The 72089-nt window shown below is 38.2% G+C and overlaps 4 protein-coding genes and 1 pseudogene across 5 annotated transcripts in view; 2 read left to right on the top strand and 3 right to left on the bottom strand.

Moving 5' to 3' along the window:
* The window catches only part of LOC113272699, a 1505-nt gene extending 854 nt beyond the window's left edge, over positions 1 to 651 (bottom strand). The window contains exons 1-2 of the mRNA XM_026522499.1: positions 303 to 651; positions 1 to 207 (exon numbers count right to left, since the gene is read on the bottom strand). The exon at positions 1 to 207 is cut by the window's left edge and continues 854 nt beyond it. Coding sequence (XP_026378284.1) covers positions 1 to 207; positions 303 to 651 — 556 coding nt within the window. The remainder of the gene's footprint in view (positions 208 to 302) is intronic.
* Positions 652 to 23335: 22684 nt separating this feature from the next.
* On the top strand, positions 23336 to 25639 carry LOC113275916 (transcription factor MYB105-like). Its single transcript, XM_026525495.1, has 3 exons — positions 23336 to 24210; positions 24340 to 24804; positions 25089 to 25639. The coding sequence occupies exons 1-3, from the start codon at positions 23574 to 23576 to the stop codon at positions 25388 to 25390; spliced, it is 1404 nt and encodes a 467-aa protein (XP_026381280.1). The 5' UTR covers positions 23336 to 23573; the 3' UTR covers positions 25391 to 25639.
* A 44-nt stretch (positions 25640 to 25683) lies between these two features.
* LOC113275917 (putative lipoate-protein ligase A) lies at positions 25684 to 29952 on the bottom strand. Of its 2 annotated transcripts, XM_026525496.1 has the most exons (6): positions 29588 to 29951; positions 28891 to 28946; positions 27575 to 27761; positions 27201 to 27439; positions 26918 to 27066; positions 25684 to 26228 (listed from the first exon to the last, which is right to left on the bottom strand). In XM_026525496.1, the coding sequence occupies exons 3-6, from the start codon at positions 27751 to 27753 to the stop codon at positions 25986 to 25988; spliced, it is 810 nt and encodes a 269-aa protein (XP_026381281.1). In that variant the 5' UTR covers positions 27754 to 27761; positions 28891 to 28946; positions 29588 to 29951; the 3' UTR covers positions 25684 to 25985. The 2 variants fall into 2 exon arrangements, with proteins under 2 accessions (XP_026381281.1, XP_026381282.1); XM_026525497.1 differs by lacking the exon at positions 28891 to 28946 and having other exon boundaries at positions 29588 to 29952.
* Positions 29953 to 45341: 15389 nt separating this feature from the next.
* On the bottom strand, positions 45342 to 45996 carry LOC113272696 (probable calcium-binding protein CML45). Its single transcript, XM_026522498.1, has 3 exons — positions 45899 to 45996; positions 45674 to 45815; positions 45342 to 45608 (listed from the first exon to the last, which is right to left on the bottom strand). The coding sequence occupies exons 1-3, from the start codon at positions 45994 to 45996 to the stop codon at positions 45342 to 45344; spliced, it is 507 nt and encodes a 168-aa protein (XP_026378283.1).
* A 16747-nt stretch (positions 45997 to 62743) lies between these two features.
* Positions 62744 to 62843, top strand: LOC113276732 (annotated as a pseudogene).
* Positions 62844 to 72089: the final 9246 nt, after the last annotated feature.

Genomic DNA, 72089 nt, shown 5'->3' with positions numbered 1-72089 from the left:
GATGACACTCATTGCACTTATCACCTCTAAATTTAGAATATAAATTTGTGGGTTTAGTAGGAGGAGGAAATTGTTGTTGGTTCCTGTTTGAAAATCGAAGTGCAGCAGATTTTGATTGTTGTTGCTGGATAGGAGAATTCTCAGATGGACTTGGTAAAATTGGAGAAGAATTAGCATGAAGTGGTGACTGAGAGAAACTGAAATTCACTGGTGGATGTGTTGGACGTTGAGGTGGGGTGTAAACTCATCTTGATAGTTCTAACTTGGAGGAGACGAAACATAAGTATCTTGAGAAGTATTACCTGAAAAATGTTGTGGTTTATAGTTCGAATTAAACCGTGGAGGACGAAACTGAGAAGTTTTGGAAACCTTAAAGAGTCGTTTTTCGATCTTAATGGCTTGTTGAATAACTTCAACCATAGTAAAAGCAGATTGAGTCATGTTGTTTTGAATCAATCTATTCAATCCTTTAACAAAACGCGCTACCAATCGTTCTTCAGATTCATTAATTTCATTCCTGGCAAGTAAGTTATAAAACTCAGCAACATAATCTTCTACAAGACGAGATTCTTGTTGAAAATTCTGCAACTTAACAAAGAGTTGCTGTCTGTAGTCACTTGGTAAAAATTTAGCGCGTATCATCTTACGCATTCGTGTCCAAGTACGTATAGGGTGTTTATGAGAATTGCGTCTATCTTCACAAATCTTCTCCCACCAAGCAGCAGCTCAACCTTTAAGTTTATAAGCTACAAACTTAACTTTAGAATCTTCGGGAACGTCCATGAACTCAAAGAAATCCCCAGCTTCATAAAGCCAGTCTAATAGCTCCTCAATTTTGAAACTTCCATTAAAAGAAGGTATATCTGCTTTTAACTTATATTCTGGTAAAGAACTGTATGGAGTCTGTCCAGTACGAATTCGTCTTTCTTCAATCCATCGTCTTTGTAGCTCATCCTCGCGATTGTCTTCTGCATCACTGTCTTCTTGTAACTCGAAAGATTTCTTGTTTGGATTGAGAACATAAGCTCGATGTTGTTTAGGTTTCTTCATTCCCTCCAAAACATTATCAGGAATATGACCATTAGTATTATCACCATTAGGTTTAATCTCATCATCTTCTGAATTCTTTGTAGAAGACTCAGGAATATCTTCTGGTTTATACTTAAGGAACTTCATAAGATTAGACATCTGAGTAGATAAATCGTTTATTTTATCATTGAATTCCTTTTGTTAATTTTCAATAGCAACAAACCTTGTTTCTATAGCATCTGCCATGACAGTAAAATAGGTTGTGAAGGTTGTTCTTTTTTTTTAGCTTGAAAAGAAAATATAGGGTTGCGGAAGCAAAACAGGATCTAAGAAAAGATAAAAATCTCTTCTACTGTCGATAGATACCAACTAATGGCCAAGACGAATAAGATGAAAGCAATACGGAGATTGCTGAGAAACGAAAAGAGGTTTAGAATTGAAGAAGAATGATAAACTAAAGAAAGAAGTTAAGAATTGAAAAGCAATAGCTTGATAATAATAATGTGTCTTTCAAAGAACAAACTAAGCCTGTTATATATAGGCGTGAACAAGAATCTAAAAAGAATAAAATTCTAAAAGAAAAAGTTAACTAAAAATAGAATTACTAAGCGAAACAATAAACACAGAGTTGTAACAAAACTAGGAAACTAGACAAAGTCTAGAAGCTTATGAGCTTAGCTTGAGTTTGAAAAGGGATGTCGTGCATCACTTGGACACCATTAGACCCAGCCTTACGAGTTACGAAGGAGGAGCTCCGCAATAAAATTTGTTGATATGGTTGACAACTGACAACACACATATAATTAGTGCAACGGTCATACACTTGCACTCATAAATTACGATGAGAACGGAGAGAAAGAAACTAAGCGTGTTATCTCAGCCGAAGAAGCACTTCATCTCCCCCATGCACTGCAAGTGCAAAGTAAATAGGCCTCTCTTTGGGCTGCAAGTTATGTACCAGTACCACACCAACTTCTGCTGGGCTTGCAAAAACCGAAAGTGCCCAATAAGTCACATTAATTTAATTTTACATGAATGAATGTATATACACATGCATGCTGGTGGTTTAACGTCCTTGGCTGGATTTACCCGAAAGTAACTAGATGTTAGTTCTTTGTTTTAATGGCTTCAAATAGTGTATACTTTCTTCAACTTATTGCACGAAAGATTTACCAACATCAAATCTGAAACCTGTCCTTCGACTCCTATCTCCCTTCATTTTCAAACTCTCCTCCGTGGAGATGAAACAGTTATCCAGTAGCTTCAATCGTATTAAATACTACAGATTGTACATTAGGTACTGTAGGGGAAAATAAGACATTTCCCATAAGGGAATTACCTTCAAAATTGTCTTTAGTTTTTACTACTAGCACGTACCCCTTTCCTTGTTGGGTTTTCTGAAGTTTCTATGAAGAGTACGTTCTCATATCGATTAGCCCCTATGTTTTATGGAAGAGAGATCTGAGAGTTTCCATTACGTTACAAACTCTTATGTGTTTTGGGAGTCCATAGGAACATGGCTACTGTTCATTTGACATCTCGATTTCATCATTTGATTTTATTTTGGAAGTGATCACATAGTAAAATTTTGAATGTTAAATGAAAAACATCGGCCCAAAAGAGTTTTTAGTCGTTCAAATCAGGGTAGAAGATTATTGGGTCGTTCAAAACCAGTCTTTTAAGAATTCATCTTAGAAACGCATAGTAAATGATTGATGTTCAGTTCAAACTTTTGCTGAATTCTGAATTAATAAGCATCTTATTATTATCAATGAGTTTATCATCTTATCATGTTCAGTTCAAACTGCATGTACATTGTTCATAGTACGTGATGAGAACACAATTATGTCATTCAAGGATCATATTCCTAATTTCCTAACTTTTTCTTTACCAAGAGAGATCATCATGCATGGATGACTTTAATTTATTCTTTCACATAAAAATATATAGGAATATAGCCAAAAATATATTATGTATGGGTCACTGTCAAAATCTTGTTTCCTTGTCCCAAAAAAATGAGGTTGTTGGGAAGATGATTTGAATGTAGAGAAATCATGTCCACAAGAATGGGTAAATGTTCCTGTTTATGCAAGCAGACAAAATCAAAAAACGAATTTTGTGTAGATCATTGAAGCCATGGAGATTTCTTAGAAAATAAATATCCCTGAAACGACAATAACTTGTATGTGGATCTTAGGTTGTTAACAATGTCCCGATAAGCTAAGGGGAGCAGTGTCGTCCAACTTTCTTTTTTTTTAATCCGCAAAGAAAGATTTATTAGTCAAAAAAAAAAAAAATTCAAACGGCTGGGACAATAGGATCGCTCTGATACCAATTGTTGCGCCAAAGCCTGCGGAAGCGTTAGGTTGACACTACTACGAGGTATCTCAATATCGCCAAGAACATAATCACACACACAAAAAGAACAAGTATTTAACGAGGTTGAATCCTTGGGAAGGAATAAGAAATTTTATATATCACCGTATAGGTTGGAATATACAAAGCCTTAGACGAGACGAAGAGAACTCTTACTTAGTTCTGGTGTACTTTCTCGAGTTCTCTCTATGGCTATTTATACATATCAATAGGACTGGACACATTACTTAACAAGGATTACTTTTCCTACAAGTATAGGATTTCCTAACTTAACTGTAAGAGACAAACCTCTTAAGTTGCTATACTTAGGACACAAGTACTTGGTTTCCCAAACCAACTGGATTTCCTAATCAAGTCATTGACCATCCTACCAATAATTCTCCACTTCGGATCATGCATTCATGCATGAGACGGACAATAGACAAAATCACCTCCATCTTCCAACGTCGATTGAACCATCATTGGCTGCCTACGTATCCTCAATAGGAATCAAACCCGACCATAGTTCTCTAAAATGACCTTGCTAGAAGGCCTTCACCAGGTTTGTAAGAACCTCTCCCGCCTCCCCCCCCCTCCAAAAAAAAAAAAAAAGACTCTTACCAAACAGGAAGGATGTGGATCAATTTCGAACAATGTCGAAACATGATCCTAGATACTACTTTAGTCAACATATCAGCTGGATTGTCTTTGGTGTCAATCTTCACAAGTAGAATGTCTTCTTATTCAAGAATTTCTCTCACAAAGTGAAATCACACGTCTATGTGTTTGGTTCTAGCATGATGTACTTGATTCTTAGCCAAATAAATTGCACTTAGACTATCACAATGCACAAGCAGTTGGTCTTGCACAACTCCTAGGTCATCTAGCAAACCTTGTAACCATATAGCCTCTTTAAATGCCTCTGTCACTGCCATATACCCCGCCTCCGTAGTTGAAAGCGCCAACTGGTTCCCCTGATACGGTAAATACATACCCTGTAGTTGAACGTCTCTTGTCCAAATCACCAGCATAGTCAGAATCCACATACACCCCAAACAACTGCTTGTTACTTCAATCCTTCACAAACTCCAATACAACATCAATCGTACCGTAAAGATACCTCAAAATCCATTTCACAGCTTGCCAATGTCCCTTATCAGGACAATGCATATAACGGCTGACCATACTAACAACATGTGAAATGTCCGGCCTTGTACATACCATCGTATACATCAAGCTACCAACAGCCTCAGCATATGGGACTTGGGCCATATACTTTCGCTATTCTTCAGTAGCGGGCGACATACATGCATTCAACTTAAAATGAGCAGCAAGGGGAGTATTTACATATTTAGTTCCATCGTAGACACCAAAATTCTGTAACATTTTCTTCAAATATGCCTTTTGATACAAACAAACCTTATCCTTCTCTATGTTACGTTAAATGTCCATACCAAGAATCTTCTTAGCTTCTCCCAGATCTTTCATCTCAAACTCGGATGACAACTTGTGCTTCAAATTATCAATCTCTTTCTTGTTATTCGATGCTATCAGCATATCATCGACATACAAGAGCAAATATATGAAAGATCCATCACGTAGCTTCTTAAAGTATACACAATGGTCATAATGACTTCTTGTGTATGTTTGGCCTATCATAAACTGGTCAAATCGTTTGTACCATTGTCTTGGAGACTGCTTCAGCCCGTACAATGATCTCTTCAGTTTACATACACAATTTTCTTTTCCAACAACCTTGAACCCACTCGGCTGAGTCATATAGATCTCCTCTTCTAGATCACCATGTAAAAATGATGTCTTAACATCTAGCTGAACTAGGTATAAATCATATTGTGCTACCAAGGCCAACAAAATACGGATTGATAAGTGTTTTACCACCGGAGAGAACACCTCATTGTAGTCAATCCCTTCTCTTTGGGCATAACCTTTTGCAACTAACCTTGCCTTGTAGCGTACTTGATTCACCGAAGATCCTTCTTTCTTAGTGTATACCCACTTGCACCCTATGGCATTCTTACCGTTCGGAAGCTTCATAAGAATTCATGTTCCACTATTGTAAAGAGACTCCATCTCGTCCTGCATTGCACCTTCCCATTCTTTACACTCTGCACTACGTACAACTTCTAAATAGGAAGTAGGAGTACCATCTTCAATAACTGGTAATGCATAAGCAATGTAATCATTCATCCAACCAGGCTTCCTGGTTGATATTCTTGGTTTGCTGGTTGCTATGGTCTCCGTGACCGCAGCTTCTGTATCTTCTACTGACTCTTGTTCCTCTTCCTCAACAACGTCAGTATCATTTGGAATTTCAGTAGCTACTTCTCTTGCAGACCCACTGTCTTCAGATGTATTCTGAACAGATACAGACTTAACTGGAATTGGGGAAGTTGCATCAATCTTCACATGCTGCAAAGGCTCACTAGTGCTGGTGCTTCTGTTCTCCAAATGTCGAGAACCTCAAGACTTTACCATAGACATCTCATCAAATGTGACATCTCTAGTCATGACTATCTTCTTCTCAACTGGTTTCCAAATCTTGAACCCTTTTACTCCACTCTTCATACCCACAAAAATTACTTTCACGACACGACTATCAAGCTTGTTTTCACTAACATGATACCACGTAGGAAAACCAAAGATACGAATTGAGTCATAATCATAAGCTGGTTTACCAAACCACTTCTCCATAGGAGTTTTACCTTTTAATGCAGCTGATGGCAACCTATTAATGAGGAAGCAAGCATACGTAACTGCCTCATCCCAAAACGCCTTACCTAATCCAGCATTAGATAACATACCTCGTACCTTCTCCAGCAAAGTACGATTCTTTCGTTCAGCTACCCCATTTTGTTGCGGTGTCTTCTTAACTATGAAGTGCCTCTTTATCCTCTCATCCTGACATACTTGCTAGAATGGATCATTCTTGTACTCTCTACCATTGTCCGAACGTAGTACTTTGATATTTCTGCCAGTTTGAGTCTCAGTTACCTTTTTCCACCTCACAAAGACTTCTAGGACTTCATCCTTATGCCTCATGGTGTACACCCATACACGCCTATAATAGTCATCAATGAACGACATAAATCAATGTTTCCCTCCCAATGATGCATTCTTGGAAGGATCCCAAACATCTGAGTGAACATAGTCAAGAACTCCACTATTATTATGGATAGCTGTGCCAACGCTTGTTCTTATTTTCTTGCTCTTAACACAATATTCACAAAATGCTAACTTGTAGGTAACAACACCTTTCAACAAGTCTTGTTGAATCAACCTATGTAACGACTTTTCACCTGGATGTGCAAGTCTCATGTGCCATAACTTCGTCTTCTCAGTAGCTGCACTCTCGATGTGTTTAGAAATAAACATTTCTCATGTTGTTGTACTCCCATTCAAGTAATATAAGTTATGATGACGTGTGCCCTTCATGATTACCGTAGATCCAGAGATTACCTTTAGAACACCATTTTCAACGACTAACTTGTATCCCTTAGCTTCCAAAGTTCCGAGCAAAATCAGATTCTTCTTTATGGCAGGTAAAAATCTTACCTACTCCAGCTCTCTAACCATACCATCGTGCATCTTGATATGAACACTACCAATCCTAGTCACCCTGCAGGTATAATTGTTTCCCATACGTACTTCTCCATCAAGCTCTTCAATAATTGAGAACCAGTCCCGATATGGACATATATGATACGTTGCTCCGGTATCTAATACCCATGTACCATATGTAATAGTACAAGTTGATGGTGTCACAGTTAGCGAGAAATCAGAAGCATCATATGATTCTTCATTACCTTTAGAAATGTTCACCTCAGCATTACTATTATCTCCTTCTCTTGCCTTACGTTTGGTACAATCCTTAGCCCAATGACCAAAGTCATGGCACCAAGCACACTCATCTTTATGCAGTCGCGTTCTACTCTTAGAACGCCCTCTACCTTTACCATAACCACAATTCTTCTTTCTCCTATCTGTTGAACGACCTCTTGCAAGAAGCAAGTCATTATTAGCTTCACTTGCAAGGTATTCACGATCCATCTTCCTAAACTCCTCACTACGCAATGCTGTAGTGACCTCAGCGCATGTCATCTTATCATTTCCATGCATTAATGCTTTAATCACAGGTTCATACTTTTCAGGAAAAGAGTTTATCAGACACAAAGCTTGTTCCTCGTCGTTGATCTTCTCATCGTAGTTAACCAACTCAACAAGAAGTTTATTATATGCACCTAGGTGCTCGGTTAGGGTTACACCTTTATTCATGTTATAGCGATACACATTCCTTTCAAGATGTATCCTATTGGCCATGTTCTTCACAAGGTATTATTTTTATAGCTTTTCCCAGAGATCCTTAGCTGAAGTCTCGTGCTGATAATTAACTCTTACTGCAGTTGCTAAACACCCTCGTATCGAAGCAAGACATAATCTATTCATATTGTTCCACTGCATATCAGACATCTCAACTGGATGATCTTCTAGAGCTTCTTCTAGGTCAAGATGAACAAGAGCATCCATTACGTCCGTTCTCCATAAACTAAAGTTATTGGTTCCTGTAAACTTTTCTACCTTGAGTTGTGATCTATGTGATGAAATATTTCTTCTTTTGTTTCCTTATCTTTACTTGTGGACTCCGAATGTTCTCCTAAAGGATCTTTCAGATCAACTGGTTTATCCCCGTCAACCATTGTTCTCAAACAACCAAATATAGATAAAAAACAGAACATTTGAGATTAGTATTACCAAAAGAAATCTTCAGAAAAAATACCTTCACTTCAGCTTCAATCTGAGTACCCGTATCCAAGAGCGTCTCCTTGCTCTGATACCAATTGTTGGGACAATTGGATCGCTCTGATACCAATTGTTGCGCCAAAGCCTACAGAAGCGTTAGGTTTGCACTACTACGAGGTATCTCAATATCTCCACGAACACAATCATACATACAAGAAGAACAAGTATTTAACGAGGTTGAATCCTCGGGAAGGAATAAGCAATTTTATATATCACCGAACAGGTTGGAATATAAAAAGCCTTAGACGAGAAGAAGAGAATTCTTACTTAGTTCTGGTGTACTTTCTCTAGTTCTCTCTATGGCTATTTATACATATCAATAGGACTGGACACATTCCTTAACAAGGATTACTTTTCCTACAAGTATAGGGTTTCCTAACTTAACTTTAAGAGACAAACCTCTTAAGTTGCTACACTTAGGACACAAGTACTTGGTTTCCCAAACCAACTAGATTTCGTAATCTAGTCCTTGACCATCCTACCAACACAAACCCTACAAGTGGATCAAAAAAAAAAAAAAAAAAAAACATAGATCCAATAACATGCTACTAGATCACCGAAACAAAGAAGAAGGTAACAACAGACTACGCCAATTAACCATAACCGATTGATAGTCTAGGTTTTCAAAATCCTTAATCACCAAAAACCAAGTGAATAGTAGTATTTAGCTTTCACAATAACTTTAACTATAGTGTTCTCTTTTGCATTGAAAACTTGAGAACTCCTCTTACCAAATGCTCCACATGGTAAAAGACGGAATGCAGTTCCATAGTGTGATGCTTGTCTTATCAGAAAATTTCATATATCAAGAGTGAAAAGTGGAAATTATACAGACACTGTGTGCGCGCAATTAAGTTTTTATTAAAAAAGAGCCTAAAGATGTTTTTCAAAAGAACAATGCAGTAGAAGATGGCTGGTTTATTCAGTCTCATGGCAGAATATACAGGTTAAAGGAACATTCATACATATTTTGGACATGGTGGGTTATACCATGGTGATTGCGGATCATTCATGAATGTTTTGGTATTTTTGGTGATCCTTCGAGCATTACTTTAGTATTTTCAAAAAAGTTTAACCTTGACCAAAACTCTAAAATTTGTTTGAAGACTTAGTAGGATTTTGCTTTACAGACCAATTTTCGGAAATAATAAAACAATAATATTTTAAAATATTATATGGTGTAAATACCTAATGGTAGCTGGACCATTTGCTTTGTAGACCATGTGATCTGTGGAGCAAGATTCAATAAGCTAAAGAAATAATAATTATTATTTAAAACAAGAAAAAAATGGGGGAGGGGGGCCAGCCAAAACCGGCGGCATGGACGGCAGTACGGGCCCCACCTGTGTATTTCCCTTATATTATTATTATTAATTAATATTTCTCCCTCTTTTGATCAATATTCCATATCCTCTTTACTCCATTTTTTGACATGCTTTTTAAAGCGTTATTGTTAAGTACATCCACGCCATTTTCTCGGGACTAATCAATGGTGACCCATATGCCCAAAAGGAGAATATTCATTATTAATTCATAGAATTCAGCCGAAAACAACTATGATTTGAAGTCCTAAAACATTTTAGAAAAAGTGAAATATTTTCTAGGAATTCAGTAGATGAATATAGCACTACAATTTATTTATAAATCGCTCTATACTAGTAAGCAATCTATTTACAAGCACTTTATTATTCGAGAACAAGGTACGAGATGGCAAAAGCATCATACTCGTTCTGAATATTTCTTAAGGTCGGGGAACATCTGGAGAGGGGTTACCATCAGCACTAGCGACATCCTGAAGACATTATTGCTCTATACTAGTGGTCAATCCATCTAGGAGCGCTGTCCAATCATTTTAAATCCAACACAGAAGTGAATACTGAGTCATACGGTATAAAATCTATAGAATATTGAGAGCTCAGCCAGGGCGGTTCTAATATCGTCTTTATATATTTATACTTTGAAGAGGGTATATGATCATTCATAGATCCTTGTAAGAAGGGTATTGTTTCTAAAATATAAGATATGAATTTTATATACTTCTGATGCCGGGTCAGAGATATACGAAACTATGATTTTACGATTTTATCCTTCGCCAAGAATTCATCGTCAACATTTGGGTTCACGAATCCCTTAATGAAGACTTTAAAAGTCGTAAGTAATACAATTTCACGAAGAAATCTGGGTATTTATAGGACGACTCTAGTCGCAACTAGGACACCAAAGATTCTAGTTTGTATATAGTCCTATGTTTATCATGATGAACAAGGATAGGTAGATTACAATTCAAAGTTGAGTTTGTGAACTTGTTTCCATGTTTACGAAATACTTTGATACCAAGAAAGATTAACTTTTCCATATAGAATGATCATGTAAGAATGTGAGAAGTTTGTCTTGAATTACAAAAAAGAATGTCCAACTGCATATTTGTTGAAATAAGCTTTGTGTACCAGGAGGTTAATCTAAGAAATAATGTATAAGTTGTTCGTCAACTTGTAAGCATAAATTGGAGTTTAATAACTCTCGGGACCTAAAAATTTCATGAACTGCGTAAAACAAATTGTGAACATTTTGTCGTTTCGGAGTTTAGAAACTTTTTTTATTCATCATAAGTTCGCGAACTTTCTTAATCACTTTGTGTACTCAAGTTACATAAAGTGTCCAAGAACCTCTTAAAATCAACCGGTTCTCTACTCGTCTGTGTACTTGAAAATTCAAAGTGTCCAGGAACATCTCAAAATCAACCAGTTCGTGAACTGACCAAATCAGTCGTTTATGTGAGTTAATTAGAGAATAATTCATCATGTCTTATTATTTACAAGTTACAAGTTTTTGTACTAAGCAAAATCAGTTTGTGAACATAAGAACTAACTTGGCGACCTTCTACAAATTTAATACACAATTGCGATATATCGAACAATAAATTGCTCTCAACCAATTATGCGATAGGTTATATATTGCTTGAAATTAAGATTCGAGTTTTACAAAGTAATAGCTTGTACTCGAGATTTTTTATTTGAAATATTCATCATAATACTAAAGTCATACGACATATCTCGATCGATAGAATGGTAGATAATATGAGTAAATCGGATAGTCAGGCTTCATATACCTTTGTTGATGAAGTTCTCGTATATGTCTCTATTATTCATTAGTCTTCAATCTTCAAATCCGGTTGGTGAATTCTGATATTCAACTACCATGCACTAATCCAAGCCCAAGACCGACCTTAGTAGACTATAAATCAAGATATGGTTTTGATAAACGAAATTTTCCAATAAGCTTGATATACTAAAACTTGTGAGTTTGACCGAGCAATGCTCTAACAGAGAAATATAAAATATGGGACTTATATTTTCATCCCCTTTTTATGGACCCTGAAGTTTCAGGAAAGGGAAAAGCCTCATTCTGAGTTGGTGCAAAAATCTCTAGGTTGGGTGTTGCTAGTACAAAAGCTGCTGAAATTATTGAAATTCAGATACCATCGGTCCAATGGTCAATGTGGCTGATTCAAAGGAAGACGATGACTCATATGCTGTTAATATATATGTTGTTGATGCGGAGGTCGTGATTTATCTAGAGGTTGATGGTGATTTTGATATTATTAATACAAAAGTTTTTGATGTGGAGGTCGTGGTTAATCAGAGGATGGTGGTGACTCAAACGCTATAAAGAGTATATGCTGAATAAATTAGATTATGAACCTTATCCTAATCAGATGTTGTAACTTCTAGTAGCTATATAAAGACTATTAAGTGATGCAGCTAACGATCAGTTATATACGTGTGGTTTTTACCTATAGCATTCACTATTAAAATATTTGTTGTTTTATCATTGAAAACAACTAAGTTTATCATCTAAAATGTTAAATAATAACGTGAAAAACATTATGTTTAGAAAGCAGCATTCCCAACACATTGATAAAAATAAATAAATAGATGAGTTAAGGATAGATGATTCAAGTTTATCCAAGGTTCAATTAGTCTCCAATAAGAGTATTCATAACAATTATACCCTTATTATAAGTAATTTTCTAATGCATCATCAACAACATACACAAAACCAATCATCAAACGTATATAATTAATCCGTAAAATGATTTGTGAACGGTCTAAGACATAATTGCCAAAACGAAACTAACATATTGTTGTAAGTTTGTCATCGTATTACACATGCTATAGACACGACATATAGTCGACAACAAACACAAGTATCATATTTACTCGAGACGCATAATTGACACTTTGTGGATACGTACAAGACACTGTTGGACACTCCTATATGCATTATAAAATATTATTTTATATTTTGAAACTGACAGTGAGTTGAGTTTAATGCAAGTGGTAACGACAAAAATATGTTCATCCATATAACATAGTATAAAAGTTAACCATGACATGCTATTTTCTTCATAATTGAGTAGGATGCAAAGGGAATTCTAATGCAACAAGGATGACCCAAAAAGACAGGTACTATGCTTACTAAGCTTCAATACATATATGCTTACTAAGCTTGCATGGAGAGTGACAACTTAACATATGGTCTTTGGGTTCAGGTCCTAAGGAAAAAATACCTTAGTTCTTCTAATATTTTAATCAATTCTTGATCTTTTAAAATCTCTTGGATATGGGACAACATTTGAAAGGAAATGGAAATCTTAAGAGATGATTGTATATTAGACTTTTCAAGGAACTTTACTTTAGATATTTGATCTAAAAGTTGGATACCTGATACTGATTTCTCTATTCATCCAATTGTGATTGAGGAAGAAACTCCTAATAAAATTACTGAGTTAATTAATGAGCATGGTCAACGGAATACTGATATTTTAGTTTCATATTTTTCTCCTGAAAATGTTTCAGAAATTCTTACTTCGTGTGCCTCATGCAGAAATCAATGAACTAAAATGGATATATACCGAAAGATGGAATCCATACTATAAAATACATTTATAGAATGACTTTGTGGATTCCGCTCAAATTTTAAATCAAATATAAAAATTTAACTGTTAGCCTAGGGTCATTTATTTGTTTGGAAGCTAATTCTGATGTTTTTCCTTCAAATAATAAAATAACTGATATAACCCATAAAGTCATCCTTTTTTATTTTGCTTATGCAATAACAATCATGTGGAAGATGTTATTCAGTTATTTTGTAGATGTCCTTTTGAAACTAATGCTTGGTTTTCTCTGGGCCTAACTCATTTGATTACATGTCTTTATATTACTTCCATTCAAAATTAGATTGGAAAGCTTATTAGTACTCATGGTCCTAATTTGACTGAATAAACAACTTATAACGGCATACTTAAAAATCAGAAACCAGACTCTATGAATCTTATTAGAGAAATTTTATTCTGACATGCTTATACTGGCATGAAAACTATTAGAACGGAGCAAAGAGTAATTAATGTTGTATAATTATCTACAAAGTATCCTTGGAAAAATAAAAACAAAAACGTCATTCTAATAGATGCTATTTTTTATTACTTTTTAGGATGATTCGGAGAAGCTATAATCCTCTTGAACATCAATGGAAACAAACTATAAGCAAGATCCTCCACTGGCTTAACCACTGATTCAGAAGAAGCTCAATGCCATGCCCTTACAAATGAAATTAAATGGGTACCAGAGGTGATGGAAAACTTAAATATTTTACTAGTAAGAGACTACAAAAGTGTTAATTTTTGATGTAATTCTGAGATGGACGGCTAAGAAAATTACGAGGGAGTGTAAAGACATGTTTAATTGTTTTTCGAATTGTTTTTCTGTTTTGTTATTGAAAAGGAGAGGATACCAAGTACACCACCAACTTTTTCATTCAACAGTCTGTATGGACAAAACCATATACGATTGCAAAAACCAATTTAATGATCCTTGACAATATGTATGGAAGGTTTATATCTATATCTATTCCCAATCAGAGTGTAGGCTATGAAGTTCATGAACCTGATTATTAAGAAGAGTGCTTGGACGATCTCAAAAATCAATATCCAAGATCAATAAAGTCGTATGCCAAGTAATAAACTTGTTATCTATCTTTAAAGTTACGAATTCCACAAGAAACAAGTCTCGTAATCGATCAAAAATATATGGATGTATCTACTAAAATTGAATACGTTCTACTTGTATAGGTCCTATTATAAAGATAAACAATATGATGCGGAAAAAGGAAAACCACAAGATACTAGAAGTTTTGTTAACGAGGAAACCGCAGTAGCAGAAAAACCTTAGGACCTCGTCCATATTTGAACATCAAACTGTATTAAGCCTCTAAAGACACTAGCCTACTATTAGACTTCATCGGAATGTAATTGATACTGAATGAATCCTCTAAGCAATTCAGTTACAATCGCGTTTCTTACGTCTCTTGAATCTCGCAAGGCCCCACGCAATTGATTTCCTTAGCTGACGTCCTTTACAACCTAAGAGTTGCTTCAACCTAAGTGAGGACTTTTGATAACAGTCTGCCTCTAATAGATACACCTATTTGATTTCCCTTTAGATCAAAGATCAAATCTTGGAAATCTGTTTGCACTAGACAAAGCTAGCAAGCCTCACATATCTAGAACAGTTACACTCACTTAAATGAGAAGCTTGGATTCTTTACCATATTTCAAGAAAAATCTTTAATTTATCAATTAAGAATAGTTTTCAGATATCTATCTTGAGGAATCACAAAATTTGAGACTAAGAGAACTTTGCGATTACTATCTATCTTGCCTGAAAAAGATTACGAGAACCTCGATAATAGAAAAGCAAGATCATGATACACGAACTATCAAGGTAAAAGATAGTCGGACCTGGCTTCACGACTCCCCAAAGCGAAGTATTTTAGTCGTAGACCTAATTATGTCAATGGACACGACTCTAAATATCAACTAGGATACAGAGTGTCAGGGATTGATTCTTATAGTTGAAAGAGCATCTCTATTTATATTTTTCCAAGACTGAATGTTTCTTAGAAGTCAACCTAAGATAACTTGAGATTCAAGCAAAACAATTTCTCTATTTAGATGAAACTCTGATTAGGGTTTCAAGTAATCATGTGAGAAGTTTATCATGAAATCACATAAAATAATATACATAGTGGTCTGTGTACGTGAATCGTATACAATGATAGTTCTTGGAAAATATTCCTTATGGACTAGTAAGCAATTTGATGTTCATTTAAACACTTAAGAATTTAATCATGATACACATACACAAGTGTTTTGGTGATCAATGATATCTTAGAGGTGTTTATGAGATTCATAGCAATGCTAAACATATGTAAAAAAATAAGTTTTTGACTATCTGCTAAAATCCACTAGATCGTTGGTAAAACAGCTCGTGAACCATAAGGATAGTTCACGAGTCAGGGTGCTACGGTTCGTGAACCGGGTTCACCAACCCTTCTCGGCTCGAGAATTCAGATGAACACGACTGTTAGCCTTTTACACCAACATGAAAAATTCATATCACCACAGTTTATGAATTGTCCCCAACTGAACTTGCGATTTGCGAACCGGGTTCGCCAACCTTACCTGTATTTCTGAAACTCAGATATATATGGTTTGCGAAGTGGTTCTCCAACTATCTTGAGCCAAAATATTAGAAGTTCTGAATTTCTCTTTTCGATGTTTGAAACATTCTTAAATGATAAAATCATTTTCTTGGGAAATTTTCAATTGCTCCACAAATTAATTCTTGAACAATAAATTGCTTCAAACTAATATGGTTAAGGACCTTTGAACATCCAATGCTTCAATTAGATTTCGATATTTCTAACAAACAAGCTTGTCTCGAAATTTCTTCTTTGCAATAAATATACTATAAGCTATACGACATAATCTCATGATAGTGGTCTGGGTACGTGAACCGATACAATGATAGTTCTTGGAAAATATTCCTTATGGACTAATAAGCAATTTGATGTTCATTTAAACACTTAAGAATTTAATCATGATACACATACACAAGTGTTTTGGTGATCAATGATATCTTAGAGGTGTTTATGAGATTCATAGCAATGCTAAACATATGTAAAAAAATAAGTTTTTGACTATCTTCTAAAATCCACTAGACCGTTGGTAAAACAACTCGTGAACCATAAGGATAGTTCACGAGTCAGGGTGCTACGGTTCGTGAACCGGGTTCACCAACCCTTCTCGGCTCGAGAATTCAGATGAACACGACTGTTAGCCTTTTACACCAACATGAAAAATTCATATCACCACAGTTTATGAATTGTCCCCAACTGAACTTGCGATTTGCGAACCGGGTTCGCCAACCTTACCTGTATTTCTGAAACTCAGATATATATGGTTTGCGAAGTGGTTCTCCAACCTATACTGAGCCAAAATATTAGAAGTTCTGAATTTCTCTTTTCGATGTTTGAAACATTCTTAAATGATAAAATCATTTTCTTGGGAAATTTTCAATTGCTCCACAAATTAATTCTTGAACAATAAATTGCTTCAAACTAATATGGTTAAGGACCTTTGAACATCCAATGCTTCAATTAGATTTCGATATTTCTAACAAACAAGCTTGTCTCGAAATTTCTTCTTTGCAATAAATATACTATAAGTTATACGACATAATCTCAAAAGATAGAATGGAAAGATAGTGTGTAAAATTGAAAGGTCCAGTCTTCACATACATGATTGATGAAGTTCTCCAAATATCTTCGTCGATCGTCCATCTTCGAGGGTGATGTATGATACTCAGCTACCAAATTCTAACCTAGTCCGAGACTTGACTTAATAGAATAAAAATCAAGATATAGTTTTGTTCAACTAACATTGACAACAAGCTTGAGATAACAAAACTTGTGGGTTCAACCGAGCAAAGCTCTAAAAATTATGAGTAATGACCATATTGGAATAATTAGTTTACTCGTTAAAGAGATTAGGAAATCTGGAAACTTCGTTTTTATTGTTATGAATATGTCACAGGATGTCAGGTTAGCTTCTTTGAAGCACTTTGTAATGCGCAACATCCTGAACTAGTTTAGTTTTTTCCACTTATTAAAATTATAAAATAGTTCCAAACTATAAAAAAAGTTCTTATTAAAAACAAATACCCATTTTTCTGATTTCTGAAAACAGAAAATAAACCTTTTTTGTCCCAAGCAAGTTAGGATGGGATATAAATGAAAGTCGAGATAAACCAAGGGGTCGGCTTGCCTTGTGTTTTTCAGCATGACGCGTTGCAGGAAGGTATCGATCCAAATGGTTATCACTAGGTTCCATTACATGATAATATGCCTTATTATCACGACGGATCGTCTAGCCCTAATACAACCTACTCCGTTACTCCTGGTTGAGGTACAACTATACAGAAGGAGAACACAAGTAGAGTAAATATTTAGAGCTTTTTGCGTCAAGTTCGTTTTCGTATCCCAGGCCTGGTAGGGCAATGAAAAGTCTCTCCACCTGTCATACCACTGTACTTGGGTTCACCAGTTCCAGGGTTGTGGTCATCTCAAATATGAAAGCCTCGATATAAACCGAAGGACGGATCACCTCGCTTTTTTTAGTATGACGTGTTGCAAAGAGGGTGACACCCACTGTTATATCTTCTAGGGTTTCACTTTTGAGTTAATCCTTGGCGCTTTCCACGCGTTGGGTTCATATTGTTGGCGTGAGGAAAAGGCGTTAAGCCAGCTCCCTGCCTGGATCTTTGGTTCATGAGTTCGCAGGTTGTGGCTATCTCGGTAGGAGGTAATCGGGCTTGGCATTCGTCATGCAGAGCGCAGAGTCAACCAGCACGCGAGAACCAACTAATCCAAGGAAAGCACGAACATCAGAGACAAAGTTATTCAAGGTGAACACGCTATACGTGCAATGATCTATCCCCATCACGATGAAATTTTTGAAAATTATCCAGGCCTGTCGGCCAAGGCCATAAACTCGTTGAATATATCAGTGTAGTGCTTGTGCCACCCAGAACAACTAAGGGCATCACGTGCCCGTTATTACCTCAAACTTCTGTGGCCTAAACGACCATAATCCCTCTAAGAAACTGGCAGCGGAGGGAATCGTCTGCATATCTAGTTAGCAGGTTGAGATCTCGTTCGCTAACGAAATTAACCAGAAAAATTTCTCCACCAACTAAAAAGAGCCATGTACTACCACCTATAGAATTAAAAAAGCGATCTCAGTATGCTAATCCGTACTATGTACGAACATGGTAAGTTTCCGTATGTTGAGCCAAATTAAGTCGCAGGAACCGTTCCTGGTGGTTCCCTTCCATCAATTTCTTTAAGTTTCATCCCTTCGACCATCCATACTCCTCCCTAAAACCCAAAAACTTTGATTTCTCATAAAGTGTTGGCGGAGTCCAAAAAGAAACATTCGTCGATCCCTGATCGACATCATTTATGGTTGAGATTAGAAAGGTATCTGATCGTCTTTGAGCCCCCAATTTTTGCTCTTGATTAATCAAAACATCCTTGAAAAATTAGTTTTGCGGTTGTATATCTTTCATAAATTCAATAATTTCACCTCTAACTATGAAACACGAATGCCCCGACTATCCCTGTCAATAGTTACTCTGATCTCAGAAGACAACACATGACCCAAATCCCATGATGTTATCCCATGCTAATGTATACAGAGCTTGTGATTGCTTGGACCACTCCAATTTCTTCAAAATAACAACACTAGAGTCACGACCCGACCAATTAAGGCTAGGAACACACTGGTAGAAGGGACGAGACAATCAGTGCATATCCAAAAGAACGGGCAAAACGACCCAACCCAAAGTCCAATTACGATCTTTTAACTGCACAACTTATTTATGTTATTGGATCTGGAATCACAACGACTGTTAGCACTAGACTTTCCCTCTAATGGACACTCGTTGACGGATATATATCGTACTCATTTCAATTACTAGACTCAAATAACCTTGTATTGTTTATTATTTTCACTACCTCCCTGTGTTAGGATTGTGTAATTTGCACGCTTGTTACCTTTCTTGGATGTGGTATCCGTTACTCAGGCTCCCTTTGTGAAATCGAACCCTAATTTTTCGTTATCCGTCTCCACCATAGTAAGCCACTATCCTACCATCGAAAGTTGGTAGGAAGAAATTTGAATGATGTGCGCCTAACGCAAAGGCCGTGTGATCCGTCAAGTTATCATGCATCATTTGTAACGGGCAAAACCGATCTCGACCTTTAACTAATAAATGCATCCTTTTCAGAAGGTGAGGCTCGTTGCACGTACCAACTCTACAATTACTACGATTATCCGAGTAGCAAGTACCACCAAACAAACCATAGTTGATTTAATGAGTCATTCGCAGTTTGACAATCTAAATTAGTTCATCTTACATACACATAACTTAATCTTAGAGAGAAGCATAATAACAACTAGCACGATCAACCAGGTAGCATTCCTCAGTGGCGCCATCTCCAGAAAACCATCGTCAGAATTTCACCGTTCTTCAGGCGGAAAGAGACAACAATGGATTTTGGAAATCATTTTTCTAGGGATCAGGAAAGACTCATAATACCCAATAAAATCATCAGCATCCAAGGAAATAAGAAGATCTCGCGCCATAAGAACAGAATAAAAAACATCACCAAGCCATGAGAACACGAGACTTAAGTGGGGCACCATCTCGCTCCACCCAAGAGCAGGCGAGAGGCAATACAAATGAGGGACAAAATCGATACCTTCTCGCTAAGTAGGCAATCAAATGGGTCTTTCCCGGAAAAAAAATATGAGACTGGACTTAAAAGGTGATCGAGCTTGCCATTTGCCGTGCAGAGCAAAAAAACCAAACACCAAACAAAAATCAAACGCCACTCATACGCCAACAAGTTTTTTTATTACCATCACCATGATATCTCATATATTATTTTAGTTATCGGTGTGTAACATAATTTCTGGAGGTTTGGCCTGTTCACTTCAGCATTCGTGTGACCTTGGTCTAAGAGAACGCGATATTGCCGGCTTGTGGCAACATATAAGACCACACAAAAACGCATCTCTAGCATTGGATCCCTTTTTGCTTGAACAGTGGAGAAATGTGGGGCAATGGAGATTAGATCCAACGAGTCTAGATACTTGAACAAGGAAATTATCACTCAAAGAAGATAATTAAGGATGATGAAGTGAAATCAAAGTATAAAAATTTGGTGCGGAAGTTTAATGCTTTTGCTGGTTTTAGGGTCCTGCTTTTGTCTTGTTTTGAGGGAGCTTGAGTACCACCAATGGCAACACAGTTATTGAGAAGAAAGAACCTCACATAGTTCCAAAGAAACAGACCCAACAGAATCTTATGGAGTATCTCTTTCTCTTCATTTCATGGGCCCCATTCATAGATCACCCTCGTAGAGGGGCTTCAAAGTAATATACACCATGCATTTTGTAGCTCTCTATGAAAACCCCATTTCCTTGCAACAAGAAGAAGAGATCATTCTCTAAGTATGTGTATTACTTAACAAACCAAAACACACAAACTAACAATGTTTTAGCAAAACCCTGATTTCTTGTTAAACAGTTTTCAAAATTATCATACTTGTTTTGAGTAATAACCTCAAAAAATCATCTTAAGATACCTAACTATCTAAATGGTTTACGTCATGTGATATGAACTCTTCTAACTATATACCTAACTTTAATCAATGAAGATATCTGTTGTTAACAAAATTTTTGTTTTCATTATGTAAAAAGCTTGATAATAGACATCTTGTTTTTTAAGTAATATAACCAAGTGTTCTTTTAAGAAGTCATTAACCGAAAAATAACGATAAGCACTTGGTTGTGATTTATACGTGCATTACACGGCTAATGCTCGTAAGATTTAGTAATATGTCACTAATGTATCGGTATGGTTAAGTTACATACTTTGACTTAAAATGACAAAGTAAGATGCTTTTCAAACTTATGAACCAGGAAAAAGATGTAAGATTGCCAACAGGGATACCAATTTACTCGATGGTATACCAAACTCCGTATAAAACATAACATTAGTTACCTCTGACATGGTAAAAAAAAAGGTGGTTAAAAAAAGAAAGCTCATTACCTAAGAGATCAGAGAATGGAGTTTGTTTTGTGTTTTGGGGATTGAGGTTGAAAGGATAGGAGCTTGAAGTGACAAGAAACTAGCTAGATAGACCCTTGGCTTTGGCTAGAATCAGTCAATCAAACTCTTCCACTCCATATTGAGCAAAAGCAACCACTTGCAAAACCCCAATGATGTGAGAGGAGGAACACGTGAGAAATAGTAGAAATGAATGAGAAAGAAAGAAAGAAACAAGTTTTCTTGATTTGGCCAAAGGTTGCATGATGAGATGAATATATTCTCCGTTGTTAGAAATGTATTAACTTCATACGCTTCAAAACTCTAAAATCTCTTGTCTTTTATCTCATAATATAATTACCGATATAATAAATCTCCTTATACTAAAACCCTGACTTTGTTAATAGTCCCTCACAATTATAAAACACAACAAAGAAGAAAAAAGGAAAATTACACTTCCCAAACTATGTCCAATTGTAGAATGGAGTCTAGTAAGTAGACTTATAGGTTTGCGGTAATCATCTAATAACAAAGGAATAACCAAAAGTCTCAATCAAAAATGCTCATTGGACCAAGATCAATAACTAACTATCAGTATTTGTTGAATACAAGAAACTTGTACTTTGTTTATTCATTAATTAGCTTACTTAAATTGTATCCAATATGGTTAACTATCTCCTTCTATTCTAGTAAACTTCATTCTCCTAAGATGTGGAGCTCCTGCGCACTAAAAGGTTCTCTTGAAACAACTTTAGCATGTAGCATGAACACTATGTATTTGTCAAGTCATTAGCTGATGATATCGGTATTTAGAGTTCGAAATTCCGTCAGCGTCAAATTTTTTACTAATAAAAAAAGTATTTCTTGAACACTCCTGATACGTTGATTCACCAGAAATATGTGCCAGATTATAATTTTTGTATTGCTAAATTATGGTAATACAAATGCTCCTATGTTATGGCAAGTTAATCCTACTCAATATGATTGGGACTTTTTTTTTTTTTTGGTGGTGCAACAGATACTTGTGAGTTGGGTTTAGGTAGGTTTCATTTTCCCATACTAGTAAGGAGATTCAAATCTTTTTATTTGACCAGACTTTTGATCTTTTGCAGTAAATAAATGAAGGGTGGTGGTAGTACCATTCTCTTGCTAGATTTCTGACTCCCCAATTAAATGAAAACGTCTGGAATTGGGTTATCCAGTAGGGTAAAAACTAAACTTACATTTCTGGTGTAAAATGTAAATTGAATGAAAATGAAAACTCCCTTTCTTTTTTTTACTTGGATAAGAATTTAGGAAAAGAGGAAATGCAGGCTAAGGACATTCCTTGCAGGGAAATATGCAATTCCTTTTTATTATGTTTCTTGGTTTCTTGTTACAACAAGCAAACATTACAGATGAACAGGGTCTTCATTGGAGTACTAGTTATGAACATTTTCATTATTCACTATCACCTTTTGAATACGCACCCCCTATGAGTGGAGTCATGACCATGAAAAACCTTAAAAACAAGAAATGGATTTCCACAAATAGTTATAAAGAACAGTAACTAAACACAATAAAGCTTGAAGATCTATCAGAATTTGGGTCTTGTTACAAAATTGGTGAAAGTTTTTTTTTTTCATTGGACCCCACAATTTGATGGGTTCCAACTAATCACCATGAAAGGTCTAAGGTTTTTTACTGCTCTTCTCAACCATGGGCAGGTAAAGATTTTTTCTTCATGATTTTCAAACTTGAAATTTCTGTCTGAAGATGAAGTCACACAAGCAAACAGACAGTGCAGCAGAAACTAGAGTATATATAGACTTCTGTTTTTGGTTCTTCTTCTTACACACTTACACACCCACACGAGCAATAAAGGGATGACATACACCCACACGTGTACTACCCAAAGTTAAAAAAAAGTGAAAAAATAAGACTGTTACTAACTGTGTGTAAAGAATAGAAACAAAATGTTACTATAAGTTGGACGGACGGACGGACGGACGGACCCATTATATGAATTGACATGAAAGCAGTAGTAGTACTGGTCTGAGTCTCCCTCCCCATTGTCAGCAATTCTCCCACTAGATCCAATCCAATTAGCTTTCAAAAAAAATATTATAGATCATGCATCATATATAGACGTCAGAGTCAGTCAGGGTGGTGAACTTTTTCTCTCAAACAGAGAAGAAGTCGTGTGGGTTTCTGTTAAAACACTTTTGCTGTTTCAATAAGCATTTCCATTTACTTGCAACAACATCTCTTTTTCTTTCTCCTCCTGTGAGTCTGTGACTGACTCTTGTATTAATTCAAGACAAAAATTATTCACATTTATAAAAATCATCATCAGATCAGTCTTTTCTTTTGTACATGCAACAACATGACATTGCAGAAACAGTTCAACACTGCTGCTATATAATCTATCATCACCAAGTATATCAAGATATGAACAACAACAGTGCTAGCAACAACAAGTATAATACTCCTACTGCTGCTACTACTACGGAGAACTGTAACTCAACTTCTTTTGCTCCATCAATGGGTTTATTTGCAGAGATTAGTTCTTTATCTATTAATCCAAATGGGTTTTCTTCAAAAGATAGCAAATACATATGTTCTATGAATAATTTAGAAATGGTTAGTAAGAAAACTTCTTGTATGGGAATTCCTTTTTTAACCAACAGCAACAACAGTTTAGTAGATCAGCTTCATCTTAATCAGAGTGAGAAATGTGCTAGTGGTGGGAAAGGCTCTGATTTCAGTGATGGTTTTCAAGGAAATAATGGTATGAATATGGATCAAGATAACAGTAACAGTAATTTAATCAATGAAGAAAACCCATATGACAGTATTTCAGTAAATGGTAAAGAAATAGATGGTGGGCAATCAAAGCTCTGTGCCAGAGGACATTGGAGACCTGCAGAAGACAGCAAACTCAAGGAACTTGTTGCTCTTTATGGTCCTCAGAATTGGAACCTAATTGCAGAGAAGCTGGAGGGAAGATCAGGTAACATAGAGAGAAAGAGATGAAATGTGTTTCACTTTCTCTAGTCTCATTAAAGCTTGTTTTTTGGTCTAAAAAAAAATGAAAACACTGTTTTCTACTGATTCTAATTTTATTGTTTTATGTTTTCAGGGAAGAGTTGTAGATTGAGATGGTTCAACCAGTTAGACCCAAAGATTAATAGAAGAGCATTCAGTGAAGAAGAAGAAGAAAAACTAATGTCAGCTCATAGAGTGTATGGTAACAAATGGGCAATGATTGCTAGACTTTTCCCTGGAAGAACAGATAATGCAGTCAAGAATCACTGGCATGTTATAATGGCAAGAAAATTTAGAGAACAATCAAATGTATATAGAAGGAGAAAACTAAGCCAAACTGTTCACAGAAAGTTGGATGACAATTCAAGCTTAACCACTGAACAAAACTGCTTTGATCTCACCAATGGAAGCTTCACCAGCTTATCTCCTTACCCATTTTCAACTTCCATTAATACTGAATATATGTTTCTTGGTTCTTCAAACAACAACAACAAGATCTCTCCTGATCATCAAAGTGGCTTCTGTGGTGCAGACCAAACAACTTTTGATCCATTCACTGGTTTGTTATTTCTTCTAATGACTCTGTTTTAATTTTTGCAGTACTTTCCTCATTGATTTCCCTTCCTCTATAATTATCTGTGGCAGTTGTTCAACTAATTTGTTCTTTTTAAGTACATATGTTTCATACCTGCTTACAGCCATAGCTGTACCTAGATTCAGTTAGAATAATGCTACTTAACTTTCTGTTTTACTTTTATTGTTAATACCTTTTAATATGACTTAACTGTTGAGGCCTCTCTTTCTTTCTGTTGTGCTTAGAGTTCTTTAATGCTATATTTGCAGGTTCAAGGAACCAAGATTTGACAAGGTTTTTGAGGCAAAGTTGGGAGAGACCAAGAGATGAATCTTCCTTTTACCATCATCCTCATCACTACCAACAACAACAGCAAACCTTAACTCAGATGATGACAATGCAACAATCAAATCATAGCCATCCTTCAATTTTCTCAAACTCAATGACATCAACATCTCAAGTTTCAGATATTGAAGCATCAGCATCAATTGCAGAGAACAGAGGGGTCACCCATTTTGAGACCACAATTTCACCCCCATTTATAGACTTTCTTGGGGTTGGAGCAACATGAAGTTAAAAGGAAAGGGCTCAAGAAAATAACCTTAAAACAGATTATTCAAAAATGGTGGGGAAAAGGAAAAGAAAGCTTATCTTAGTCTTACATTGGAGGTAAAAAGGAAAATATTATTGTTCAGTTGGGTAGCAGAGGAAATCAGAACTAATCTCTTTTAATCATCATTTTCTCTATCTTTGCTTGTAACTCACTCACATAAAAAGAAAGAAGAAGAATTAATTTCAATATCTTGCTTCTTATTTCTGGTCTTATTAGTTTCATATCCTACTAATTTCTAGAACATGAAAAAATGATCAAGCCAAAGGAAATGGATATCAGCTAGTGGAAAATGGCAAGTCCAATTAAGGGCCTTCCAATATGTAAGTGCCCGTATTGATATAAGCAAGACAGTTTACATTAGTGACTTCCATTAACAGAATTTATTGTATAAATTCAGTGGAAGTATGTGTGTGCATAAGGTTACAAAAAATATTGAATTTGGTGGACCTGAGCAAGATTTCAATTGTTTTGCCAAGGTCTGTCCAATGAAGAATTATTGGTGCGGCCATTACCAGCTCAATTGTTATTCATTAGTATCATCTCCACGTCATAATCATGACTCTAAAACCTCCAACGGCAAGTTCAAGGGTTGAGAACCTAAAGCTGCTTCTAGTTCCCGCTTTGTCAATAAACTAGTTGAATGGGCAAATGCTGTCCCTGAATGAGCTCCAATTGCTTCCAGATTTGTTGGTTCTACCAAGAAACGGCTTCCAACTGAGGAAAGGGTTTTCTCGATAAAATCTGATCTGGGCATATACTCCTTCATACGACATATAAATTCTAAATGGTTCCTTTCCTGTTACAAAATAAGCCATGCAATCGAAAATGAAAACTCTTGTTGTCCAGTATGAACTTGATCAAGATTTGTAGTATGAGTTCTACTATTTACCCAACATATACAAACATAAAATGCATCTTCTTCCTATCTCAAAACAACTGAAAAAGGGTTCTTAGATGTGAAGACTGAAGAGTGCTGTTTAGATTTAACATTAGGCTATCTAATGCAGGACAAAGTGAGTTCGTGGCTCCTCGGAACTTTGAATATCTTTTCAATAAAATTCTCCAATGCTGTTGAATCCCTTAGTGCCAAGGACTTTAAGAATGTCGCTTGCGTCTAAAACAACACTTAGGCTTCTACTGTGGTTTAATTCCAGTTGCTACTAGGGGTTAAGCACTACAAATATAGATAATTGACACATGTAAGCCGACGAGGGGGTTAGACCTGAACCATACCCTGCTGGCCCCTAAGATGCATTCTGAAACAGTCCAGAATTTCAACTTGTACTGGCTGGTCAAAAAATGAATAAATAACATTCCTAAAATAAATTTAAATTTTCAAAATAGTTGCCAGTGTTGATAATGATGCTCAGTGTAGTCATGGTCATGACAATACACTACCATGCCTTTCAAGAAAACTGAGACAACCAAAAAAACAGCAATATAAGGAACAATTTTTAAGAGATTAAAAAGGAAGTGAAAACATACCGATCGATATTTAGGAATACGTCTAGGTTGCTTCAAGTAGGCCATATTTTTGGTCTCATAATCCCATAAAAAGGATGTATGGTGAATCCAGCGGTTCTTGGTTATGGACTGCGCATTCCCACCAAACTTCCGGTTACCGAATACATAATCTAGATTTAAACCACAACAGGCATCCAGTTAAAGTCACCTTCATTTTCTTATAAGAACTCAAAACTCAAAGAATCTATTTGTCAATGCAACCAAGATAGAATGAGATATAATTATTAATTTATCATATATATACCATTCTCACGGAGATGAAAATCGCCAACTTCTTGAAAAACTTCATCATATAACAAGCCACTCCAAGACATAATTGGTTGAGGATATGGTTGTACACCAGGAACATCAATCCTATTACATATGAATGTAACAAAAATTGTCCCTTGGTCAACAATAACAGTTCCTCCCCCTGTAAACCTTTTTATAACAGGAATGCGATCTCTTATCACAGATTCAACTTCAAGAAGCTCAGCAGGTTTCCTATAAACCAAATTATGTCATCATTTATCTAGTCAAACTGCACTAATTACGTCAAAATTGTGAATTTCAATAGCCAAGAAATCTGAAATCACTGAACTATCTAAGAATTGAAAATCAGGGGAAGAAGAAACTTACCCAGACATTCCCATGACAATTGTTGGAGAATTAGTTCCATCATTGACGATACACCAATTTTCAGAAGAAGTTCGAAGTAGCTTTTCCTCTAACTGTAATTGTTCTAAAATGGGAATCCCTTTAAACCTAACCAGATTCATCAATGGTAATCCAAGTTTTCTCAGTTGTACGATAGTCATTTTGAACCCTAGAAAAAAAATTAGTGTGTTTGGTTCAGATTAACATTTTCAGATAAAACATTTTTCTTTTGTTTTCACTTTCCTTTAGATTCAAAAACATGTTTCGTATACACTGTTATAAAAACAGTAACTTTCTGTAAATAACAACTACAAAAAATAAACAACATTTCAATGTATAACCATTCGAGATGAATAGTGACCCTGCATATATAAGATCAAAGATGAATAGTTGGAATCTTAACACTAGCAAAGGAATCAATAAGAGTTATTAATCACATAGATGTCCTGATATACAAGGCATATAATAGCTTCACTTTGTATACAGAAGTTCTAGAAGGTAAACTTACGCTTAGTCCCTTGGTAGGCTTATATGACAACATAAAGAATCCTGATAGTGCCCTAACATGTTCATATTGGTGAGATTCCTAGGCACCTAGCGATTCTTTAAGTTTTAGACAATATTTGAATTCAGCAGAATTTATCTAGGGTCCTGAATATGAAATGGACTCTGAATTAATCGCCCAAGTAATGAAGCTCTTATACGACAGTGTCGTATTTAACATTTATGAACTTGTTGAGACACTGGAAAGATCCATATTCCACATGTGGATAGGCATACAGGCCATATGGATTTCGCTTACTTTCAATTCATAGATTTCAGCCCTTTTAAGACAGTGTCAAATTTGAAGTATGTAAGCTTAGGTTTAACCAAATACTTTCATAAACTAAGTGTTTCACCCAAGAACGCTTTAATTCATCTCGTAAATCTTTAGATACGTTATCCTGCTAGAAATACAATACTTGTGTTCCAAAAAAAATGGAATGCAATACCATCTGGTACTCAAATGGGCTATACCTGGGTTTTTTTAAAGCCTTTAGTGTTTTGGCCTGGATTTAAAGCTCACATTCATATTCTTCGTAAAGTAAGATACTGTTATTGATTAATAAAATGCTTTAATTAGACCAAATCACTATAATCCTGGAGGAGATCCAATGTCGGGTCGGTTAACATTTGGCGCACATATCGGTAAAACACTAAAGGTCATATCTCTGCCACTGAATGATACTACGACAACTGCAACATAACTAGCGGAACAACTGAGGATCAAGTTACCTCACGCAGTTTAAGAATGATACCTTATTAAGCTTTGTCCATAAGCTCTAAAACCTCTCTTGCCACGACTACACTGGATCTGTGAGCAGACGCAGATATCATGTTAAGTACCTTGGAATTTCTAATTGTACAACTCATGAAACATTATTCATCAGTAAAAGTGTTCGAGAAAAATCAATCCAAAAAAATTATCTTCTCAGGGACCTCTACGGTATATACATTTTGCTAACCACCACAGATATGTTGCAAGAGACTATATAGGGATGAATAATTATATGAAACAGTATGTGTGCACTCATTTGTATTTTACACTCATCCTGTATTTCTAACAATCATTTGATCAAACAGTTTCCTACCAAGCTCAAATTTTCTCCAATTCTTGTTCTTAAGATTATAAATGTTTTCACAATCGATATCCAATCATATGTGTATTCCTAGAGGATAAAAACTCAAAGAATGATAGAAAAGAAACCCACCCGCAACTCTACCTTGAACAATCCCAGCACTTCCTAAGCAATAATAAAACTTAGTTTTTGTCCATTAAACTTACCACAAGGACTGTTCATTGATATTAATCAAGCTTGTAATAATGGAAACCATTATTTATCAAAATCAAAATGTCATGCTGCTCTTGCAGCTTGGGTTTACTCGATACAGCTTGACTACAACAACATAATATGATCCTTACCTAACCAAATTGATAATTCAGATAAAGCTTACCTGATGACTCAGAACTGGCGTTGATAATTCAGATAAAGCTTCTAAAAGTGAAGGAATTGAGTTGAAAAACCTAACCAAATTTGTGATTTGTTTTGTTTTTAAAGCCCTTTGGAGATGACCCTGTGAATAATACTTGCAAGAAAGAAGACCAAATTTCCGGCCCTTTCAGTATTTGGAACCTGATTGGGTACCTGTAAGCAGCTGCGGTCTAAATATAATTACCGTATTGACCCGAACAAATGTATCTCATCCCAATTTTGTTTTTCTTGAACGGATTTTTCAAACTTGTCTGAATTTGATAAGAAGACTGCATCGCTATCTACCTTTTTTTTATAAAATCTGACCATGGGTTTTAGATGGGTTGTTTCTTAAGAGTTTACACTCTTTTTAGTTTCATTTCCTTGAGGGTGGAAATACTTTGTGATATGTAATTGCAAAGGTCGTCAACTATCTCTACTGTTGTAATACGGCTATGTTGATATTGAGTTGTCCGTTGGATGAGTTCGCATGCTATGAAAAGAAAAATCGTAATGTGAACTGACATGTGTGACTGTGACGTACCTCAATGAAGTCATTCCGTGAAATCGCATATTGTCGTGATTAAGGAAAAAACATACAATATTGACATGATGTAGTAAAGAATACATTAGGAGTCTTGGAGCAAGGGCTATGGAGCGAGGGTTCTCATTCAATATGAATGAGTTTCACTAGATTTGATCAAATTTGGTGTTATTATGGAGTGAGAGTAGTCACTCATTCATCAATAATCATTGATACACTCATTATAGCGAATGAGTGGGTGAAAGTGTGCACTAGGCGGCTGATCTTCAGCCTCTTAGGAAAAAATCACTCCAAGCGGTACATGTTTAGCCTCTCAAACATATTTTTGAGTTTTTTAATTTAGTTTAAACTCTTTTGTTGGGTCCCGCAGAGATTTTATTAATAAAAAAACTGAATACATATCTAGGAGGCACATCTTTAGCCGCTTGAAGAGATTTTTTCTCTCTAAGCGGCTGAAAATCCATCCTCTTAGTGTATTCTTTTGGTTCCTCATGGTGAGAAAACCCCTCTTTCACCTAGTCTCTCATTCATTATGGCAGTGAATGAGTGTTTTTCACACTCACTCCATAGTCCTTGCTCTTAGGACAATCCTTTGATGGGGTCAAATAAAATTACGGTGGAAATTTTACTTACACTTAATCCATATTTGTTTTCACAAAAGACTGATTTTTAATTTTATTTTTGAAGGTTAATAAAAGGAAAACCAACATAAAACTAAGAAGCTAAAGAAGACTCATACAAAATGTAAGTAACGAAGGAGGAGTAGACAACCACTAGTGAGACAGATAGTGTTCAACATCGTAAGTTGCTAAGGAATGAGCTATGACATTGGCCTGTTTTTTGATAAAACTGAATTCAATAGGTGTAAAACAACCTAGCTTTTCCTTGACTCTGAATATGGTGTTTCTTATGCGCCAAGGAGTGAGAAAGTTGTGATATTTCAGTGAATTAATCACAATGAGGGAGTCACCTACAACAATAATTTGCTTTAATCCCTTGCTGATAGCCAGATCAATACTTAGCAAAGCACCATAAGCTTTTGCTTCCACTGAAGAAAAAAATCTAATACTTTTGTTTGACAACCATCAACTCCAATTGAAAGTTTCTTGGCACAAAAACACATGCATACCCTTTAGGACCAGCTGCATCATCAAAATTGATCTTAGTTTTAGGTTAATGTTGAGGAGGCCACACAACTGCAGCAGAATCTAACATGTTTTGTTCAGTAGGCAAAGCAATAATGTCTGTAGCAGAAGTGTTCAGATTATACCAATATGAAGTTTCCTGCAACATCTTATCCAACTGGATACGGCCTTTGTTAAGAATTACATCATTTCTTGTTTTTCAAATAACCCACAATAAACAAGTCCCAAACTTTAATTCAGACAAATATCCTCCTTCTAACATCCAGCTCTTTATATAATCAAGTACAGACAAATTCAATCTCTCATCAGTTCTGAAATTTAATGGAGAAGTAAATAAGATGTTCTGGGAAACTGAAAAGTAGAGGACAAGTCTTCAAGTGTTTCAATAGCCCCATTACACAACCTGGAATATGGATTAATGTCTTTTCAAAATTTTAAAAGTCTACTACCCTCTGCAATCCCATTGTTGAGGAGTTTCCATAGAAATATAAGAATTTTAGGTGGTAGAATTTTTACCTGCCAAAACTTTTTTCATGGAAAATCTTTAGTATTACCAGCATTGGAAGATGTCGAGATTCTATCTTGTAGGGATTTAATAAAATATTTGGTTGAAAAATTTTCATTCGAATGATGAATCCACAATAACTTGTCCTCAGATTCTTCTTTATGGTTTTTAGTGATTAGATGTCCAGAATTTTCCCAACTTCATAAGTATTAAATAGTTGCCGAAGTTTTTCGACATCTCATCTGACTAGATTCTGCAATATAATCTCATCTACATGAAGGACAATTGGAGGATCTTGAAGTAGGAGTGGGCCTGATATTGTGTATATTGGGTACCCAAGGATCATATTTAATTTTTATCTTCTTCCCATTCTTAACAACCTAGCGATACCCATTTTTCATATCACTTCTGCAGTTTAACATTGCCGACCAAGTGGAAGAGCACTTCTGAATTTTTTCACCTCCCAAAAGCTCTCATTAGTTGATGCCACAAACAACTATCATTCTCAAGTATGGCTCTGTTGATATGATGTAAGGTTCTGAATCCGAACCCTCCAACAACTTTTGATTGTTCAAACTTCTTCTAGTTGATAAAATGAGTTTGCCTTTGTTGATGGTGGTTTTTAGCTTAGGGTCAAAATCGTAAAACCTTGCATCTGATATAACGTCACTCTGCAAGGAAATAGAGCCACGTGTGCTAACCTCTCCACTGGAAAATTTATTGAGCCGCTCAATATACTTGCTGTAACTTGCATGAAATTTATCCAGACTGGCGAATCCCAGATGTTTTGTAAATTTTGGCGCCTCGCTATATTCACTTAATATAAGTTCCCCTAAATGCCTTCTATGCTATGTTCCCCGTCTGAACTCTTAATGTTAATATGGCATGACGATTTGTGTTCACTCGCAGCAGAGTAGAACGAATCTCCAAGTATCAAGAATAAGATCTTTGCATAAGGTATTCAATCAGAAAAGCATGCTGCTCTCTGGAAACGCACTTAAAAGAACTCTGTGTCGACACATAGAATTCAGTCAATCGTCCTGACTAACTTGCAGAAGTTAGGGTTTTGCGCCTCGTGCAATGCACCAGACCTTGCATGTCAAAATTAATTAAATCCGCCGCAGCGCACTGGAAGTGCGGCCACGCCCTAGCTTGCCATCCCCACTTCCCATTAACCAATCAGGTTGCCCTAAAGGCGCCACACCCTCACCAGAAGTTTGGTCGCCCCTTATGTTTAGCCGACCCCCTTTTGTGGCCAATCAGGTTATTCTAAACTTGTCACCATACATTAAAGGCCAAACGCACCCTACCGCGTCAACCTCGCAACATGCCAACTTCGTGGCAACCTGTCTTAAATAGCCACCACATGACAATTCCTACTCCTGTGGCCGTTTCACACTATGGTCTTGCCATGGTTCCTTTGGCATAGCCATGGCGCCATTTGCACAAAAGTAGCGCCATGCCGCAGCCCCACGCCACGTGCACTAATTAGGGTATTCGACAAACCCTAATTTGAGAAAATTTCTACCAAAGCCAAATAACGTTCCCAGAGCAACGGGACTGGCGTGGCAACATGGCCAACGTTTCCACGTCAAATGTGGGTCCGACTCCACGACGCATTGGCCACACCAAGCCCTAATTTAACCACGAATAATTCTTCCAACGGCCCCAAGACTTGGCCATGCCAAAGTCCTTCCAACGACGCCAAAACTTGGCCATGCCAAGTCCTTCCAACGGTGCCAAGACTTGCCACGCCAAATCCTTCCAACGGCGCCAAGACTTGGCCACGCCCAAGTCCTTCCAACAACGCCAAGACTTGACCACGCCAAGTCCTTCCAACGGCGCCAAGATTTGGCCACGCCGAAATCCTTCCACGACGCCAAGACTTGGCCACTCCAAAACCTTCCACGACGGCAAACCCTAACTTTGGATGCGGAGCCAATTTTTTGCTTTGGCTATGCCGCAACATCACTGGCATGCCACTATGTCGCGGCTACTAGCATGCCGCCATGCCATGGATACGCCACTTCGCTATACAACAACATGTGGCCATAATCAATGGACACCCTTCTTCATGAGATGCAATCTCAGCCATCCAAGTTCGCCACCGAACTGATGAGCTCGCGAAAAGTTTTAGGCGACTAGCCAAGACGAGCCTAGCATTACATTCTATTTACCTGCGGCAAGCCTCTCAATTTTAACTTGCCACACGTAGCAAAGTGCTACATTTTTTCCATGAAAACACTCGAGACATCAAAATATGTCAAAAACTGGGGGATGCTCATCAGAGTATTGATCTGGAGGTTTACAGCATGCGGCGTGCAATGCTCCCGTTAGAAGAAAGTGTCATGAAGTAGGATGATTAGTGGTGGTAAAAAGTAACGGTGTCAAAAATTCATTTCCTTCATCATGGAAGAGTAATGACCGGCGATTACACGAATTCACTTCCTTCATCATGGAAACACAACGTCTGGCAGTTACACGTTACTTTTTTCTTCCACCACTCAATTGTTTCCACTTCCTACGAGACCAGGGTACGTTTCACAATGATTTGTATAAATAGGTTCCACTTATTTCCACCAAACAACAAGTTTTTGGTCGGCAACACACAATATCTAGAAATCACCTGGTAGCTTTCCATCCGGATTACCAGTTCTACTTTCTGATACAAGTCACAAAACACCCACACTTCCAGAATCAACTATTTTGGTCTCAACACTTTCTTCGTTTCCCTCCCTAAGACCAACCCTTCTCCTTCACTTTGTGACTGAAGCAATCCTGGAACGACCATTTCTTGGTTTATGCCAGGATTGTACAGATTGATCTCTCGAATCAAAAGTACTCCCGTGCAGTACATTGTTTAGGGTTTAGATTCGTTTCTCACCCACACACCCAAAGTTACCAAAATCAGCAGAAAAGGTTTTCACCCTCAAACAATTGGCGACCACAGTGGAAGATTAATCTCTCGGTTACAAATCCAACTCTCGTTTCCATCATCCTACCAGCGAATGCCATGTTTTGAAGCACATCGTCCAAGAAAAGAGGGGTTTCAGGAGAATTGCGTCTGGGGACTAGAGATTCTCCATCTTAATACGGATCAATATAAAGATGTTCCACTTACAATAAAGAACGACCGGAGACTTCCCGTGGCGAGAAGGGCATTACGTAAAGACTCCAATTTACTACCTGAAGACTCAGTTCTGGTGAAAGACCCTAAAGCGAGTAAGTTTGCCAGATGATATTTACACGACCTATTGTTTAGATTTCCACATTTATCATGGAAGCCGATGACCCAATCATTCTAAGATTTCATGTATCTTCCTTTCTCATGTAACGTTCACGGTCCTGAATGATTTTGCTACTTACATTCGTAATTCAGATTTTGACATATCAATTGATCAAAAAGCCATTACTCCAAAAATAATCCAAAAACTCTTACAAAAAGCAATCATCTATCAATCCAAAAACCAGAAACCATACTATAAACTAGGCGTTTCTTCTGCCTTTACAAAAAAAAAAAACCTAAGAAAAGAAGTTCAGAAAATAAAAATATTTAAGGAAAGTTGCCTAAAAACGACTCGTTCTTCTTGGAGAAAATGTCCTTCATACTTTGAAGAGCCGCATGCTTCACTTCAATTCCTGGGACAACTTCTCGACTTCGACCTCCCGTTGATTAATTAAATCCGCGGAAGGACCATCTACCTCTTCAGCCTGCACCCTCTGGATCTCGGAAAATCCCTCACAGAACCAGGAAGCGTTAAACTCAAAGTTTACACACATATCCCGGTGGAACTCCCATTTTGAGATTACATCTCCAGAAACGGTGTGACCAGTCACCTTGCGCATATCACGAATTGAATATAATATTTCTTCCACTCGCTTAACCAATGCGAACCGGTTAGTGATCTTATTGGCTGCTGCGATGTGTCCATATCTCTCCCATATTCTGGTATACAACTCCTCATGCTTAGCCGGTACACTGAAGCCTCCAATCAACACGTGATCTTCATGAGGAATCAAGAATGGAGGGTTGAAAGTGGCGCCTGCAATCGATTCCGCGACCAGCAAGGATTCTTTGGCTACAATCGCCCCCGCAGCCGTGGGGGCGTTTTCCATCATCTGAAGCACATCAGCGTCTTCACGACGATCAGTTTTCATCTCCGGGTTTCTAACAAGTACGATTTCCATGACTGAAGACACTGTTACACCCTCATTGTCGTGGACTCCATCTCAGAGTTATTTTCGGAAGCAAACTCTTCCTGTAAATATCGCCAATTAATCATTTATTCGGTATAAATAAATGACCTAAAGAAAAGAGGGATGTGGAAAACTCACCGGCTCATTTGTTGGCCCACTGGAAGAAGACTCGCTGTTGTATTCAGAAGTACTCCTCTCATCACCGGATCTTGAACTTTCCTCTTCTTCGGATTCTTCTTCAAGAGATTCACTCTTGTCGCTTCCTCCCTCAAGACGCGCCGTCTTTTGGTCGTGGGCAAGTCTAGCGAAGATATTCGAGTTGCCGAGACCCTGAGTCAAAAAGAAGAGTCAGTAATGAAATGGAAAATTTATGGAATTCAGCCAAGTCTGTGAAGAGAATCATACACACCTGCGTGTTGAAAGAACTGAAGGTCAGAAGAGCCGTCGAATCTGATTGGAAGCCACCTGCACGATTTTTCGACCTTCACTCCTTCTTCTGGGGATTGTCTGCATCCAAGCTAGAGGATTTTCGTTTGCCCGAAGGAATCTCCTACAACAACTTATGCTTCGCTAGAACCGCAGAGGAAGGTTTACCACGCGGATTTATCACAACATCCTGAACGAACTGATGAATGGCGAGGAACTCATCTTTCCAGAAGACATTATATTTGTGAGTCGTCACAGGTCTTCGTTCCGAGAGCAAGAAAGGAAGGCTTTTACCTGGCGCAAGAACACTGGCATCAAGAGCAGCTGGTAACAATTCTTCCGGAGCAACCGGCCGACGAATAAATGGGACCCCTTGGTCAAATCCCATATGCCGGGCCGCCCTGTCAATATTATAAGGGACTGCCTTGAAAGATCCCCGGAAGAAGGATGGCACGTATCCGGAGATATAGCTTCGCATAAATACAACCTCTCCAACGCTCATGTTCTCTCCAGCAGAAAGAAAACTCAAGTTCGGAGCAGCGGAAAAAGTATTTGGCTGAACCATGGAGGCATGGGTCGGGGCCCAAGGAAAAAAGTTAACTGCATGCGAGTTGTCAAGGAAATCAATGAGATTTACACTAGGTCTTGGACGCCTCTCCAACCAACGGAGTATCCTGGAACGGCCATATGCATCAGGAAACAAGGTTCTCGGGTTCGGAGCGTAATTTTTGAAATGCTCATACAACCACACTTGAAGAAAAGCGACGTGAACGTATGAGTCCACTTTCATATAAACATTTGAAGCACACATGTCCGCGACCAGATGATCCAAATGGGTGTACAAAGAACCAAGAAACAAGCCACCAATGGGAAGAACGACGCCTTTCTCCAATTTGATGGCAATTTGATAAGCTCCCGTCTTATCTCCTTCTTACCAGATCCATCGTCGAAAATATCTCTGGACAGCCACAGAGCTAAAAATGCAGCGACATGGAGCGTATCATCTAGCACTAGATCCAACTTCGGCTCATCAGGGAACCACTCAGACACCCACCAGTTATAGAAGCACTTATCCTCATAATTCTTTCGAACATATCCCGCTACTTTTTTGACCAAAGTGGCATGTATTTTTTCTTCTTCCCCAGACAAGACAACATCAAGATTCCCAATTATCGGGAGACTCAACAGAACGGCTAAGCTTTCCAAAGAAATAGTCATCTCACCCCATATACATATAGCTGTGTGAGTTTCTGGGCACCACCTTGAGATGAAATTAATCAAGCCTACAACGTCTTTTCTAATTTCAAGTACTGCAGGCGTCATGACAACATGCATGATTTGCGCCTCAGTTAAGTTGGCCTTTACGTGATCGCGGCTCATCATGAACTTCATCCATTTATCATAAGAGCGCAATGGACTAAGGAATATTTTGAAGTCTATGTGAGAAGCTAGATATTCTTTCTTTTGAAGGCAAAACCTCATTATACGCCCTAGGCAGACTGATTGTACTTCTCCATCATTCTCTGAATCAGTCAGAAGAGTTGCCACGAATTTGGGATGGGTCCTTGTAATCGTAGCAGACTTCGTAAAGAACTCATCATCTGTGTTCGGTTTGGAGTTGTTGACACTCCTCAACGCGGCGGCGGAACTACTTTCAGGTGACATCCTAACAAATCCCTTATGCTTTTGAAGTAACTACAACAAAGCAAAGGAAAAGAATTACTACTTTGAAGAAAAGCATACATGGAGATTTTATCAAAAATTGGTTACCACAATCAAGGCTCAACAATACATTTGCTACAGAAATTTCTCTTTTGGCCACGTGTCATGGCATCCACGACTAAAGGAATGGGGATTGCTCAAGGAAATGCACGTGACGTCGCGGGAAGTACGCTCTTTGCCGAAACTAGGCAATGCCGCAGGGAACATGCGAAGCCGCGGAAATCATGACCTCGGACAAGTTACATTTGGTCATGGGAAATATGTTCATGGCCAAAAGGAGAATGTTTCCACCATGGAAACTATGCACACAGCCACAAGAGGAAAAGGAAACCCTAAAGATAGGTTTTCACGGGAGAAAAACTAACGGCAGCAACCCATTCGCTTGCGCCTATTTTGCATAATAATTGACATCCTTACTATTGTGACAGCTAATATTACTACGATACTGCTAGGAGGGAAGAATCATTCATACAAAAGTATTTCTACGGGTTCATGGAGAATATGTGTATGTCTAGGGTTTACACTAACAACAAAAAAAAAAGAGAAGAGAAGAAATGTTGGAACACATACCTGGAGTGCGCTCTCCTACTTCTCTGCTTTGCTGCTAACGTGGAGAGGTGAAAACAAAGCCAATATTACAAAAAAAAAAAGAAAAAGAAAGATGTGTGACCCCTTTTATACACATATTACTTTGAAGTTTGGGTGGAAGAAGGTTTCCTTTTATAAGCACAACGTTTTTGGAATTAGAATGGAGGAAGATTTCTCGTTTAAGCTATGCACGGAAAAAGGCAGCCAGGCCCACGAAGGCAACGGTCTATGGCGCCTCCAGTCCGCGTCCAAGACAATGCCAAACAGTTCGCTCCCAAACGGCCATCTCTACCGCTCCACGCCAACGCCAATGGTCCGCGTTCAATCCCCAAGAATCCGATCTTATCCAGTGCCATCCTATCCTTCCCAAACTAGCGCTCCATTGGCCTTCCCAAGCCAACGCTCCATGAGCCTTCCAATCAAGCCAACGCGCTATCCGCCATGCAAGCTAGCCGCGTCCACCCTCCACTCCAAGCTAGCTACGCCATCCGCCATGCCAAGCTAGACGCATCTATCCGTCACCCCAAGCTAGCTGCTCCATCCGCCATGCCAAGCTATCCGCGCCATCCGCCATGCCAAGCTAGCCGCGTCCATCCGCCACCTCAAGCTAGCTGCGCCATCCTCCATGCCAAGCTAGCCGCGTCCATCTGCCACGCCAATCTAGCCGCGTCCATCCGCCATGCCAAGCTAGCTGCGCCATCCGTCATGCCAAGCTAGCTGTATCCATCCGCCACTCCAAGCTAGCTGCGCCATCCGCCATGCCAAGCTAGCTGCGCCATCCGCCATGCCAAGTTAGCTGCACCATCCTCCATGCCAAGCTAGCTGCGCCATCCTCCATGTCGATCTAGTCGCACAATCGTCCTTTCCAAGCTAGCCGCGCTATTCGCCATTCCGCAGCTTCATTTCCGCTCGTCCAAGATTGAAGCACCATCTTCGCCGTTCAAAGTAATGCAATCTCCACCATTCAAAGCCGCGCCGTCCGTCATTCCCAAGCCGGAAGCGCCATCTTCACCACCCCATGGCCCAAATTTGCACCAATGTTCCGGGAAGCAAAACTCTACGCCAACCCCCCCTGGTCAAGATGGAAATAAGCCAAGTCGTCAATACAAGGATCACGGATTCATCATGCCTTCCGCTAAAGGTTAGTTGAATTTCCCTGGCAAACTCTTCACGTCTTGCCCTCTTCGATTTTGCTCTTTTCCGTCACCATCTCATGCTTACCCCGCAACAACGCTACTGTTACGTGCTAAGCAGGGGACTTAATGTTGATGGTGGTTTTTAGCTAAGGGTCAAAATCATAAAACCTTGCATATGATGTGACGTCACTCTGCAAGGAAACAGAGCCACGTGTGCTAACCTCTCCACTGGAAAATTTATTGAGCCGCTCAATATACTTGCATGAAATTTATCCAGACTGGCGAATCCCAGATGTTCTGTAAATTTCGTCGCCTCGCGTATATTCACTTAATATAAGTTCCTCTGAATACCTTCTATTCTATGTTCCCCGGCTGAACTCTTAATGTTGATATGGCATGACGATTTGTTTTCACTCGCAGCAGAGTAGCACGAATTTCCAAGTATCAAGAATAAGATCTTTGCATAAGGTATTCAATCAGAAAAACATGATGCTCTCTGGAAACGAACTTAAAAGGTGTCGACACATAGAATTCAGTCAATCGTCCTGACTAAATTGCAGAAGTTAGGGTTTCACGCCTCGCGCAATGCACCAGACCTTGCTTGTCAAAATTAATTAAATCCACCGCAGCGCACTAGATGTGCGGCCACGCCCTAGTTTGCTGGACCACTTCCCATTAACCAATCAGGTCGCCCTAAAGGCGCCACACCCTCACCAGAAGTGTGGTCGCGCCTTATGTTTGGCCGGACCCCTTTTATGGCCAATCAGGTTATTCTAAACTTTCCACCATACGTTAAAGGCCAGACGCACCCTACCGCGGCAACTTCGTAACATTCCAACTTCGTGGCAACCTGCCTTAAATAGCCACCACATGGCAATTCCTAATCCTGTGGCCATTTCCACACTATGGCCTTGCCATGGTTCCTTTGGCATAGCCATGGTGCCATTTGCACAAAAGTAGCGCCATGTCTTAGCTGAACGCCACATGCACTAATTAGGGTATTCGGTAAACCCTAATTTGAGAAAATTGCTAGCCAAATAACGTTCCCAGAGCAACGGGATTGGCGTGGCAACAGAGCCAACGTTGCGACGCCACATGTGGGTCCGACGCCACGACGCCTTGGCTACGCCAAGCCCTAATTCTTCCACGGAGAATTCCGACGCCTTGGCCATGCCAAGCCCTAATTCTTCCACGAAGAATTTTTCCACGACGCCTTTGCCATGCCAATCCCTAATTCTTCCACGAATAATTCTTCCAACGGCGCCAAGACTTGGCCACGCCCAAGTCCTTCCAACGGCGCCAAAACTTGGCCACGCCAAGTCCTTCCAACGGCGCCAAGACTTGGCCACGCCAAGTCCTTCCAACGGCGCCAAGACTTGGCCACGCCCAAATCCTTCCACGGTGCCAAGACTTGGCCACGCCAAAACCTTCCACGATGCCAAACCCTAACTTTGGCTGTGGAGACAATTTTTAGCTTTGGCCATGCCGTAACATCACTGGCATACCACTATGTCGCGGCTACTAGCATGCCGCTATGCCGCCATGCCATGGCTACACCACTGGCATGCCATTAGCGTGTGGCTGACGCCACTTCGGTATACAACAAGATGTGGCCATAATAAATGGCCATCCTTCTTCATGAGATGCAATCTCATCCATCCAAGTTCTCCACCGAACTGATGAGCTCGCGACAAGTTTTAGGCGACTAGCCAAGACGATCCTAGCATTACATGCTATTTACCTGCGGCAAGCCTCTCAATTTTAACTTGCCCCACGTAGAAAAGTGCTACATTTTTTTCTTGAAAACACTCGAGACATCAAAATATGACACAAACTGGGGGATGCTCATCAAGGTATTGGACTGACGGTTTACAGCGTGCGGCGTGCAATGCGCCCGTTACAAGAAAGTGTCATGAAGTAGGATAATTAGTGGTAGTGAAATGTAAAGGTGTAAACAATTCATTTCCTTCATCATGGAAGAGTAATGACTGGCGGTTACACGAATTCACTTCCTTCATCATGGAAACATAACGTCTGGCAGTTACACGTTACTTTTTTCTTCCACCACTCAATTGTTTCCACTTCCTACGAGACCAGGGTACGTTTGACTATGACTTGTATAAATAGGTTCCACTTATTTCCACCAAACAACAAGTTTTTGGTCGGAAACACACATTATCTAGAAATCACCTGGTAGCTTTCCATCCGGATCACCAGTTCTACTTTCTGATATAAGTCATAAAACACCCACACTTCCAGAATTAACTATTCTGGTCTCAATACTTTCTTCGCTTCCCTCCCTAAGACCAACCCTTCTCCTTCACTTTGTGATCGAAACAAGCCTGGAATGGCCATTTCTTGGTTTAGGCCAGGATTGTACAGATTGATCTCTCGAATCAAAAGTACTCCCATGCAGTACATCGTTTAGAGTTTAGATTCGTTTCTCACCCACACACTCAAAATTACCAAAATCAGCAGAAACGACTTTCACCCTCAAACAACCTTAAGAATGACCAGATCAAAAAATTCGCATAGTTCTAGTAAATGTTTGTAATGCCTTCTTTGGAATGAGAGAGGTGGCTATGTAGTAAGGTGGAATGAGACCCAAAACATGTTTAATCATAATAATTCTGCGTGCATGCGAAAAATGGGTTATTTTCCAACCTGCCAGCTTTGTGTCAAATTTATCAACTAGAAAATCATGAGAATCAATCTTGTAAGTAGATTTGAGAAGTTGATGACCAAGATACATATCATTGATTTGCATTTGTTGAACCCCCAAGATATTTGCAATTTTAGCTCTGCGACTTGGCCTGACACCTTTGCTGAAATGAATCACCAATTTTTGGATATTTGCATATTGACATGACTAAGAAGACTAAGTACCAAGGATTTTTTATAGGGTGTCAATCGTCTTCGATCTCATCAAGATTACCAAAGAGAATGAGATCGTCAGCAAACATTAGTGAGACACAAAAGGAGCATTACGAAATATCTTATAGCCATTAAATAGGGCATTAATTTATATAGTGCGCATAAGCCAAGATAAACCTTGTGCATATGTGATGAAAAGATATGGGGATAATGGACAACCCTGTCGTAATCCACTTTCACTAGTAAAAAACACCTCAGTTTGGCTATTGATGACTAAGGAAAACGAAGCAGTCGAAACACACTTCATAATTATTCATGGACTTTACCTACAATACCAAAAGCTCTAAGGCAGTGTCTTAGAAATCTCCAACTCACTTTGTCATAAGCCTTACTAATATCAATCTTAAGAGCGAAACTACCTATTATATAAGATGAGGTGGACATGGTATGAAAAATTTATGTAGCTGCCCCAATATTGTCAATTCTTCATGGTATAAATGCATACTGCTCATGGTTCACTAGATTGTTTAGGTGTTTATTCAGTACGCTTTGAGCTAAGATTTTGGAAACCACCTTATACATGACATTGGTAAGTGCAATAGGTATGAATTCAGAAGGCATAGTTGGATATTTTACCTTCGGGATGAAACAAATATTAGTATGGTTCAAACCTGGTGGCAAAGAGGCAGAGGCAAATTAAATAATGTTTGATAACTTGAGTGATATCCTCATCAGTATGCTCCCAACAGAGTTTAAATAAATTACCAGGCATCCCATCAGGTCCTGAAGCTTTGAGATTCTTCATGTGTTTGATCACACTCCAAATATCTTCACAAGAAGGAATACTGGCAATTAGGTCATTTTCTGCAGCTTCTAATTTAACAAGGGGCTTGAAACTGAATAACATGAATTTTCTTTTTTGGGTCTCTTTTGAACAGGGTGGAGAAATGGTTCACTAAGTATCTGAACTAATTTACTTAATGATTGGTTTAGTTTTTTGTTTTGGACGTCTGCCGAGGATATAAAACAAAGAAACAAAAAAATAAAAGAAAGGAGACATACTACAATAACTTCGAGCTGACTTGTTGGATTACAAGAAGGGATTTGAGAAGATGCCCAACAAGTTGGGACATGTGAAGCTTCCCGCTCACTGCAAGATATTGAATGTTCATGTCATTGGTTTTGTCACAAATTTCGTCAATGAAATGGCAAATTCTTCATGAAATGGATGAGTTTTTCCTTTGGAGGATGTACAGTATTTGTTTCCTTGGTGTTATTCATTTCAGCAACAATAGGATTTGTAGCTGTGCAACAACAAACGAATGGGAAGTTCTTATTGAGAAATGCAAGGAGAGACTTTGGTTGTGGAAAAGATCGAGTCTTTTTAAAGCGGATAAATTGACTTTAATGAAAATTGTTTTGTCAAGTATTTAGACCTGCATGTTATCTTTGTTTACTGGTCTTTCGAAACAATCACAGATTCCTTTGGGACCTTTCAGAAACGAGGAAGAATGTTTATCAACTGATCTATCAGGTGAAGACTCAAGCTTCCCATTGGCGTAAGAATTCAGAAGTTCTCAAATGGATCTTTCTTGAAATGTCACATCAAATTGGGCTCAGTTCTTTGTGTAATTTGTTTTTTGCTTTTTTGATGTTCTTGGGATGAGTCCGTCTTGAGTTTCTCTTTTTCTTGCCTACCTTTAGGATTGGTATACTTTTCTTACTTCTTGCAAGCCTTTTAAATGAACTTTTAGGATTGGAAAAAAAAGTAACAACAATTGCATCCACATTTTTACTTTAATGACATTAGGAGTGGAGGAATCTAATGATCATCAAGCTGAATACGCTAGTCATAGGGGGACTGTACTTCTAAGTCGATATCATGGCATTCTTTATAAGAGTTGAACCAAAACACTCCATCTTTTACCGATACCCTGAATATTGATAAATGTTTTTACAGAGACATGTTTTGAACTTTCCTAATTACGCAACAAGTGGGGTTCAGTGTCCACGTTTATTTTTGTATGCCTCCATCATCGTAAGAACATTCTGTCCAAATTTGTCATATTAAAAAAATGTACTCTCTTTGCCCAAGTTATATGGGCGGAGGAATCAAATTTCTTAGATTAAAAAAAACTACATACATGACTTTTATAAATATACTTTCTCTTTCCTGTTTTATCCCTTACTTTTGATAAAAACTGGAACGTTAAATTAACTTTAGTGTAATACAACTATCGTAAATAAGGGCATATTTGAAAATAGTCATTTAGGAGCTAAAATCATGCCTATACAGATGGGCGCCAACCAAAAACTAGTTCTTTGTCTCTATCTATAACTTGGACGGAGGAGGGAGTATAACAAAATATCAAAATAATGCCAACTTAACTTGGCTTTGATTGTCGATGCATTAGAGAAGTTACATATTCAAACTGAGAATATAAAGCCCGCATTTGTCTTGACATCATCATATTATTAAGATCAGTAGTGATCTCAAAAGGAAGTATTAGTTTTAATCCAAATTTTTAAAAGCCCTTTTTCTTTTTCTTTTTTTGTTATTCATCAAGTAATTAGTAGTAGTACATTTACAAGCGAATTAGTCATTCAAAGCTCTTTTCCATACACTTAACAAACTCATTAAAGTCTATCCTACCATCTCTATTATCATCAAATACTCTTATCATTCTCTTGCATTCCTTAATATCATGTCCTTCCTTAAATCCTAACTTAAACAAAACATCCTGCAATTCTCTTTCATCAATGAACCCATCTTTATTTTGATCAAACAAATCAAAAGCTTTCTTCAGTTCCGTCAAACTTGGCTCATCCTCGTCGAACAAGTTTGAAAACTCGACTGAATTCAATCTCTGATCATGAAGTTCTTTGCATCAAAATGGTTGCAAAATACTCCCAAACCCAAATTCTTCATTACCATCTCCACATCTCCCACGTATAGTTTTCCAACATTATCATCACTTGCCACCATCCTTTCCCCATTTACAGATGCATCCTTCGAGGCAATCTCATTATCATTGCATAACTTGTTAGCGCTGTTAGATGATGTTTCAGCTGTACTAGACAGTTCATGGAAATCGTATCGAACACTAATAAATTTTCCAAACTCAGTATCTAATTGAATTTGAAGAAATCTTCGTACTTTTGAGTAGTAAATTTGAACACAATTGAGAATTCTATAGTATAAGAGAAACCCAAGAAGGGAATTAGTGATAAAGAAGGTGACAATGTCCTCTCCATTGTTGGTTATAGTTAAGAAAGAACACAAAAATGTAAGTGGAGGAATGCAGTAAAATTAGAATTTGTTATGATGGATGGAATGAGAAGACTGGATATATATGGCTTATATATGTGTATGAGAATCGTAGGCTTGTTGAGGACACAAAATTACCAGGAAGAAAAAGAAAAACTTTTAATTTGTTTGGAAGTTGTTGGGTGCATGACTGACCGACTTGGGTGATTGAAACAGCAAGTTATGTTGGCTCTTGCCAACACAGAAAGATATTGATTAGGTTTATAGGGAAGGTTCTCGTGAAGTGCTCGAGAGAAAAATCTGAAGAGACAGAGAATTAGCTAAGCTGTCATTGGCCTGCCGTATTTTACTTGTATTTTTAATGAGGTGCGTCTGATTGGGTCAGCAGCATGATGGAGTACAGTTCCTAGAAATTGGAATGTATATTTTGTTGTTTAAAAATTCAAAACGACTCTTTAAGAATGAGATAATAAACAGCGCTGGAAGTTTCTTAGGAAGTACCAGGGAGAAAAAGACTTTGGAAAATTTTGTTTCGTGGTTGGATTGGCATGTTTGTTGTTAAGTGCTATCTTTTCCATGATAAAAAGCGTTTTATTTTATTGTTTTGCTTTACAAAATTAGGTATTTGCCGTCTTGGTCGGGGGAGCAAGAGGCTTTTGTGCAGGTTACATATGACAGGTCGACAGAGCCGTGGAGGAGGTGTGGTTTCGGCTGAGAAACCGCTGAGAAAATCAGTTTCACTTTAGTGGACGAAAGAAATTCACTACTACCCATAGACTATCTCGTAGAAATTGTAACCTGACTTGTTTAGAAATTTCTTTGATCAAACAAGTCGGTGTCTACCGAGCAAAAATAAAATAAAAATCAAATCGGTGTATGACTAATTCCAACATAGCCGTTTTTTTGTTCTGTGACATTTCATACTTCACGAAGCCAAGAGTAATTTTCCATTTCAGATTGGGATGGTGTCACCATCTAATGTGAAATCAGGTTTGCCTTCAGGTGACTTCACTTCGAACCAAAAACAAGAAGAAAACGAAACTCGTCCAAAGTTTGTTTCACCAAACGCATTGATTCCGCAATATTCTGGCTGGTAGTGGTACAACTGGATTGTAATTTCACAGTTCTGCCGGTGTCATTATAGTATAGTGGTAAAGTTATTGGGTGATGATAATAGTGACCGGAGTTCCAAACTCGCCAGCACGAGATTCTTTATCGATCAAAAAAAAAGTAACTTCACAGTTCTATGGTAATAGTAACGGGTTTCAATTGAAAAAAGCCCAAACCGAAGTCCAAATCAAACCACAACGTCTTATGATTTGAGGCCCAAAAGTTGAGCATGTAGATTAGCCGGGGGCATGCGGCCCCGATGTTCTGTTGGTGGGATCAAATTAGGTCGTGGTCGTGGATTAGAAAATTGGAAAATTAAGTTAAGGCCCAACCCATGAATAACTCATAATATGAGGCCCTTAGTTAAAAGAGTTTTAAAACCAGGCCCCGAATTAAAATAATTTTTAATAGAGGTCGAAATGACTAAATTAACCTTCCGTATTTATATGACCAGACCTATCTTTTTCCTCACAACCACCACATTCGACTGTTTTGGAGAGAGAGAGAGTTGCATAGAGGAAAAAAATTCAAAACCGAAAACTTCCAGATACAAAAACCCTAGAAAGAAGAAGAAGCAGAAGAAAAAAGAAGGCGAAAAAAGAAGAAGAAGAAGAAGAAACAGAGGTTTGCATATGTTGAAATCACTCGGTTCTGTAATTTTGATTTTGATTTTCTCCTAATTTTCACACCATTCCTCATTTTGTTGATTGGGATTTAGTCTTTTCTTCTTCTTCTTCTTCTTGTTTAAATCTTTCAGCCAAAAAACAAGAACCAAAAAACCTAGGAAGATACAGTAGTTTATCAATCTGTTTGCTGAGAAGAAAGAAGGAAGAAATGTCAGTTTTCTCTCTTCTGTTATCGATCTGTTACTCTCTGGTTTTAGGTTCTAATTTCTTCTTTCACATGTTTCGATTTCAAAAATCTCTTGATTTTGTGATTATTTTTGCAAATTAGGGTTTCGTAACTAAGTTTGACTGATTTAGGTTTCATGATTTGAAATCAACTGATTTATATTCTTACAAATCGCATTGTAGATTCAGATTCAGGCGATAATCAACTAATTTATATTCAAATGCCGAGAGGAAGAAGGAACCCCCCTGAAGAAGATCCTGCATTAACAGGTATTATGATTATTTCCCTTTAAGATGTCATTTACTATTGGGGTGTATGTTGTATGATGATATAATGTTAGTGAAAACATTCTTTTGTGATATAACATGTGTAACTTTAAGTTACACATTCAAAATCTAACCACTGACTGTATTGTGGTTTGTATATTGAGTGTGTAACTTGGAGTTACACATACAAATGAGACTATATAACTATAAGTTACAAATTCAAAATCTCACAACTGACTTGCCAAGGGGATGTGTAACTATAATTTACACATTTAGAATCTCATGTTTTGATTACATGTAATGCCTGTGAATGTGTAACTTTAAAAAAAGGTGCATGTGTAACTATAAGTTACACATTGAAAATCTCACCACTAACTTGCCAATTGACTGTATAACTAGAAGTTACACATGCAAAATCTCACCACTGATTTGCCAATTGCCTATGTAACTAAAAGTTACACATGCAAAATCTCACCTATGACTGTATTGTGTTTAAATAATAGTTACACATCAAAAAATGACTTCCGTAATCCTTCATATGCATGTGTAAGTTAAGGTTACAAAGCACATAATAGAATGATTCAGTTTGTGTACTTGGAAAATACACATAGTTTGTAACATGATTTTGATTTTGCAGTTAAAAAAAGAGTGTATTTGATAAGTACACAACATACTGACTCATGCTATTTTTGTGTGTGATGTGTACAGGAAAATTAAGGCAATCGTTGAATGCAGTTAAGGATTTGGTAAAGGTGATAAAACCTATAAGACTGACTAATATGGCTCAAAGATATCTTAGGAGAGCTTCTTACGGTAAGCTTGTATTGATGTATTACAATGAATATAATGAAGTTGTACCAAGTACAACAAGACAAATCAGTACCAACAAACACGGTGTCGTGAAGCTTTTGAATTGCTTTGATATAGATTGTGAGACATCGTGTTCATTCAAGTTTGTTGATGACAAGTTTATAGAGTCTACACCGGCAAAGTCGGCTGGTATATTTTGCATGCAAAGGATTGGAAGTAGAAAGGGTCAAAAGATGTTAAAGTACTTTTCTCATCGCGATTCGATTGACAATGTTTTATACAGCAATTTCTTCACTGATATCAAATCTACAACACATCAGACGACAGTGACTAAGAAGAACATTATAGAGAATATAAAACAACTTATGAACGACATAAATGCTACAGATAGAAGAAGAAAATTTGATGAGAATAATCTAGTTTGTTTGATAGGTTTTTATCTTTGCTGTGTATTATTTTTTGGCGACATAAATGCTAATGGAGTGAATGTGAAATATCTTAGTATCGTTGAAACTTATGAGACGGTGCTCAAGGTGTCGTGGCCTGATTTAATACGCGGGCACTTGTTTGAAGAGATTCATACTAATGTTGATTGCTTGGAAAATGTGAAGGCTTGTGTACAATACCTACTGGTAAAGCTTGTGTGTAATTTATATTCCAGAAGTTTTACTGTTACGTTGTGGATATTTTAGTTCAGTCGACTAATTAAATTTCTATGTTGCAGATATTGTTTGCTGAACACACACCAGAAGGATTAATCCACAAAGTTGCGAACCACGAACAAGATATCCCAAGGGTTGGAAGGTGGGATCTATACCAGATTTCAGATTACATTTCTAGAACAAACATGACAGAGTTTTCGGTAAGTGTTGTATGTTAGTTGGTTTATGTTTTGTAAATTTATGGTACTATAATTTAGATATAAGTTGGACGTAATCAAAATTGTCATGTGTAGCTATAAGTTACACATTTAAATGTGCTTGTGTAACTTATAGTTACACATGCAAAGATAACACCAATGAATTCAATTTTTGTGTAACTATAGGTTACACATATAAATGTGCTTATGTAACTGTAAGTTACACATACAACTGAAAAATTTGTATATTTAGATTTTTTAACTGTTTTTGATATCTCTTTTTAACCTCTCCATCTGTTAATTGCAGCCAACTCCTAGCTTTGTGAATGAGTTTTCACAGATTGAAAAGCAGCTTGGTATATCAACCATGGTACCAAGAAAAACGACCTGCAAAGGTGACTGAAAGGGAAAACCATTGAGAATGAAAAACTGAAAAAGCAACTGCAAGCAAAGCAAGAAATGTTTGATGCAGTGTATGAAATTTCCAGAGAAGGGATATCAGAAGGGGACCTTTCAAGAACACCAGAGTTCAAGATTCACAATTTTAGTTGCAAAATTATAAGAGCAATGGGTATTGAACCTTATAAAGTGACCCAGGAAGAGTTTATGCAACAAGGACATGGAGGTACAGAGCATCAGGAAGAGTTTGTGCATCAAGGACATGGATGTACTGAGCATGAAGAAGAAGAGTCCGAGAAAGAGACTGAGCAAGAGAAAGAAAAATATGACCGCAAACTTCCTTCCATGAAGAATGTAAGTAGTTGTTCATTTTTAATATGCTTTAACTTGATAGTGATAATGATATATTAGTTGACATGTGTAGAGGTACACAATTAGTTGACAGTAAGGTCTTTGAACCTTTTTAGTTTCATACTTTGGTGATTTTTTTTTGCTAGAGGTACCAAATTAGACTTAATAATTGTTGAGTACACAAATCATATGGATGTGTAAACCCTAGTTACACATGCTAGGTATCCAAGTCATATGCATGTGAAGCTGTCGATTACACGTGATATGTTCTTCTATAATTTTTTAAGAAAAAAATTAACATCATCATCATCATCATCCTAAATAAAAAAAGTTTCTCATTTCAATCCTTGCACAGTTCCATGTATAAATCTTGCGGTTGGAAATACGCCAACAATTCTACAAGCTCAAACTGCTGCAGAGGGGCGCAAAACGCCTCTCAGGACATATAGTTCGAGTATGAAGAGTGTGACAACATGCAAGCCTCCTCCTACAAAGAAGAAGCCAGTTGCAAAGCAAAATCCCACTCCTTCAAATCTTGTTGATGAGGAGAAGAAGAAAGTTGGTGCAGAGACACATGTTCCGGATGAGGCGCAGAAGAAAGCTGCGAAAGGTGGAGTTGTGGATAGGGCGCAGGAGAAAGCCGCAGGTGATGATGTAACTGCAAATGTCGAAGTAGATACACCTGCAACTGTTGGTGACGGTTTGGTTATGACTTCTCCAACTCAGCCAACACCTGAAACTTTTGATGACAGTTTCCCTTCAACTCAGCCAACAGTATTTGATGACTCTATGGTGATAGCAACTACAACCCATCCAGGTGACAATCCTTAGATAAAGGAAGTTGAAATAACTGATTGTAGATGGGAAAAAACGATTTGCTGGTTTTTACGGAATTGAGGATACGACAGCGCGGAGGAGTCTCCTTGAACCGAACGAAATGTTTAACCTCACACAGATGCATTGCAAGAAGGGAGTGCTTTAAGTTCGAGAGATGAATCTGTAGGACTCCGGCCTAAACCAAGACAATAGCCATTCCAGAGTCAATTCGGTCACAAAAGAGGATGGGTCGATCTGTAGGAGGGAGGCTGAGAAATGTGTGAGATCAATGGTGATCGAAGATTATAGGTGTGTTGTGTATTCTGCGTAAAGAAATAAGATAAACTCTGATAGATTGAATTTGCTCTGTTGAGAATAATTGCTCAGACGTTGAGTTGTTAATCTCGTGTTGTCTGTTTGACCAGAGATTGTCCGTTGTTTCAATCATGATTCCGAGACTTATTTATATTGCAAGAATTGTAAACACCTTGATCCCATGAAGTGTCACAGTTGTTGGAGTCAAAGAATGGGGAATTGGGAAATCGTGTCAAAACCAGTTGTTCAGCGTGCGGAGACTTGGTTAATTTTCCACCCACTACTTTGCTAACTCCTCTAACTGATTGCACGACTTGCTCACATCCTCGTTGTGTGTATGAACACATGTGCCGTAGACCGCCAGACCAAAACCCTAGTTAATATCCCCTATGTGACATGATTGATGTCTCGTGATTGTGGAGTTAGTTGCTGACTTCATGGGACGATGAGTCCTTGTATTGCTGAGTCTTGATTTGCAAATATTCTGAGACTCATGAATTGAACATGTCTGTTGAGACAAAGGTATCTGATAAATGTTGATAACTTAAGGTGAGCAAATATTGTTGAATCGTTGAATATTGATAGTTGAACCAATATTTCTTAGTCTGAGCAAATATTTCTCGTCTGAGCAAATGTTGCTCGTTTGATGAATTGTTAGTATCGTTGAATATTGATAGTTGAACCAATATTCCTTAGCCTGAGAATATTGCTCGTCTGAGCAAAATGTTAATTTAAGATGCTAACATCTGAGCCGAGCATAATTATTAAAGTGTTGATCATGGGATCAACGTAAAATTATTAATGTTTGAATCTGCTCAGAATTATGTTTTTGCAGAGCTCTGGATTCGAAACCCTAATTTTTGAGCAATTGATGATTTATTGAAAATCAACCACATTGATGGAGGGACCGGCTACATGGGATGATGAGTCGACCATGTAATGCCCAGATGCTCGAGTGAGAAAGAATACCAAAGTCTCTTGAAGACCAGTTGGTGAAAGGATGATTAAATGCTGGTTTAATCATTTATTAAAATAGTGCTCGTCTCAGCTTTAGGTGATGAAACCTAATTATGAAGAGACGAGGGACCGACCAAGAGGGAATGAGACCGGCTCTTGGTGGTCGTGGGACCAGCTGATGGTCGTTTGAGCAAACTCCAAGTTGTTTGAAGATAGTTTGGACCCAATATGAGCAATTGAGCAAACTAGGTAAAAATTGTTAAAACATGTGGGACCGGATATTTTAAAGCCTTGGGTCGGCCTTGGTCGGTCAAGGAGACATTCCCGTGTCACCATAATGTTCGTGTCTCAGTCCTGAGAGTTTCGATATTTTCTTATGCGCGTTTGAGCAACATTTGAGAAAATATGAAGGATTCAGGGTTTTGCCGAAACTGAGGAATCTTCGTGAGATGATGAAATAATTAATAAAATAGGGGATTCCAAGGTGTGGGACCGGATACGGCTAGGGCATGGCCGGACAACTAGCAAGCTCGGTCCCGCAACACCTTTCCCAATTTTATGTATTTTCCCTGATGTGAGCAAAATACCATAAACCGAGTAATTTCATGAGGTTAAGGAATTTCCATGAAATTAGGGAAATAATAATAACAAATTAGGGATTCATGAAGTGTGGGACCGGCCATGGCCAAGGCATGGCCGGCCGGCTAAGGAGCACGGTCCCATGGTACTTTCCCTAATTTTATATTATTTTCATGACTTTAGGGAAATATCATGAAATCAAGGAGTTTGTTGAAACTAAGGATTTTCATTGAAGTGAAGGAGTTTCCATGAGATGAGGGAAACAAATAATATAAAATAATAAGACAAGGGCGTGTGGGCGGCCACGGCTAGGTGTGGATGGGGAAAAACGGTTCGCTGGTTTTCAGGGAAGCGAAGAGCCGAGCATGAGTCGAGACTCCTCAACCGAGCAAACTATTCAACCTCACACAGATGCACCGCTGCAAAGGGTGTGCTTAGATTCGGGAAATCAATCTGTAGGACTCCGTCCTAAACCAAGTTAATGGTCGTTCTAGAGTCAATTCGGTCACAAAGAGAGAGATGGGTTGATCTGTAGAAGGGAAGCTGAGAATTGTGTGGGATCAGTGATAATCAAGGATTGTGGGTGTGTTAAAGGTTTCTGCAATTTGTGGTGAACTGATGAGTTCAAATAAGTTCTGATGGATTGATGAATTCTTGAGAGTAGTTTTCTCGAGGAATTTTGTGTGACAGTTGATAGCTAGTGATCAATTGTTGTCCTTTCTTTTTCAATCATGGATTCAGAGACTTATTTATATTGTCAGAGTTGTGAACACCTTGATCCCTGTAAGTGTGACGATTTCTTGAGTGAAAGAGTTGGAAAGGGGGAGATCGTGGTGCAACCAGTTTCAGGTCGTGCGGAGATTGGGTTGATCATTTACCCACTACTTTGCTAACTCCTCCAACCGTTGACACGACTTACTCACATTTCTCGTTGCGGATGAACCCACGTGTTGTAGGCCGCCAGACCAAAACCCTAGTTGTTATCCCCAAATTTGACATGATTGATGTCTCACGAATCATGGAGTCTGAGTGATAGACGTGTATTGATTAGTCAGTGGATGACTGATTAGACAGTGAGTCTAGTTTTTGTTGAATCGATCATAAGTGGTGAATGCTCAGCGATTCATGGATCGAACATGTAATTCTCTGAAATGGTGTCAGTATTGTAATTCAGTGATGAATTACTGACCAGCGAGAGCAAGTATTGCTCGATTCGAGAAATTATTGAATATTGAGAATTTGACGAGAAACTGAGCAAGTATTGCTCAATTTGAAAAACTAATGATTATTGATGATTTGACGTGCAACTGAGCAAGTATTGCTCAATTCGACAAAATATTGAATGTTGATAATTTATCGTGCAATCGAGCAAGTATGCTGATTTCGACAAAATACTGATAATTCACTAAATATTGATAGCTGGATCAATATTTGAGCAATTGAGCAAGTATGCTCAATTCGACGAAATATTTATTGGTGACGTGACCCAATAAAATATTAAAATATTAGTAGATTACCAAATATTATATGATTAATTCAGATGATGGTTGCTGAATCAATATAAATTCATTAGTTCCTGAATCTTGCTCAGAATGATGATTCGTAGAACATTTTATTCGAAACCCTAATTTCAGATCATAGTTGATGGATCGCTGAAAATAGGTCATGAGTGATATAGGGACCGACCACATGGGATGATGGGCTCCATGTGGTGCCCAATGTTCGAATGAGCATGTACCAGGGTTCTCAGTTCGAGAGTTGGTGAAAGAATGATGATTAAATATCGGTTTCATCATTTACTGAAATGTTGTTGGATTCAGCATTAGGTGATAAAGCCTAGATATGAAAGGTGGGGTGATGTGATTTGTAGATAGTGGTAAAAGTGGTTCGATTCTCAGACTTGTGAAGGATATTAATTAGACTTAAATTCTAATATTAAAATAGAAAACTCACTAAAAATTATAGCAAACTCAATCAAAGTTGATATCAATATTAAAAGAACACTGAGGCTAAGATTCCACTATTTTCCAAATTCAAAGTGATTTAATCCAATATTGATATTCATGCAAATTTTTTTCGTTCAATTTGATTCTAAACTATTGCAACAAGTAGATTCTCAAAATAACAAGTGTAAATCCGAAGCATAGAACATCAAAAACCTAGGTCCAAGCATGCTCTATCAAAAGAAATAACAATTGCTTAACAAGAATCATTGAAACTATTTTCACTCAAGGCAAAACAATCATAAATATAATTGCGATAAATAAATAAATAAGAATATACCACTTTTTGTTGGAAAAATAGCTTCTTCTATCGCCTCAGCAATGGAGTTTTGCTCCTCATATTAATCACTTTCTCAAAATACATGTTTGTTGCTCAAAAGTTGATTAAAAGAGTGAAAGGTGTAAAGCAGCTGATTTGCAACTGCGTAAAAGTGTTACAGATCTCTGGTACAAAGAGGAACAATGATTACTGTTGTATATAGACGCTACTTATCTTCTGTTGTTGAACAACGACACTGTTCTGCGACTGTTTCTCGGGCGTCAATGTTCTTCGCGTTCTTGAGATGTGCAGCAGCACCAGCAGCAGAAACAGAGTTTGATAAAACTCTGATTTCTTCTTCTCTGGCTCTCCTCAGGTCCCCAAACTCTCGACACCCCTTATATATGACCCAACAATCTATTTATATCAAAAATACCGATTAAATCTCTCCTAAATCTTCCAAAATCTCTTTCCTTCTCTTCACGGCAAAGTTGCGGCAATTTCTTGTTTTAGAATTTCTACACGTTTCTGAGCTTTCCTTTCTATTCTAAACTCTTCCTTAGATAGATACAAATCTTTGGGAAGGTTCATAGCACTTTAATCTCTCTAAAATTCCCTAAAACAGGTTACACACGTGACTTTCCATATATTTCCGTTGTGATAAAAATCCGTCGATTGAGCCCAGGCTAATCGGTTTCAACACCCATATTAGATTCCTAGACCCATAAAGAGTTTATCCTATGAAAATCATAGGTTTAATCGACCTTAAACTCCTCCAAATAAAGAACCCTAAAATCTGTTCTTCACTGCCAAGATATTTCCCGCCAAAAATTGGTTTTTGAAATGTTGAAGATGGTCGCCCCCTATCCAGAGTAGGGGTGCGATTAGCAGCTGCCTGGAAATGGGATGCCCCTTAGTAATTAGGTTACCCCTTATCCAAAGTGAGGGTCTGAATAGCAAATGTCCTCCCATGAACGCAAAAAAACACTTTTCGAGCCAATTTCGCCGCAAAATCTTATTTTTCCAAAAACACCTACAAAGACATAAAAAGCCAAAATAAATACAAAATCGAACACTAACAATATATACAATTGAGATTATATCAGACACAAAAATGTGTCTATCAAATACCCCCAAACCTATTATTTTCTAGTCCTCGAGAAAAAATAAAATAAAACTAAAATCCTAACTCACTATCGCAGGCATCGTCGATTGCATTTAGCGTATGCAATAAGCCTTTAAACCCCTAGGTGTCTCTAGTGGCGGAGTGTTGTCTCCGGAGGGCTTACCAGAGGTATACCGACAAAACCTTTATACTCCAGACCCTAGCTATCTACACAGAACCTTGGAAGGCACTAAAGAATCTCCTTGGTTGGAATACTTATTGACTACAAGAGGAAGTACCCTGATGCGAAATTCCAATTGTTGTACACGAGTTCGCACTCAAGCATACTAGAATTCATAAGAAGTGACAGAGCTCTACTCAGATAGTCGCACTATGGACATCAATATCCGGAGTCGAAACTAATCACATGGATAGATCAAGAAGATGGATATAGAAAAACATAGATGGTTTTGATGTTTACTAGGTGAACGGTGTTTCTCATATCTGTCTGAAGGCCTCCGCTAAAATGAACCTATCCTAATGGACTGAGATACTAGTCTGACTAATATCAACACACTGGCATATACAAGGGAACCGGTGATTGATAATCCTAACTCTAGGTCAACACACTGGCATATACAAGGGTTCCAGTGGTCGACTTTATTGAATTTATTCCAGTTGGTCTGATGGTTTGGTCTCAATTTCTCTTTCTTTTTTTTTCCTTTTTTTTTTCTTTTTTTTTTTTTTGTATCTCAATAACTCTAATTCACCCTAGCATTGGTAACAACTTGAATCGTGAGCCCCACCTAATCACTTAGAGAAACATAGTTTAAAAACAAAATAAAAACAGAAGTGAAAAGGAATCAACGAGATATGGTGAAACTATCATGTTATTTCTAACACCTGAGCTCTGTGCTTTTATGAATAGACTCTTTAGATGTTGCCATCTAGTCAGATTGGTTCCTCAACTCCTACAACCAAAATGCTTCCATCCACTTAGATTTGTTAGTGCCATCCTTAATAGGGATAAATTTCTAGGCTCTGGAGTTTATTTATTGCAACGAAAAGGTAACAAAAAGTTCCACCCCACCCCCAAAATTAAATCTAACATTGTCCTCAATGTTTCTAATTAAAGAACAATACCAAAAATATAAGTAACATGAGGAAATAGAGAAGTCGGAAAGATAGTACCTGGGTGAAGTGTAACCAAAAACCTACAAAAATATTATACAACATACAAAATCGCCTCGATGGTCAATCAAGGTAAACAGGGTCCTCCAGAGGGACATCCTCAACATCACCTGTATGAAAAGGATCTAAAAAGGGCTTCAATCGCTGACCGTTAACCTTCGAAGAACTACTACCATCTGGTGTCTCAATCGCAATAGCGCCATGAGGAAAAACAGTATGGACCACAAAAGGACCGGTCCACCGAGAGCGCAACTTCCCGGGGAATATATGCAAACGAGTGTCATCAAGAAGAACTTTTTGACCTGGAGAAAATGACTTTCGCAAAATATTCCTATCATGCACAAGTTTCATTTTGTTCTTATACTCCTTAGCACTATCGTATGCATCTCTACGAATCTCGTCCAACTCATTGAGCTGGAGCTTTCTTTGAGCTCCTGCCTTGTCAAGTGAAAAGTTTAAGTTCTTAATATCTCAATAGGCTCGATGCTCTAGCTCAACAGGCAAGTGACATGCCTTTCCAAATACTAAAAGATAAGGTGACATTCCAATGGGTGTCTTAAACGCAGTACGGTAAGCCCATAAGGCATCAGTAAGCCTCGACGACCAGTCTTTCCTGTTTGGATTAACTGTTTTCTCTATAATACGCTTAATTTACCTATTGGAGACCTCTACCTGACCACTAGTCTGTGGATGATATGGGGTATATAATTTGTGGGTAATACCATATTGTTTCATTAAAAGAGCAAACGGTCCATTACAAAAGTGTGAACCTCCATCACTAATTATAGCTCGCGGCGTACCAAAACGTGTAAGTATATTCTCTTTCAAAAACTGGACTACAACTCTGTGGTCATTCGTTTTACACGGAACCGCCTCAACCCACTTAGACACATAGTCTACAGCGACAAGTATGTAAAGATAACCAAACCAAATAGGAAATGGACCCATAAAATCAATGCCCCACACATCAAAGACCTCAATCACTAAAATAGGGTTCAAAGGCATCATATTTCTACGGGAAATGGTTCCTAACTTCTGGAAACGCTCACAAGAAAGACAATGACTATGGGAATCTTTAAACAACGAAGGCCAGTAAAATCCACACTGCAAAATCTTAGCAGCAGTCTTCTTAGCACTAAAATGACCCCCACATGCATGTTCATGACAAAAGGAGATAATACTAGACTGGTCACTCTCAGATACACATCTCCTAATAATCTGGTCCAGACAATACTTAAACAGATAAGGATCATCCCAAAAGAAATTCTTAACCTCGGCTAAAAACCTAGAACGATCTTGCTTACCCCAATGTTGAGGCATTCGACCAGTAACAAGATAATTCACTATATTTGCATACCAAGGTGATTGGGAAACAGAGAACAATTGTTCATCAGGAAAACTGTCCCTTATATGAAGGGAATTATTAGGGTAACTAACAACTAGCCTAGACAAGTGGTCTGCTACTACATTCTCTGCACCCCTTTTGTCTCTAATGTCTGGACAAAATTCTTGTAACAAAAGGATCCATATAATCAATCTAGGTTTGGTATCTTTCTTAGACAAAAGGTATTTCAAAGCAGCATGATCAGTATAGATTACGATCTTAGAACCTAATAAATAGGATCTAAACTTATCCAAGGCAAACACGATGGCTAGAAATTCCTTCTCGGTAGTTGTATAGTTCATTTGGGCATCATTCAGAGTTTTTCTAGCATAGTAAATCACATGGAGTAATTTGTTTTCTCGCTGACCTATCACAATGCCTATAGCATAATCTGAAGCATCACACATAATTTCAAAGGGTAGGTTCCAGTTAGGTGCCTGGACTATCGGGGCAGTAGTGAGTAAAGTTTTAAGCTTCTCAAAAGCCTCTAAACAAGCATCATCAAAGACCAACTTAACATCTTTAGCAAACAAATTGCAAAGAGGTCTAGAAATCAAGCTAAAATCCTTAATGAATCGACGGTAAAAACCTGCATGCCCTAGGAATGACCTAATATCTTTTACGGTTTTTGGGACCTGTAAAGTCTTAATAAGGTCAACTTTGGCTTTGTCTACCTCTATACCCTTTGAAGAGACGATGTGCCCTAACACAATTCCTGATTCAACCATGAAATGGCATTTTTCCCAATTAAGCACTAAATGTTTTTCCTTACACCTAGTCAACACTAATATCAAATGATGCAAGCACTCATCGAAAGATGAACCAAACACTGAAAAATCATCCATAAAGACCTCTAAGAACCGTTCTACCATATCAGAAAATATGCTCATCATACAACGCTGAAAAGTTGCAGGGGCATTACATAGCCCGAAAGGCATGCGTCTATACGCAAAGGTACCAAAGGGACAGGTAAAAGTGGTTTTCTCTTGGTCTTTGGGGCAATAACGATCTGATTATAACCGGAGTAGCCATCTAAGAAGCAATAGTGACTATGTCCAGCTAATCGCTCTAGCATTTGGTCGATAAAAGGAAGGGGAAAGTGATCCTTCCTTGTGACCTTGTTCAATTTCCTATAGTCAATACACACACGCCATCCCGTGGTCACTCGGGTTGGGATTAATTCATTATTATCATTCTGGACTACAGTGATACCTGATTTCTTGGGGACAACCTGAACAGGGCTGACCCACTTACTGTCTGAAATTGGGTAAATAATACCCGCATCTAACAACTTAAGCACCTCTTTTCGAACTACCTCTTTCATGTTAGGGTTCAGTCGACGTTGCATCTCCCTAGAAGGTTTGGAGTCTTCCTCTAAATGAATCTGATGCATACACACAGTAGGACTTATACCCTTAATGTCTGCTATAGTCCACCCTAAAGCTTCCTTATTGTCTTGAAGTACATTTACTAGCCTACTTTCCTGATCACTATCCAAATCGGAAGCTACAATCACAGGTAAAGTCTCAGATGGGCCTAAAAACACATACTTTAGAGTATCGGGTAGTGGTTTAAGGTCCAACTTTGGGGGCTCTTCTAAAGAAGGAATTAGGGTAGTCTCAGAAACTGGTAACGGTTCGAACCTAGCTTTCCATCTATCAGTGTCTAACACAGGGGTAGAATCTAATAGAGCATTCACCTGTTCAATAGTGCTATCGTCGTCAAAATCTAAACCAAAATGGGATAGACAACTTTCTAATGGGTCTTCAGACAAATGTTTGGTAATGACTCCTGAACTAAGGCTTCTATCATGTTCACCTCTTCAAACATGTGTCATCTAGCTCATGAGGTTGCTTACTGACATTAAAAATGTTCATCTCCATAGTCATATTACCAAAAGATAAACTCATCACACCATTTCGACAGTTAATGATCGCATTAGACGTAGCTAAAAATGGGCGACCTAAAATCACAGGTATCTGGTTCTCTGGGTCAGGGACAGGTTGGGTATCTAGGACCACGAAATCCACTGGATAAATAAACTTGTCGACCTCAATAAGAACATCCTCGATAACACCTCGAGGGATTTTAACAGACCTATCAGCTAACTGCAGTGTCATCTGAGTAGGTTTCATTTCACCAAGTCCTAGCTGTAAGTATACATGGAATGGCAGTAAGTTCACACTGGCTCCTAAGTCAAGTAAAGCTTTTTCTACCCGGAAGTTACCTATTGTGCAAGCAATGGTAGGAGAACCTGGGTCTTTGTACTTTGGAGTTGTGGTGTTCTGAATGATTGAACTTACGTGACTAGCTAAAAAGGCTTTCTTATGGACGCTAAGTTTTCGCTTTCGCGTACACATATCCTTAAGGAACTTGGCATAAGCAGGAATTTGCCTAATTGCATCTAATAAGGGAAGGTTTATGGTAACTTGCTTAAAAACCTCCACTATGTCATTAAAGTTCGATTCCTTCTTTGTTGGTACTAATAGCTGAGGAAATGGGGCTCTAGGCCTAAAATCAGACCTTTCAGGAACCGAATTCACATCATCAGAAACTTTATCAGTCTCTTCAGCTACTGGTCCTGAGAGGTGAGATCCTGAGGGGTGAACTACAGTATGTTCACTATCGGGCATGGTTACCTTATTGTCTACAACTCTACCACTTCTAAGGGTTCTAACATTCAATTGATTCGATGGTTTTGCACCTAATTCATGAACTCCTCTAGGGTTGGGTTGTGTTTGACTAGGAAACTTACCTTTTCTCTCAAAGAATCACTTATCAGACCAACCTGGGTTTTTAACTCGGAAATAGCCTGACTATTTTCTTGTCCTATCCTGTTACTAGCTTGTAGACTTGTTCTACGGATAACTGAAATTTTGCAGTTTCCTGAGTTAACAAGGCGAGAGATTCCTCTAAACTTAGGATTTTCTTATCTGACTGATTCTGAAACTGAGCTAATCCTGAAGGATTCTTAGTATAGCCAAAACATGGGGGAGCATTAGAATTACTAAACTGACCTTGACTTTGGCCCTTAGGCCATGAAAGATTCGGATGGTGTCTCCAACCAGGATTATAGGTTTCTGAATATGGGTCAATCTTTTGACGGTTATCAAACCTAGTGTTATTATAAAGAGCATTGGCTTGCTCTTCAATATTCTGGCCTTCCCAAAAAGGCTCCACTCTACCACTATTCTGACCCACTTCTAAAGCTTATAACCTTTTTGCTATAACATCAATTTTGGCATCTGATTCGTAGCCTCCTTTTACCCTATTAACGTTTCCTCAACTTAAAAGAATTGTTTTCTGGGGTGCCCTACTATTTTCCCATTGCTGGGTTTTTTCGGCGATTTCATTAAAAAATTCCATCGCCGCATCAACAGTTTGGTTTTCAAATCCACCAGTGCATAGAGACTCAACCATGGTCGTTGTGGAATAATCTAAACCCTCATAAAGGATCTGAACTAGCCTAACCTTTTCTAAACCATGATGAGGACACTGGGATAATAAATCATTGAACCTTTCCAAATACCTATATAAATATTCTCCCTCTTGTTGTGAAAATGTGCATATTTGCGTCCTAATAGACGATGTTTTGTGCCTAGGGAAAAACTTATTGAAAAAGGAAGATGTAAGTTGTTCATATGTCTCAATTGACTCGGAGTCCAAACTATACAACCACGACTTGGCCTTATCTTTCAGGGAAAATGGGAATAACCTAAGTTTCAAAGCATCATCATCTAAGCCTATAATTCTTAGAGTACTACAAATTTCCTCAAAATCCCTAACATGGTAATAAGGGTTTTCATTTTCTTTCCCTAAAAAGATTGGGAGCATCTGTAAGGTCCCAGGTTTCAGTTCATAGGGTGCCTCCGTTTCAGCTAACTTAATACACGAAGGACGATTAGTCTTAGTTGGATTCAACAAAGCTTTCAAAGTTGCCATTTATGGCGCTGTCGGAGCAACATGGATTCTATCCTCAGTCAAAGGACGTTCAAAAACAGACTCTTCAAAAGTCGGACTCTCTAGGTTACGTGTTCCTAAAGCGGGCAAGAAGAGAACGGTGATGAAATCTGAACCCTTATCTTGTATGGCCAGGATTTGCCCTTTACTAGAAAAATAAATGTCCGTATTCAGTCCTCAACATATATGCATACGAAGGAGTCTAGTAACTCGCTGATTGGGGATTCGCGAGTGTTTAGAATCTTACCTCCCGTTCCAGACGGGGGATGAATCGGTTGAAGTAGACTCGGTCCACTGACTCCGATGTCTAGTGTACGAACCCAAGGTGCAGAGACAATATCGTAATTGTCCTCCTTCTCTGCAAACAGTTTATATTTAAAGTACCCTTCCGTAGGGTAATAAAAAAAATGTCCAAAAGTCCAAAAAGTAAAGAAAAATTACAAAAATAATAAACCCTAATACAGTTTTTTTTTTCTAAAAGAAAATAAACAAACCCTAAACTAAAATTGTCTAAAATAAAATTGTCTTCTTTTCTGTTCTTTTTGCTTTAATCTTTAGCTCCAAGTCTTTATGAAATCACCAAACTCTTTGGCTCAATTTTCTTTATGATCCAGAACTTGTAGACACAAGATAAATAACCAAAAACATAAAAAAAGGACAAAAAAAATAAAAAAAATAAATAAATAAAAAATAAATAAATCTAAAACCCTAAAAACAAGTCCGCATCGGCGTCGCCAAAAATTGATGTGATTTGTAGATAGTGGTAAAAGTGGTTCGATTCTCAGACTTGTGAAGGATATTAATTAGACTTAAATTCTAATATTAAAATAGAAAACTCACTAAAAATTATAGCAAACTCAATCAAAGTTGATATCAATATTAAAAGAACACCGAGGCTAAGATTCCACTATTTTCCAAATTCAAAGTGATTTAATCCAATATTTCTATTCATGCAGTTTTTTTTCGTTCAATTTGATTCTAAACTATTGCAACAAGTAGATTCTCAAAATAACAAGTGTAAATCCGAAGCATAGAATATCAAAAACCTAGGTCCAAGTGGTGTGAAAATGGGGAGCACACAAAACACTTGCAAGTATACAAGGTCAAGATTTATAATATAGTGATGAGTGGGGGTTTGTCCACAGGGAGAGGAGCATACAAGAAGTCTTCCTAGCTAAGTTCACAGTGAGCTAATGGCAGTGACTATAGTGACAGTGACAAGTTTCTAGAGTAGAAGTGAAACAAAGGCAGCAGCCTAAGGCAAGGGTATTGAGTAATAGTGACTGACAAAGAGAAAAATGCAGAATTGTGTGAAGTAACTAAGGCAATTGAATCCACCTTGTGCCCTAATCAAGCAATGCAATCTAGGTTTAGTTGGAGTTCCTATGCATACATCTAGAATGAGATGAAAATCAGCTTGCTCACTGATATGCCCCTAGAATTGATTGTCTTTTGACAGCACAATCAATCACAGGCATGCCAGAGCACTGAGTACTTCTCATTGCTCAAGCAAACAGGCAATAAGAATACTATCCTAACCATGCATCATCCAACAGTGCACTAGGCTTCATCAGAGCCCTAGTTGCAGTGAATTAGCTCATGCTAGACATGAGTATAACCAAAGCATTCATCCAACAGACTAAATTCAAATGCAACATACATACAAGAAACACACATACACACTATCAACTGTTGCTAAGACAGAAATTGAAAAAAATGAGAATTGATTCAATAAATTGTTCACTGGCTAGCCCAGAGATAGTTTATAACACAACCCAACAGTACATATTTATACCCACAGATTAAAATTAGGGTTCTTCCCCCTTTTTCCAAAAGTCAGAAATTAGGGTTACCTAATTTGTTGAAAATTGAGCCTTGAAATCGAGCACCCATGCTTTGAATCGTCCTTATGCTCCCTCCTGAATCTTCTGCTACCATTAATTTCCCTAAATCGAGATGTTTTCAACCTCACCTAGGACAGTTGGTGAGAGAGGATAAAACAGCTAGGTTTAGGGGGATTGTTTGGGGGTTTGTTCTGTCGGGTGATGGTGGAGGTTATGGTGATGGTTGAATGATTTGGGGAAAGGATGGTGGAGTGATTTGGGGGAAGGGTCACTGTTGCAGGAGAGGGGAAGAAGAAGAAGAAAGAAAGAGGAGAAGAATGGGTCGATAGTTTAGGGTATAGGTATAGGTTGCTAGGGTGTTGAGCAGGTGTAGAGGATTTTGATGTTTCGCGAAGCTGGACCGATGGATGGGAAGATGGCAGAACAATCTGACGGCGAGATGGAGTGAAGCTTGTAGCGACCGCTGGATTATATAATACAACAAAATCAACGACGCCAGATGGAGTTAGGTGTTGTAGTGTTAGGCGGAGATATCAAACTTCGATGTACAGCAAGGGAGCGACCGTCGGATGCTTCTGAGAACTGATCTGACGGCTGAAGACGCAAGCGGGTATGGATTTGGGTTTGGGAAATGAGTTTGGGCTTGGAAAACCTTGAGCCCACTTCTTCTTCAAGAACAACTTTCTTCTTCTTGAGCCCATTTCCAGCTTTTTGGACGTGCGCTCCATTCTTTGCGGCCTTCTTGCGTAATTTCTCCCGGCTTTTCACCACTTTTCTGCTCTTTTTGCTCCGCAACTCATCCAATCTTTATTTATTACCTAAAAATGCAAAAATTAAGTAAGAAAAATATTTATTCTTGAAAACAATGAAAATACAGAATATGGGATAAAATGTAGAATTAATGCATAAAAGATGAGTTAAAATGCCAACAAAAAGGGATAAATATATACATTATTTGGCACTCATCAAATACCCCCAAACCTGAATTTTACTTGTCCTCAAGTAAAACAAAACTAAGGAAATCCTAACTATACCACTGTCGCTGGTCTCTCGAATGCATTTAGCATATGCACTAAGCCTTTTAAACCACTAAGTGTCCCTAGTGGACGAGTTGAAGTCTCGTGAAGGTTTGCTTAGAACGTACCTACAAAGTTCTAGGTCAAAATATAAGCTCAGATTCCATCAAATGTGACATGTGCAAAACAGTTAAGCTCCCAGCAAAATGGAGATGTCAATCTAGCTATCAAAGGCACAATCCTAGCACTGATAACAAAAAAAGACATGTGATAAGAGTGTAAAGTGTATCTACACATGTGTAAAGAAAGATCTGAAGTTATGACTACTAATCACCAAGAGATAGTTTCTCAGGCTAAGAACTGAGGTCGAAATCTAGCTAGCTGTCCGGACTTTACGAGAATTGTGAATGAGTTGGAGGTATTTCACAATTACTCGCGTTGTACATCAATGGCATACACCCTCCTTGCTTATTACAATAAAACAACAAAATGACTATTTACATGACTCTTATTTACATTGACTATTCTCTTTTATTTTTGGAACAAGAGATGATGGAATTGATAAATACTTGATTTTTTTTTTTTCTGATTTTTTCTGATTTTTTTTTTTTTTTTTTTAAGAGTAAACACTTTTGATACAAATACAAAAGGAAACAAAAATTACATGACACTTTGCAAGAGGTAGCCCTTTTTGATGCACCCAGTTAAATTCGATGGTTGTCTTTCTTAATGTAACCTCCACCTTCTATCCCAACCAACCAAAGAACAAGCTAGTCAAGTTTCGTTCAGTATTCTAAAGTGATTGGCAATCGTAACTTCCTATCAAACACCTTGAAGATCGAGGCCATACATGTATTGGTAGATCGTGCGCGTGCAAATTTCTTATCACTATGTGAATTGTGCTAGAATCAGGGTGCCTAAATATCTAGACTAAGACTCCTAATAATTACATATTTGCACAAGAGTCAACATTTCAAGGTAAATGAGCTCCATTTTTATGATTTTTCATTTTTTTTTCAAATTTTTCAATTTTTTCAAATAAAGAAGGAGTTCGTTTTCAATTATGGCAAATTATCATGGTATCTACTCTATACCCCCAAACCTAAACTAAACATTGTCCTCAATGTTTCAAAATATGGAAAGAATTATAAAACAATATATGAAGAGGAACATGCTGAGTAGAGTAAAAGGAGAGAGAATACCCGATTGTACGGCGGCAGCTCGATTAAAACTCCGTTATTCAAGGCAAAAATCCATCATATTAGGAGTCACAATGGATGAGCACAAAATATATACAAAAGGAAATTTAACTAACACATTATCTACAAGAAAATTTGGTTTTTAATGGGATTGGACTTTTTGGAAAAAATTTGGTTTTGTTGGGAACATTTGGTTTTGATGGGAAAACGAAAAATTTTGGTTTTTAGGGAAAGATTTGGAAAACTTTTTGGTTATTTAGGGAAAGAGTGGACCAGTTTAGTCCACATAGACTGGGTCCTCCAGGTTGGTTGTTTCAATGTCGGGTGGAAATGGCTCAAGGAATGGCTTTAATCTCTGCCCGTTGACTTTGAAAACGTTCTTGTTGGAGACATCCTCCAGCTCTACAGCTCCATGAGGAAAAACTGTGCGTACTAGGTACGGACCCTTCCATCTGGAACGCAGTTTTCCTGGAAAAAGATGTAATCGGGAGTCATACAGCAAGACTTTCTGACCAGGAGTGAAGGATTTGCGCAGAATACGCTTATCATGAAATATCTTCATCTTTGCTTGTACAGCTTGGCACTGTCATAAGCCTCATTTCTCAATTCTTCCAACTCGTTGAGTTGAAGTTTCCTTGAATTCCAGCTTCGTCCAGAGAAAAGTTCAGCTCTTTGATTGCCCAGTAGGCACGATGTTCTAATTCCACAGGTAGATGGCACGGCTTTCCATACACTAGACGATAGGGGGACATGCCAATTGGTGTCTTATAAGCTGTTCTATAGGCCCACAAAGCATCATTCAATCTCAATGACCAATCTTTCCTGGACGGGTTGACCGTCTTCTCCAGAATGTGCTTAATTTCCCTATTAGAACTTCCACTTGTCCACTAGTCTGAGGGTGGTACGGAGTAGCAACCTTGTGAGTTATGCCATACTTGCGTACTAAAGACTCAAAGTACTTGTTACGAAAATGTGAACCGCCGTCACTGATGATAGCTCTAGGGGTACCAAAACGTGCAAATATGTTTTCCTTTAGAAATGAAAGTACCACCTTGTGGTCATTTGTTCTGGTTGCTATGGCTTCTACCCACTTAGAAACGTAATCAACTGCGACTAGGATGTACAACTTGCTGTCAGACATGGGAAATGGACCCATGAAGTCTATCCCCCAAACATCAAAAATCTCCACAATCAAAATGGGGTTCAATGGCATCATGTTTCTCCTCGAAATGCTTCCTAGCTTTTGACAGCGTTCACAAGCAACACAATAATCATGGCAATCCTTGAACAATGATGGCCAATAGAATCCACACTGCAAGATCTTTGCAGCGGTTTTCTTGGCACTGAAATGGCCTCCACATGCTTGGTCATGACAGAAAGATATCACATCTTTCTGTTCAGTGTTGGGGACACATCTCCTAATGATTTGGTCTGGACAGTACTTAAACAAATATGGGTCATCCCAAAGGAAATGTTTGACTTCAGCCAGGAATTTAGAGCGGTCTTGTCTCGACCAACGTGAGGGCATCCTACCTGTAGCGAGGTAGTTAACAATATCAGCAAACCAAGGAAGGTCTGAGATAGACATCAGCTGTTCATCTGGGAATGATTCTCTAATCAGCTCACATTCATCAATAGACTCTAAAGTTAATCTAGACAAATGATCAGCAACCACATTCTCACAACCTTTCTTATCACGGATTTCGAGATCGAATTCCTGTAATAAGAGTATCCATCGAATAAGGCGAGCTTTAGCATCCTTCTTGGAAAGAAGATACTTCAAAGCCGCATGGTCTGTGTATATGATGATCTTAGACCCTATCAGATAAGATCTAAACTTGTCTAATGCGAAAACGACGGCAAGCAATTCCTTCTCGGTAGTTGAATAATTGAGTTGGGCATCATTAAGGGTTTTGCTAGCATAGTATATCACATATGGTAGTCTATCAACTCGCTGTCCTAAAACAGCACCCAGCATAATCAGAGGCATCACACAGTTCGAACGGAAGCTTCCAATCGGGTGGTCGGACTATAGGAGCGGTGGTGAGAAGGGTTTTTAATTCCTCCCATGCCTTCACACAAGCAGCATCGAAATTGAAGGCAACATCTTTGGAGAGAAGACTGCACAGAGGTCTGGAGATTTTGCTGAAATCTTTGATGAATCGCCGGTAAAAACCAGCATGACCTAGAAATGATCTGATCTCCTTCACAGAGCAAGGTTGTGGTAGATGTTGAATGAGGTCAACTTTAGCTTTATCCACTTCAATTCCTTTCTGAGATGATGTGTCCTAGAACTATTCCTGAATTCACCATAAAATGGCATTTTTCCCAATTTAGAACAAGGTTCTTTTCTTTACATCTGGATATCACGAGGGCAAGATGCTTCAAACATTCGTCAAACGAGGAACCAAAAACAGAGAAATCATCCATAAAGATCTCGAGAAAACTATCTATCATGTCAGAAAAAATGCTCATCATGCAACGCTGAAAAGTAGCAGGTGCATTACACAACCCGAAGGGCATACGTCTATAAGCAAACGTCCCAAATGGACACGTGAATGTAGTTTTTTCCTGATCTTCCGGAGCAATGTGAATTTGGTTATAACCGGAAAAGCCATCTAGAAAACAGTAGTGACTGTGTCCAGACACACGTTCTAGCATTTGGTCAATGAAAGGGAGCGGGAAGTGATCCTTCCTTGTTACTGTGTTCAACTTCCTGTAGTCGATGCATACTCGCCATCCTGTGGTTGTACGAGTAGGGACTAATTCATTCTTGTCGTTCTGAACTACAGTAATGCCTGACTTCTTAGGCACAACTTGAATGGGACTAACCCATTTGCTATCGGGAATTGGGTATATGATACCCATCAAGTAGTTTCAGGATCTCTCCTTTGACTACATCTCTCATGTTAGGATTAAGTCTCCTTTGCATTTCCCTCGATGGTTTGGCATTCTCTTCAAGGTTAATGTGGTGCATGCAAATGGTGGGACTAATTCCTTTGAGATCTGAGATGGTCCATCCTAAGGCCTCTTTGTGTTCCTTAAGTACTTCTAAAAGCTTACTTTCCTGTTCCGTGTCTAAACATGATGAAATAATGACAGGTAAAGTATCAGAAGAACCTAGGAATGCGTACTTCAACGTACTAGGCAACGTTTTCAATTCAAGCTTGGGTGGCTCAACAATGGATGGAATAATCTTGGAATCAGAGAATAGGGGTTGTTCCACTTCATATTTCCTTTCAGTGACGTCCATTTGAGGTACAGATTCGAGCAGAGATATGACGTCACTACAGTATGCATCATCATAGGAATCAGGGTTAAAGTTCAACGAATCTTGCATTAATCCTTCAATCATATTAACTTCATGCACATCATCATCATCAAGATTCACAGGTTGTTGACTAATATCGAACACATTCAATTCTACCGTCATGTTACCAAAAGACAGTTTTAACACTCCATTCCGACAGTTGATGATCCCGTTGGACGTAGCCAAGAAAGGACGTCCTAAGATGACAGGAATGTGACAGTCTGGGTTTTGTACAGGTTGAGTGTCTAAGACAATGAAGTCTACGGGAAAATAGAATTTGTCAACCTTGATCAAAACGTCTTCGACCACTCCACGAGGAATCTTGACAGATCGGTCTGCCAGTTGTAGAGTGATAGATGTTGGTTTCAACTCCCCAAGACCCAACTGCTCATAACAGAATATGGCAGTAGGTTAACACTTGCACCTAGGTCTAATAACGCTTTATTGACCGTGTGTTTCCTATAGTGCAAGAAATTGTTGGACATCCTGGATCCCTAAACTTGGGTGGAGTTTTGTTCAGAATGATGGAACTCACCTGCTCAGCTAAGAAAGCACGTTTTTGCACATTGAGCTTGCGCTTTTGAGTACACAAGTCTTTGAGGAATTTGGCATAAGCAGGGATTTGCTTGATTGCTTCAAGAAAAGGAATGTTGATGTTGACTCTCTTGAACAGATCTAACATCTCATTGTAATGGGTACTTTTCTGTTGATAGATCAATCTTTGAGGAAATGGGGCAACAGGAAGATGAGTTGGCAAAGGGACATTCACAGCAGTAGAATTGTCAGATTTTCCAACTTGCTCAGATTCTTTGGTTTTCTGGGGTTGTGGAGACAGCGTGGAATTTGTATCAGATTCATTAGGTTCGCCCACGTTGTTCTCGATGACTTTACCACTTCGGAGGGTGGTAATGGCATGGATTTGATCGGTGAGGTTTCAGTGCAGGATGTTGTGCCTGTTTGAAATATCCTCTTTGGATTTTGTTGGGGTTGGCTCGGAAGTTTACCCTTTTCTCTCTCACACATTTGATCCATCTTTTGATCTAGATTTTTCTGACTTTGCATCAAACTCTGGAACATTTCCTCTAGGGTGGATAATCTCTTGTCGGTATTGTGTTGAGGATATGATTGTTGTTGAGAGTTTGATTGTTGTTGAGGGTTTCTCGGGTGTTGATAACCTTGATTGTTCTGATATCCCTGATTGTTTTGATAGCTCTGATTGGGTTGAGATGGTCCTCCTTGAGTGGGTCCTTTTGACCATGAAAAGTTAGGGTGGTTTCTCCATCCTGGATTGTAGGTCTGTGAATAAGGGTTATGCTCTGGTTTTTGAAACATGGCATGTGCCTGTTCAAGCCTAGACTCCTGGACTGCAAGCAAATCGGACAATTTTGGAATTGATGGTTGGGGTCGTTACAAGCAGCACAAACAGACGAAGCGACATGTTCTCGGAGAGTAGTGGTGGAAGGTTTTGAATTTTTATGTAGTTCTAACTCTTCTA

This window comes from Papaver somniferum, chromosome 4 (assembly GCF_003573695.1).
Source record: "Papaver somniferum cultivar HN1 chromosome 4, ASM357369v1, whole genome shotgun sequence".
In the NCBI taxonomy this organism is placed as follows: domain Eukaryota; kingdom Viridiplantae; phylum Streptophyta; class Magnoliopsida; order Ranunculales; family Papaveraceae; genus Papaver; species Papaver somniferum.
This window is presented reverse-complemented; position numbering and strand designations above follow the sequence as displayed.

Excerpts from the sequence above, each read along its gene's own strand:
- LOC113272696 (XM_026522498.1), bottom strand. The coding sequence starts at position 45,996 with ATGGAGAGGACATTGTCACCTTCTTTATCACTAATTCCCTTCTTGGGT. Across the intron at positions 45,816-45,898 it reads TTCAAATTTACTACTCAAAA|TACAGCTGAAACATCATCTA; the intron begins GTACGAAGATTT and ends TGAACTGTCTAG. Across the intron at positions 45,609-45,673 it reads ACGTGGGAGATGTGGAGATG|AGATTGAATTCAGTCGAGTT; the intron begins GTAATGAAGAAT and ends CTTCATGATCAG.
- LOC113275917 (XM_026525497.1), bottom strand. The coding sequence starts at position 27,753 with ATGACTATCGTACAACTGAGAAAACTTGGATTACCATTGATGAATCTG. Across the intron at positions 27,440-27,574 it reads ATTGTCATGGGAATGTCTGG|GAAACCTGCTGAGCTTCTTG; the intron begins GTAAGTTTCTTC and ends TTTGGTTTATAG. Across the intron at positions 27,067-27,200 it reads TTTTCATCTCCGTGAGAATG|ATTATGTATTCGGTAACCGG; the intron begins GTATATATATGA and ends GTTTAAATCTAG.
- LOC113275916 (XM_026525495.1), top strand. The coding sequence starts at position 23,574 with ATGCAACAACATGACATTGCAGAAACAGTTCAACACTGCTGCTATATA. Across the intron at positions 24,211-24,339 it reads GAAGCTGGAGGGAAGATCAG|GGAAGAGTTGTAGATTGAGA; the intron begins GTAACATAGAGA and ends TTATGTTTTCAG. Across the intron at positions 24,805-25,088 it reads AACTTTTGATCCATTCACTG|GTTCAAGGAACCAAGATTTG; the intron begins GTTTGTTATTTC and ends CTATATTTGCAG.